Genomic DNA, 71,464 nt, shown 5'->3' with positions numbered 1-71,464 from the left:
TTGGTTCTTGAGAAGATGATTTTTATAGATTTTCTCAAATTCTTCTCATGTAAAACTTTGATCCCCTATTGTGGCCCCAATCTACCCCCCGGGGGCCATGATTTGAACAAACTTGAATCTGCACTATGTCAGGAAGCTTTCATGAAAATTTCAGCTCCTCTGGCCCAGTGATTCTTGAGAAGAAGATTTTTAAATGACCCCACCCTATTTTTGCAATTTTGTGATATCTCCCATTTGAAGGGGGCATGGCCCTTTATTTGTACAAACTTGAAAGCCCTTTCTCCAAGGATGCTTTTGGCAAGGTTTGATTATAATTGGCCCAGTGGTTCTTGAGAAGATGAAAATGTGAAAAGTTTACGACGCCGACAGACAACGGACAAATTTTGATCAGAAAAACTCATTTGAGCCTTAGGCTCAGGTCAGCTCAAAATCGGGTTAGAGATCAAATTTTTAAATTATTGGCAAAAATACTGAAAATTTATACAAACTTTCAAGTAAATTAATTTGAACTTTTTTAAAAATTAGTTTTCTGTTTGGAAACATATATCAACCAAATTTAATAAATTACAACCTTTGGACTAGTTCCAAGTCTCAACTACATCTGTTCCTGTATCATAAATCATAAAACTGAAATACATGTATAGGGGTATAAAAATAGAAATATATTGGATGGAACAGAAACTGTAATATCATGCAGATTTAGAATTTTTTGATCAATCAATCCTTCCACCACAAAATGTAGCTGCAGAACTGTACCTCTCTGAAAAAAATATTGGGACAGATCAGAGAGCTACAGATCCACCCCATACAAAAACCTTCGATTTACGGCGCACAAAAAACTGGGCACAGTTGAGGCCTTATATCGCTATATTCTTGCATCACTGTCTCATAAATTTCAAATAAAAAAATTCTTAACATATTTTCCTACTATACATGTACTTGTGTCAAAACATACAAATATTCATTAAAGCCCCATACAACCAAAAAACTCACAGCTTTTAATGATTTTGTTTGTTGACGTAGCCATGTTAGGTAGCCAGTTAATTCGAATCCCAGTTCATTTCCATACTTACACAATGACGTCTAGATGTGAATTAATATCCCCACAAATATTTTAGTTAAATATTTTAGATAATAAATCATCCCAGTTTGGTTAAATAATAATCATTCAAATAAGCTAACTCACGGTTACGTGGCTTTCATTAATCTGACGCAGTCCCCATCCCTGCCACACGAGCATAAGGGACCAAACTCAGCTTTTGTAGCATTTTCAATAATCAAGAACTTATTTTACCTTTAGATAAACTATGTATTTTAATTTCAGATCAACTTCAGTATATGGACAATAGTTCCTTCTAGTGTAGTATTAAGCAGTAATTTGTCCCATGTTATTATGGATGACAGGTCGACAGCTGACAGGTCGTTAGTTCAAATATTTGTTGACAGTTCAAGTATTTGTCAAAAGTTGACAGTTCAAACATTTATTGATGGTTGACAGTTTAACCTTTCACTTAAATCAAGTGATTTCATGAAAAGTGTCAACTGTCGACCTGTCAACCTTACCCTACTCGAGTCATACCAAGAAAAGTGTCAACTGTCGAGTGATATCATGAAAAGTTTCAACTGTCAACCTATCAACCTTACCCTCCTCAAGTGATACAATGAAAAGTGTCAACTGTCGACCTGTCAACCTTCATATCATGAAAAGTGTCAACTGTCAACCTGCCAACCGTCAACCTTTCCCTCATTGAACCAACCAGCAATAAAAAAAAATATTTGCGCAATAATTTATAAAATAAAATTTGAGAAAGGAACTATTTGTCCATATACTACTGTTGAGCCTTAATACCAAGCCAATACTTATAGTCATGTCTATAATCAATGAAGACCAAATACATAACTTGTAACGAATATTATGAATAGATACATGTACCAATAGCAACAGGGTTCGAATTGACTGGCTACCTAACATGGCTACGTCAACAAACGAAATCATTTGAAGCTGTGAGTTTTCAGGTCGTACGGGGCTTTGATGAATATTTCAAGGTATGTTTGGACACACGTATAGTAGAGAAATACGTTAGGTATTTTTTCATATTAAATTTATGAGACGACAATACAAGAAGACAACGATATGAGGCCTCAACCGCATGCATCTTTTTGTATGTTGTAAATCGGAGGTTTTTATAAGGGATGGATCTGTAGCATCATTTTGTATGTTGTAAATCGAAGGTTTTTATAAGGGGTGGATCTGTAGCATCTTTTTGTATGTTGTAAATCGAAGGTTTTTATAAGGGGTGGATCTGTAGCATCTTTATGTATGTTGTAAATCGAAGGTTTTTATAAGGGGTGGAACTGTAGCTCTATGATATGTCCCAATATTTTTTCAGAGAGCTAGTTCTGCAGCTACACAAAATATAGTCTCTGCAAAACCTTTCAAAAATTTGAATTGACAGAATTTTTTTTCAAGTGGATAGGGTTCAGTAATAGAAGTGTATGTTTTCACTAATGGGATCAGTAATGAACCAGTAAAAACTTTATAGTTGTGGTATCCTGCGCAGTTGTGCTCAAAAGCTCAGGAGCTAACTTCCTTAATAACTGAAACTTTACATGATACAGTCATATTTGTTTACAAACAACTTGGTGTCATCTATAGATTGCATACACACTTCCTCTTTATGCAAAATACTAGGTTTGTCATTAACTTGCTGATACTGGGAACAATTGCAAATGTCACAAAGCCACGTAATGTTAGGTGTTTCAGATGTCTGTCAGCAGATGTCCACAAAAATAGGAAATCATTTGAAAGTTTTAAAAGAATTCTTAAATCAGAATTAAACCCTTTCATATTGGAAGCAATCAAATTAAAATCTACATATGAATTGTACAAATGATGAATATATTCCAAAGATCCTAATCACATGAATAAACTAGTAGAATTCAGTAAATTCAAAGTCTCGTTCTGGGACACAATGATTCTTAGGTATCACACCCATCAAAATGAATTTAGTCCAATCAATCTGAACTTAGGTCAATTGTAGTTCCATTCATATAAAAGAATATTTTTTTTCATTTCCCCTTATCCTTTTTTCTTAATATCTGTATCCCTGATAAGGAAATTTTGTGCAATTTGTAGACGAGACTTATTACTTCCTGAGGTGCACCTTGGGTGTAAAACATGTAGATTTGAGAGTATTAAAGTCTTGTTTATGGGTGAAAAAATGCAAAAATACCATATACGGTGTTGTTTTTTCAATGTCATCAGACGAGACAGGTAACATAGAACATTTTCAACTGAGTTATTTGACATCAATTTAACAAACTGATCTTCAACAATTTTTTTTTCTACATAGTGATATATTCTGATCAAAAAAAGAAACGTATAGTAATAATTTTTCGCTGAATCTTTTCAAATAATTTTTTCATACATTTTGGGGGTCTAGAATGAATTGCCTGAATAATACTCGTTACATCTAACGCTATTGTTTACTGGATAAATATTCTATATTTCTGGACAAATCACAGTAAAACTTGTTTTCATGAAATCCTAAAATTGTCTCTGTAACTTTTGATTGTTGTTTCCAAGTTCCTAATGCACGTGATTCAGGCACCAGTAGTCTATCAAATGCACAGGTTCTTGATATTTGATTGCATTGTCTTTAAATATAACTGCATTTGGAAAAATGATGAGTTCTGAATGATGCTCAATGCAATAATGCAATATTGGACAACTGAAAACAGGTGTGTCACAATTTGCAGTTACAAGAGATTTCAATGTTGCACAGAGCACCTTATCTCGCCTTTAGAGCAGACATCAACAGCATGGTTAAACAATGATCAACACAGAGCAGGTAGATCATGCACGGCGTCAGCAGTGCAGGATCACTTCATCAGATTTTATCATCTTTGTCAATGATTCACAACAGCAGCATCAACCGCATCTGCCATTTCTGGGATTCACAGAATATACTGTTTGCAGTGGACTACAGGATGCTGGAATTAGAGCATGCAGACCTGTTTGTGGCATCGCCGGAACAACTTCAATGGTCTCAGACTCATGGAGTATCGCCATAGGAACACTGGCAGACAATTTGGTTCAGCGATGAATCTTGATTTTTACTGCAGAGGCCAATGGAAGACTCAAGAGTGTATAGGCACCAAAATGAACCTTTTGCGCAAAATTGCATCCCAGAGGATGACCGGTTTGGAGGAAGCAATATCCTATACAGGCAGGCACATACAAGGTACTTTGCTGGCCCAACAGTAAATTGACATAGTCATACAGTCACACTTGATTCCAATAATGCAGCATCCTGAAGCAGTATGATGCCAGACCACATACCACTCATCTAACACATGATGATCAGGAAAGACACAATATCCAGTTTCTCCTTGGCCATCCAAATCACCAGATCTGAACCCTATTGAACATGCATGGAATGACCTTGGATAGGCACATCCACCAAAGACAATCGCAGCCTCAGACTCTGCAACAAATAGCCCAAGCTTTGCAGTTAGAGTAGAACGTGATACAAGTTTCAAACTTTAGATAGAGAGGCTTCTATGTGCTTGATGTTTGGAAGTAAAGAAGATTTTTATTGATGTAAGCAGTTTTTCTCTACGTTGACCCATACAGCTTCATCCTTGGGACTGACCCAGCAGTGGTGTATTTCACCTCTTTGACAGTCCTTCACTATGCACCCAGTGTATGTGTTAGATGCTTTGGAGCAATTGGAGATTTCACTATTTGCTATACACATAAGGCGGGGATAAAAGAATTCACGAGTTTTGTGTCCCTCTCCCACAGGATGCTGAACACCAATGGTGATGAAATTGACCATGTAGTTTCTAAGTTGATAAAAATGTTTGAAAATTAATGAATGACCCACACCAACTTGCAGGAACAGCTTACAATAGGTCAATCTATGATGCTTAGTAGTGACTTTGTTTACCAATGACTGTGTGATGCAACTATAGTGTGTGCTGTAGTTGTCTGTGCTTATCACCCTTGCTTTCTGCCTCGCTGTTGGATAGCAGCTTGCTGCAATAAAGGAGTAAAGCATGCAAGTTTTCCCTGCCAACTATAGCCTTTCATAAAGTAAGACCATGTGTTCCAGATATTGGGTCCTCCTTGAGGTGGTAACTGGATCCTTGTGGTCTATGTCTAAAACACAAGATCTAGGAGTAGGCTAGGTCCCAAAATGCATCAGTGTATGGACATGCCCTAATGCCTGCAAACCTGGTCCCCACCCTATATGGGTTAAATACCATATAGCAGATTTTTTCCTGGGGTGATAAATTTGGCTAATCTTAGCAGTTACATAGCTTTCTACCAAAATTACACTCGCCAAATATGCACTGAATTCCGACCTCAGTATTTTTAAGAGAGATAACTCCTCCTTGTCCATCAAAATTTACTACGCCAAAATCATTAGCATACCTTAACCTTTGAGCTAGCAAATCGCCAAATTTTAGACCCGAGAAAAAAAAGAAAAAACCGCTATACCGTAGTATCACTGCCTTGTGATAGGTACTGGATTGCCAAAGGCTATGAGAGATAACCCTGATAGAAAACCAGAAAGACGACATCCATTAGCAGGGTAAATAAACCAGAAAGAAAACTCTGTCCACCAATATGAATATTGGGCATGGGGCTACTCCTACAAGTAAGAGCCTTGGTTAACATCCCTACGCTCCTTATATACCTCGGCACCAAGTCCAAAGTATCTCGCCATGAACCTCTAGCATGCTGGAGTAGGCATGGGGCTAACAACCCCATACTGCGAAAACATTCACGTCTTATAGAAACTGCAAGAAATTTCACTATTAGGGATTTAACAGAGGGTTCTAGCCACCAAGATGGCAATATGACCATTAACAATGCAAATGGGAGTCTACTAGGATCAAAATCCACTGTGAAGCTGGGAGCATGAATATTCAAACTATGTTTGAGCCACTAGACTGGATACAACCTTGATCTCCTCAGTGTAAGTGAAATTCATCAAAATAGTGTTCAGGTTCTTTTTTTCTTTTTTTTCGGGCAAGTTAATTTTTGTTCAGGCAGGTGAAATTGATAATGGGCACATATTCAATAATAGTTTTCGTGAAGATCGCAGAAAAGGTACATGGCTTAAAAAAGAATAGATGCAAAGAGTGAATTACACCCAGATTTCTGACAAAAATTGACAAGAGAAAAGCTATCGAGCAAATCCAATAGACTCAAAGAAAAACTGCAAAATGAAACGAATACAAAGAGGCCAATAAGGAGGTGAAAAAGAGTGCAAAACAGGACTATAAAAAACATCCTTGACGAACAAGCAAATGCAGTGTTCGAAATTAACAATAGACCGAATCTCTGTCAAATGACACCGGTCTATGCCAATTGTAATTGGGATTGATCAAATTGTCTACGCCGATTTTCTAGGTTTAAAGCAATAGAGTTATTCCAAAAGTTGACGTCTGATAAACGTTATGATGAAAGGAGTACATTGTAAATGGAAAGAAAATATGCTTTCTAAGTACATTAGAAGTAAATAACAATGTTTTAAATTTGTGTTTTGTTTTTTTCAATGTTGCGGTATATGCCAATTCGATGAGGTCTATGTCATTTTGTTTTGGCATAGACCCGTGGTCTATACCAAGTCTTAAACCAATTTCGAACACTGCAAATGAGGCCGAAACAGATGCTTATGGGAAAAGCCTACAAGATCACTAAAATATATATTTTTAAAAATTGACCTGACAATATTTCAAATATTGACCTACTGAAGAAAACAAACTCCAGGAACATCAGCATGCATTGAAATAAAAATATGATTGAGATGGTAGATTATATTTTCGAAAGAGACCAACAGCGACTGCCAAAGGTTGCTCTAAGATGGACCCCACCTGGAATAAGAAAACCTGGAATCCAAAAACAGCATGGTGAAGAATGGTAGAGATCAAACTAAAAGATGGTGAGCTCACATGGGAAGAAGCCCAGAAGCTTGCAAAAGATAGGCCCAAGTGGTGAGACAAGATTGAAGTCTTATGTCTCTTATGCCTGAAGAGGATTTCGAAGAAGTAATAGCAGTGACCTTGATCTTTGACCTAGAATAAAAATATAAAAGTGAATTTCTTTTACCACCACCTTAAACTTTGAATTGTTTCATTTCAACACTGCAGAGACCTCCTAACGTTTGTGATGGATATAAATTTTCAAATTAATCAATTAGTACTGGTATATAAAATCAATGAATATTAAGAAAAAAAGATGCTGAAAGTACATTTTTCATTAAATAATTTTGAAAATATTTATTTAGAAAATTTTATGAATGCTGTTTTATTCTATTCAAGAACATATGTATTAAAATAATGTATTAAAATAATTGTATAAAATTAGTAAAACAAACATATTTCATATATATAATGATCGACTTTTGATTTTAAAAATCCATTTTTGCTTAAATAGGAAATAAATATTTACCTTTTAGACAATTTGGTTAAAAGCTGAGACAAAATAAAATCCATACACTTTATTACCTTTTTTTAACATGAATTTAAGAGAAATCAATGCAACACATTTTTTCTCAATGTATGCATCTAAGACAGTTTATTTCCAAGGTGATAATTTTTGTCATCTGTCAAATTCAGAAAAACAAAGAACATGGGGCAAAAAATGGCTTAGTTGACAAAACCAGAGAGCTGGGAAATACCTGTACATATTTAACAGGCTCCTTTATCTGTGTCTAAGATTGCGGAACTTTATTTTACCTCTGATAAACTTGCTCATCTAACCCACAGTGTGTGTATTTAACACAGTAAAAACACTGGTATTTAATCAAATGCAAGAATTACCTATAAACATTAACAAAGTCTGATATGTTCATTTCAGAGTCTCTTTGGTTTAATCTAGTTGAGGGTGATTTTCGTTTTGGACATCTTCCTGATTCACCTTTGTATTTCAAAGAAATGTATACAGCAGTACAATATCCAACATATATGTACCTCGGCGGCCATATTGCAACACGGCCAAGCGACCTAGCTCTCAAAGTCGAGTTGAGTTATTCGATCGCCAAAACATTAACAAGTCAAACTAAGCTTTTTTACCACCATCATTAAATACAACGAGGTTCATTCTACTGAATGATGGGTTTATTTCCCATGTTTTGTCATCGTTTTCCTTGTTAAGAGCGCTAACTCGGTCCAACCTTTACATTCACCACAGATACAGAGCGACTCATCCAGATTAAAAACCCAGGTCTTTGTTTGTTATTCGAAAGTTTTCAAATAAAACAAACAAATGTGCACATATTCACGATTTTCATCATTTATTTCGATTCTATGAACCTCTGTCACACATCAATACTTAATATAAACACAAGCGACATGTCAGGCAAGATGCAACTTCTCCATATAAGAGTCATTAACGAAAGTAAATAAAAACACTCAAATATCTACATTAATGCCAAATACAGCAAATTTCACGTGATCACAGATGAAAGACAAATAACATCACTGTACCTGTGGATGAAATCCTTTAATTTTGGCTTGAAATTACGATTTTCTGGGTCCAAATTTCAACTTCCAAACACCACATGGAGAAGATAGTCGTCATTCAATCTATGGTATGGATTACTGATCGACTGGTCCAGATAAGGGGTGTGAAACCAAGAAAGTATCATGTTCTCAGCTTCGATTCAGTCAAATAAGTCCGAGATAACTCAGGGAATACTTACAAATGACTTGATTTAAAGTTTAACATTTCAGATGTACATTTATAAACAAACACAAGTAAAATTGCTCTTTTTCGTCATTACCTGCCGCCCCTACATTGATCAATAGGCGCGTCCGGATTATTCACTGAAGTGATACCATTGTCCTCTGATTGTACAAAATATGATCTTTATAGAAGTAAATCAATCTATTTTGCTGAAGAAATATTCAAATAAGTGTGGATAGACTTTTGAGAATCGATTGACTCGATCTTAGGAGTTGTATTTGAGTTGTAAACACGATGTAACAATATACATAGCGATGTAACTTTTATGGAGGTTCCATCATGACACCTTGACGTCGCGGCGACACAGCTCAGGTACTACTAACTCCTCAAGGCCGATCAGTAAATATCGTATGCCTTACACAAAACTGGATTCATCATGCAGCGATTTTTCTACACACAGTTAAGGTCCAAATACAGATCCCTTCTCCCAAGAGGTATTGGGTTTTCGCAATTGAAGTTGCCCCTCCCCCTCCTCATCCGCGTTGTTGTTTTTGGCAGATTTAATTTTTCATGTACAACATACTTTATTAATGTGAATTTGTCACTTAAACAAAAACCTATCATATGAAAATTTATAGAAAATAACTGACAATTGCAATGTGTTAAGAACGAGAAAGTTACAAGTGGATGACTTTTTCATAGCAAATTAACTGAGTTAATTTGGTGTTAATTAAAATTACTTAGGCCTATATATCGTACATTACAATTGATTTTCCCAAATCGTAAAGGCCCAGCCTCTTATGAAAAAGGTAGACAAAAATCACTGTTATGACACGACTTTCCGGGGGGGGGGGGGGGGGGGGGGGCATAAATCTTAATGCATAGAGTTTACTTACATTTTAGTAATGCATAAACAAAAGTTTAATGTTAAAGTAATAATTTTCATATTCCGACTGCATCAAGTTTCATAATTACAGAAATATCTTCATAATTCATTTCAATCGCTAATTACATGTATGATTTCCGAAAAGGGTTTTTATAAAACTGCAAACTGGGAGCTAAAATCAGTAAAATTTTCAACGTTATATTCATATATAATCACTACCAGCTTTGCTCATTTCCTTCCCTATTTACTTCGGACACCCCATTGGCTAATCATCACCAAGTATAGCTTCAAATATAAAACAGGCTGTCCACAAAATTTAATACCACTGATTTTGTCAAGGCTTCTGTGCCTCCGTGCGTTCGTATGTTTGTTTGTTCGGCTTCATGTGTAATATTGAAGATACGTCTTTTATTGTTTAATCAAAGGAATACGTAGTATATTATATTAAGATTTTGGGTTCCAAATGGTTTTCAGGTCAGATACATTTGAATGGAAATTCCAAAACTATTTGACGGAAGATTTAATTTCTGGTATTTTTCAAAATAGAAATAATGTCTTGTATATATATATAACCGTGTTACCGGTCGAAATATTTCCAGAAAGTGTTTAGAGGTTTTTTTGAATTTTTATTTGATCCGAAAAAGGAGACTATATATATATATATATATATATATATATATATATATAGAATAGAATAGAATATGATTTATTTCCAAATTAGGGCCCTCTCGGGCATACAGCATACATGATTGTTAACATTTCAATGTGCAATGTTTATTTTAAAAAAATGACGATAAAAAGAAAAGAACAAAACAAGAGCAAAATATGCACTATTAGTATGAGCAATGTTCATACATGAGACATTTTGAACATGATAATACTTATTTGTATTATATGTAAGTACCACCGTGTATCCTAATGCAAAACAGTCAGAAATACACACAGGAAAAAAAAAATATATATATATATATATACATGTACATAACAACACTACATGTAATAATAGTAAAGTAGTATAAGTACATATGATTAACTCCACTGTAATGCAAAAGATACCACGGGACGGTGCATTGGTACTAGATATATATATAAAGTGAAACATAAAGGTTAAGGTCGCTGTCGAGGGAAATTCCTGCAATCCAATACTTTTTATTGTACATACGTATATTCTGTACTCCATTTCTTGCGCATGTGTAGATATAATATTTTTAATTTGAAGGGAACGTCCTTGTGTACAAGATTTTGAACGTGTTTGATATTTTTGGAGTCGGATTTTGTTAATACTTGTAGTTCAGGGGAGTTATCTATATCTGAATTTCTCTTCATTATCAAGGTTAAACGTAGAGTTACCGGAAGAAAAAATCCTCATGTCCTTTTCGACATATTTAATTTTTCCAAATGAAATCTGTAGCATGAATAATTTAAAGTTGGTATCCAATTTCAAGGACACTTACAGAAATCAGGTTTTCAAGGTCAAGGTGATTGGAGAGTCATATGTTGTATATGCCATGTCGCGAAGGACTTTGCGGAGCCCTTGTTTGAACCTGTTTGCAATGACATCTCACGAAAATAGTCCTATGATTACTTGGTCAACATTATTTGATAAATGAAAGGTGAAGATAACGAACATGATCAATCTCATAACTCCTATAAGCAATACAAAATAGATAGTTGGGCAAACACGGACCCCTGGACACACCAGAGGTGGGATCAGGTGCCTAGGAGGAGTAAGCATCCCCTGTCGACCGGTCACACCCGCTGTGAGTCCTATATCCTGATCAGGTAAACGGGGTTATCCGTAGTCAAAATCAGTGTGCCAAGAGAGACATAAACACCATTTGCAGGTGACAACGGAATATTGCTACATAAATATGGGAAGTTTGTCATACAGTTAAGTTGTCAGTTTGCCTTAATGTCTATTTTCAATAAAATATCTAAGGATGAAGCAGAAGTGGACGACTCTGTGGTGTCTTTTATTCCGAGCTCACAGGTATATATGAAATCAAGATATGAATGAAAGTTATTATTGTTAATAGATAAAACGTCGTCGATATATATCTAAATGTCGAATTGAAGGCCACGGCAAGATATTTTTTCTTCTCGCGTAGAAGTTTTTGAATAAATTCTGCTTCATATGAATATAAAACCAGGTCAACTAACAAGGGAGCACAATTCGTGCCCATAGGGATTTCGACAGACTGCTGGAAGACTTGATCACCAAAGACCACGAAGATATTGTCAATGAGGAACTCTAGAATATTAATTTCATCTTCAGGGTATTTGTGTGTGGAATCAGAGTGTTATTTAACAAAGTAATTTTTTGGATGACTGATCACTAGATATGAATATTTCCGTTTTCCATTTTTGTTGAAGAAGCAGCTGTCTATGATGTCAAAAATACCTTTTTTATAACCTATATAGCATACAGCATATAGATAAATATTGTTACTATTGAGAATTTGATGCTATGGGTTTCAGATAAACATTCTTGGACGGGAAGTTAGTGGGTTTTCTTGTGAAGATCGATTTCCAAACTAGTATAAGTGTCTTTTATTCGTGTGTATGTACTACTGTCTTACAATATACACACAAGTTTGCTCAGATTGTGTCAAAACACACGGGAATATACATATACAAGTTTGTTCATATTGTGTCAAAAACCTGTGAAACAAAAATTCCGAAACTGTAGTTTCCAAGACAAATAGATATCTTCATTCACACTGTACAGAAACACTGGCACGGCTACAATTAGAATGTGACCTTAACAAATTGGGACAAGGAATGGGAAATGCAACAGCTTATATAAGCTCCTTTTCCGTAACACTAGGCCCCACCCCCTTCACGTGGACAATATATTGTATTTATACGGGGAATTTCAGCATTCGTTTAACTTCACGATTTTTCTTTCTTTCTTCAAGATTTACACAAAGTCTGGGCGCCACAAACATACTGAAATGGGGCATGTTCCCTTTTCGCTATGTCTTTGGAAAATCTGTGTATAACGGAGCCCCATTGAAATCGCCAGATCCACTGCCTGGCGTCCGTGCGTCGTGGCATCTGTGTCACCTTTGGATTTTCATATTATTAATTCTTTTCTTTTTTTTCCATTACAAAATATGACACAAAATTTTTTCGCGTCACAATCCCTTTGCAAGAGTAGATTCGAGATAATGAAGAAATTGAGGATATGGTTGTATGAAAACATTCGCAGGGTCGCTTGGCTAGGAATCATAACATTACAAGATGATAACGGTAGCTTATGATATTTGACAAATTAAAGACTTCCTTATGTATACATCACAAATTCAAAAGTTGTTCAGTCTGCGGCCTTCGAGTCATACGAGTCATATGCGTGCAATGTTTTACACAGAAATACACATATTTACACGGGAAAATCGTGATAACTAGACATTTATTTTTAAAGAAATCGAGGTTACATATTCAATTCGTTGAAACAATACCCGTAAACCTGGGCGTCAACTTCTTTTTGCGAAATTGCGTTAATGTGATGTATAGTTTGATTGTAGGACTGGGGTTAATGTGGTGTATAGTCTGACAATAACACTGGGGTTATTGTGGTGTATAGTCTGACAGTAGGACTGGGGTTAATGTGGTGTATAGTCCGACAGTAGGACTGGGGTTAATGTGGTGTATAGTCTGACAGTAGGACTGGGTTTAATGTGGTGTATAGTCTGACAGCGGGACTAGATTTAATGTGGTGTATAGTCTGACAGCGGGACTAGATTTAATGTGGTGTATAGTCTGAATGCAGGACTAGATTTAATGTGGTGTATAGTCTGACAGTAGGACTGGGGTTAATGTGGTGTATAGTCTGAATGCAGGACTGGGTTTAATGTGGTGTATAGTCTGATAGTAGGACTGGGTTTAATGTGGTGTGTAGTCTGATAGTAGGACTGGGGTTAATGTGGTGTATAGTCCGACAGTAGGACTGGGTTTAATGTGGTGTATAGTCTGACAGTAGGACTGGGGTTAATGTGGTGTATAGTCTGATAGTAGGACCGGGGTTAATGTGGTGTATAGTCTGATAGTAGGACTGGGGTTAATGTGGTGTATAATCTGACAGTGGGACTGGGGTTAATATGGTGTATATTCTGACAGTAGGACTGGGGTTAATGTGGTGTAGTCTGACAGTAGGACTGGGTTTAATGTGGTGTATAGTATGATAGTAGGACTGGATTTAATGTGGTGCATAGACTGACAGTAGGACTGGGGTTATTGTGGTGTATAGTCTGAATGCAGGGCTAGATTTAATTTGGTGTATAGTCTGACAGTGGGGCTGGGGTTAATGTGGTGTATAGTCCGACAGTAGGACTGGGGTTAATGTGGTGTATAGTCTGACAGTAGGACTGGGTTTAATGTGGTGTATAGTCTGACAGTAGGACTGGGGTTAATGTGGTGTATAGTCTGACAGTGGGACTGGGGTTAATATGGTGTATATTCTGACAGTAGGACTGGGGTTAATGTGGTGTAGTCTGACAGTGGGACTGGGGTTAATATGGTGTATATTCTGACAGTAGGACTGGGGTTAATGTGGTGTAGTCTGACAGTGGGAGTGGGGTTAATGTGGTATATATTCTGACGGTGGGACTGGGGTTAATGTGGTGTATATTCTGACAGTGGGACTGGGGTTAATGTGGTGTATAGTGTGACAATAGAACTGGGGTTATTGTGGTATAGTCTGACAGTAGGACTGGGGTTATTGTGGTATAGTCTGACAGTAGGACTGGGGTTATTGTGGTATAGTCTGTCAGTAGGACTGGGTTTAATGTGGTGTATAGTCTAACAGCAGGACTGTGGTTAATGTGGTGTATAGTCTAACAGTAGGACTGGGGTTATTGTGGTGTATAGTCTGACAGTGGGGCTGGGGTTATTGTGGTATAGTCTGACAGTAGGACTGAGGTTAATGTGGTGTATAGTCTGACAGTGGGACTGGGGTTAATATGGTGTATATTCTGACAGTAGGACTGGGGTTAATGTGGTGTAGTCTGACAGTGGGACTGGGGTTAATATGGTGTATATTCTGACAGTAGGACTGGGGTTAATGTGGTGTAGTCTGACAGTGGGAGTGGGGTTAATGTGGTATATATTCTGACAGTGGGACTGGGGTTAATGTGGTGTATATTCTGACAGTGGGACTGGGGTTAATGTGGTGTATAGTGTGACAATAGAACTGGGGTTATTGTGGTATAGTCTGACAGTAGGACTGGGGTTATTGTGGTATAGTCTGACAGTAGGACTGGGGTTATTGTGGTATAGTCTGTCAGTAGGACTGGGTTTAATGTGGTGTATAGTCTAACAGCAGGACTGTGGTTAATGTGGTATATAGTCTAACAGTAGGACTGGGGTTATTGTGGTGTATAGTCTGACAGTGGGGCTGGGGTTATTGTGGTATAGTCTGACAGTAGGACTGAGGTTAATGTGGTGTATAGTCTGACAGTAGGACTGAGGTTAATGTGGTGTATAGTCTGACAGTAGGACTGGGGTTAATGTGGTGTATAGTCTGGCAGTAGGACTGAGGTTAATGTGGTGTATAGTCTGACAGTAGGACTGGGGTTGATGTGGTGTATAGTCTGATAGGATCTTTGGAAAAGAGCAAATCAAGCCCCCATATATATACAAATCAAAAAAAGCAAATGGTCATGGATTGGACACACACCGCGAAAACCACCAAGCAGCATCACAAAACAAGCCCTCAAATGGAAACCCCCAAGAAAAAAGAAACAGAGGAAGACCAAAGAGCAGCTGGCGCAGAGTTACGGAGGCAGAATTAAAAGAGCAAGGCTACACCTGGAACTCAGCAGAAAGATTAGCGCCAAACAGAGTCAGATGGAGGAAGTTCGTCAATGGTCTATGCTCCCTAGAGGAGCAAAGGGCTAACAACAACAGTCTGATAGTAGGACTGGGGTTAATGTGGTGTATAGTCTGACAGTAGGACTGGGGTTAATGTGGTGTATAGTCTAACAGTAGGACTGGGTTTAACTTGGTGTATAGTCTGACAGTAGGACTGGGTTTAATTTTGTGTATAAATCTAACAGTAGGACTGGGGTTAATGTGGTGTATAAATCTAACAGTAGGGCTGGAGTTAATGTGGTGTATAAATCTAACAGTAGGACTGGGTTTAATGTGGTGTATAGTCTGACAGTAGGACTGGGGTTATTGTGGTGTATAATCTGACAGTAGGACTGGGGTTAATGTGGTGTATAGTCTGACAGTAGGACTGGGGTTAATGTGGTGTATAGTCTAACAGTAGGACTGGGTTTAATGTGGTGTATAGTCTGACAGTAGGACTGGGTTTAATTTTGTGTATAAATCTAACAGTAGGACTGGGGTTAATGTGGTGTATAAATCTAACAGTAGGGCTGGAGTTAATGTGGTGTATAAATCTAACAGTAGGACTGGGTTTAATGTGGTGTATAGTCTGACAGTAGGACTGGGGTTATTGTGGTGTATAGTCTGACAGTAGGACTGGGGTTAATGTGGTGTATAGTCTGACAGTGGGACTGAGGTTAATATGGTGTATAGTCTGAATGCAGGACTAGATTTAATGTGGTGTATAGTCTGACAGTGGGACTGAGGTTAATATGGTGTATAGTCTGACATCAGTACTGGATTTAATGTGGTGTATAGTCTGAATGCAGGACTAGATTTAATGTGGTGTATAGTCTGAATGCAGGACTAGATTTAATGTGGTGTATAGTCTGAATGCAGGACTAGATTTAATGTGGTGTATAGTCTGACAGTAGGACTGGGGTTAATGTGGTGTATAGTCCGACAGTAGGACTGGGTTTAATGTGGTGTATAGTCCGACAGTAGGACTGGGTTTAATGTGGTGTATAGTCTAACAGTAGGACTGGGGTTAATGTGGTGTATAGTCTAACAGTAGGACTGGGTTTAATGTGGTGTATAGTCTGACAGTAGGACTGGGTTTAATGTGGTGTATAGTCTAACAGTAGGACTGGGTTTAATGTGGTGTATAGTCTGACAGTAGGACTGGGTTTAATGTGGTGTATAGTCTAACAGTGGGACTGGGTTTAATGTGGTGTATAGTCTAACAGTATGACTGAGGTTAATGTGGTGTATAGTCTGACAGTAGGACTGGGTTTAATGTGGTGTATAGTCTAACAGTATGACTGTGGTTAATGTGGTGTGTAGTCTAACAGTGGGACTGAGGTTAATATGGTGTATAGTCTGACATCAGTACTGGATTTAATGTGGTGTATAGTCTGAATGCAGGACTAGATTTAATGTGGTGTATAGTCTGAATGCAGGACTAGATTTAATGTGGTGTATAGTCTGAATGCAGAACTAGATTTAATGTGGTGTATAGTCTGAATGCAGGACTAGATTTAATGTGGTGTATAGTCTGACAGTAGGACTGGGGTTAATGTGGTGCATAGTCCGACAGTAGGACTGGGTTTAATGTGGTGTATAGTCCGACAGTAGGACTGGGTTTAATGTGGTGTATAGTCTGACAGTAGGACTGGGTTTAATGTGGTGTATAGTCTAACAGTAGGACTGGGTTTAATGTGGTGTAGTCTAACAGTAGGACTGGGGTTAATGTGGTGTAGTCTAACAGTAGGACTGGGGTTAATGTGGTGTATAATCTGACAGTAGGACTGGGGTTAATGTGGTGTATACTCTGACAGTAGGACTGGGTTTAATGTGGTGTATAGTCCGACAGTAGGACTGGGTTTAATGTGGTGTATAGTCTGACAGTAGGACTGGGTTTAATGTGGTGTATAGTCTAACAGTAGGACTGGGTTTAATGTGGTGTAGTCTAACAGTAGGACTGGGGTTAATGTGGTGTAGTCTAACAGTAGGACTGGGGTTAATGTGGTGTATAGTCTGACAGTAGGACTGGGGTTAATGTGGTGTATAGTCTGACAGTGGGACTGGGTTTAATGTGGTGTATAGTCTGAATGCAGAACTAGATTTAATGTGGTGTATAGTCTGAATGCAGGACTAGATTTAATGTGGTGTATAGTCTAACAGTAGGACTGGGTTTAATGTGGTGTAGTCTAACAGTAGGACTGGGGTTAATGTGGTGTAGTCTAACAGTAGGACTGGGGTTAATGTGGTGTATAGTCTGATAGTAGGACTGGGGTTAATGTGGTGTATAGTCTGACAGTAGGACTGGGGTTAATGTGGTGTATAGTCTGATAGTAGGACTGGGTTTAATGTGGTGTATAGTCTGACAGTAGGACTGAGGTTAATGTGGTGTATACTCTGACAGTAGGACTGGGTTTAATGTGGTGTATAGTCTGACAGTAGGACTGGGGTTAATGTGGTGTATAGTCTGACAGTGGGGCTGGGGTTAATGTGGTGTATAGTCTGACAGTAGGACTGGAGTTAATGTGGTGTATAGTCTGACAGTGGGGCTGGGGTTAATTAAACAATAAAATGCTTTCTTTGTTGTATAGCTAGCATTGCAGAAAAAATTCACAACTGCACAAGTCAATTGGCTATTTTACACAGGGCTGGGAAATTAGATTATTACAATCAGTAAAGAGCAACACTACAATAAAAATATTGTATCTTTACCCCAATGTTATATTTTTGGAAATATTGGTATTTATTTCATTTTGTTCATAGCATGGCAAAAATACATTATCTTTTTACCGTTGGATAATTGAAATCGGCCTTCCAATAGTATGTACATATTTTATATTCAAGTCATGAATTACAAGAGACAGGTGATTTTTTCCAAAAGGGACAATAAACTTTTTCATTTCGGTTGTCACAAAAAATATTCCAAAATCAAATGGCAATAGTCTGCTTAATCCCATCATCCCAAATAGCAGCTGTTCTCGTGCCCTACACTTTTATTCAACGCTCAATTAACTTATCAACACGTGTATTTCTCTCAAATTAATTTAAACTATCTGGAGTAATGATTTTCAACATTTACCAATTCCTTAATTTTTATCTATGTACTTCGTTATCAGAGAATCAATGTCTTTCTTTTTCACCTTCATACACATAACTTGCTAGTTCATATGATTATATTTATAATTAAATTGTTTTTGCTTTCAATATCCGTACAAATTAAAATGAGAGTGATTTTCACATGAATGCGTTGCAGTTGTGAACAATGCAGTATGAATCATGATAAATATAGTACTCTTATTTTAACAGCTGGGAATTCTGACGGAAATTAAAGAAGAATGTAAATAAAATTATATTTTTTTTTAAATACATGAGGGTGTAAACTGCATGTGACACTTAATGTCAGTATACCTTTCATGAAGAGCTAATTTCTTTCTTAAATTTCAATATTTAATATAACATACACTATGAATGTTAACAGAAATTACCCCCCCCCCCCCACTCTTTCCTTAAGGTACCTATGGCCCTGTTGTTGTTCAACTGTTTTGAATTTTAAAAGATTTTTTTTATGAATCCCATTTTCCCATGAAAATTTTGACCCCAATCACAACTTTAAAAGAATTCACATAACAGAGATGCCTCAACACCAATATGACTAACATGACCTTGCTGTTCTGGGTAAGACAAGGTCATAGATTGTGGTATATGAAAGATTTTTTCATAAGAAATCTGTATACAAAATATAAAAAGCTCTATCTTAAATAGTTCAGATGATGAATAGGTCAGAAATTTAAAAAGTAGGCCCAACTCCAAGGTCACACTTCATGAAATGAGGGTTTAGTCATAAAGAATCTATTTATACAAAATATGAATGTTGTACCTTAACAGATCAGGAGAAATCGAATGTTTCAGGGTTTTATTAAAATGTAGGTCAACACCATTGTGTACAAGGTCTTGCCATGAAGAATCTATATACAAAATATGAAATCCCCAACTAAAATAGTTCCAGATATATTTCATGTTTTCTTAAAAGTAGGTTAAATTCCGAGTTCAAGGTCAAAGATCATGATATGAAAGGTCATACCAAAGAAATATACATATGAAAAGATCTACCTTAAATAGTTCAGGACATATGAGTAGATTAGGATTTTATCAAAAGTAAGTTAAACATTCAGGTCAAGGTCACACACAGTTGCATCATAGGAAAGGTCAATTTATAAACAAAATATGAAAGCCCTAGCTTAAATAGTTCAAGAGACTTTTAAAGATTTCCATATACATCAGCAAACCACACTTTGATCCCCTATTGTGGCCCCATCTTATACCCCCAGGGGCCATGATTTTAACAAACTTGAATCTGCAGCATGTCAGGAAGCTTTCATGTAGATGCAAACTTTTCTGGCTCGTGTGGTACTTCAGAAGATTTTCCCTACATATTCACATGTAAAACTTTGATCCCCTATTGTGGCCCCACCCTACCCCCAGGGGCCACGATTTTAACAAACTTGAATTTGCACTATGTCAGGAAGCTGCCAAGTAAAGAACCAGTTTTCATGTAAATCTCAGCTTATGGCAAAACCTTTACAAAATAACCAGTTTTTGGTGAAAAATGACAAAAATACGGTACCATATCCGGTTCTAGTATGTATACTGTTTTAGTTGTGCTCTTATTTTTAAAATCAAACATGTTCTTTAAAACCCTGGATTCTGATACATGTTTATGACACCAATACTCCTATTCAACATTTACTTTCATTTTTATATATTTTAAAGACCATATTTTGGGGTTTGTGAATCAGGTTCTTTGAACTTTTCTGGCCCAGTGGTTCTTAAAAAGAGTATTTTTAAAGATTTCCTCTATATACTATTATGTTAAACTTTGATCCCCTATTGTTACCCCACCCTACCCCTGGGGGCTATGATTTTCACACGCTTGAATCTGCACTATGTCAGGAAGCTTTCATGTAAATTTGAACTTTTCTAGCCCAATGGTTCTTCAGAAGTTTTAAATAACCACCCTAGTTTTGCATTTTCGTGATTATCTCCCCTTTGAAGGGGCATGACCCTTCATTTGAACAAACTCGAATCCCCTTAACCCAAGAATGCTTTTTACCAAATTTGGTTGAAATTGGCCCAGTGGTTCTAGAGAAGAATTTGAAAATGTGAAAAATTTAGACGGACAATGGAAGGTACGAAAAGCTTACTTGATCTTTCAGCTCAGGTGAGCTAAAAAAAATATCGATACATCTTATATCTCGAATATCTTCTAAATAACATAGCAAATCCACAGAAATGATTGATGGATTTACATGCATACTGTATACAGGGGGAATTTTGCTCCCCTATTATTTTTGCTTATTTCATACTCAATGAACAAATTTAAAACTGGATGGCATTAAACTGACTCACTGTGCTGAAGTAGCAAAATAGGTTTGGCAAAATCAAAGCGGGTAAAATTTATCTTTTCAATGCATCTGGATGAAAATTTCTTTTGTACAGTATATACAATACAGTATGTGTATACATGTAGCAAACTTTTTTGAGAAGTATTGTAGGCAAAAGATAAACAAGAAAAGTAATTTCTAAGGTTTATTTAAATGACAAACATGACGTAAATGGTCTTCATGGAGGAATGAAGTAATGTGTAAACTGTCTTCTCACTGGCTTCAACTGATTGGTTGCTTAATAACTTCTTGAGGCAGGCGGAGCTGGGGGAGGGGGTTGTCGAGGAGGGGGAGGAGCCTGCCGGTTCATGCCTGGAGGGGGTGGAGGTCCTCTCATACCAGGGGGAGGAGGTCTCATTCCAGGATGTGGTGGACGGCCTACACATAGAAATTACATACTCTGAAGGCAACATTTTGAAAGTATATGAATTATGTCCTGAAGTGTGGAGATACCAGTAGACATATTGGTGTATAAATGTAAATTTGCATTAACTTACAATCACACATTTTCCTTTCTCTACAGTACAAAGCATCGTTCAAAACTAATTTATCATGACACAAATCGACCATACCTGTATTAACATAAATTGAAGTGTGCTTACCATACATTGGTGGTGGTGGACCTCTCATGCCAGGGGGCGGTCTCCATCCAGGGGGTGGCCGCATGCCAGGTGGTGGAGGGGGCATACCCATTCCTGGAACACCAGGGGGAGGAGGCATCTGTGATCCTACAATATAACAAATTCATGATTAAATGTAGATACCTTACACTGGGAAGATCTATCCGGCAATATTCAAAATGGTTTCAATACATTCAGACTTTGCCCTAGATGCCATTTAATATTAGTTCCAATGACTGATGGTAGAACAACAAAGTGAGAATGACAGCACTGGCACCCGATGAAACAAGGTCCCAATATTTTCCCAGGGAGCTACACATTTCCAGCTAGTAAAACATCAATTGGGAGTCAAAAAGTGGAAACACCATGAATGATCTTTTCAGAGACACTTATGAAAATAGGAGCGAGAGAGGCCTTCAATAACACCAAAATAAGAGTGTCAAATCAAGTAGCCTCAGAGGCCTACAGTATATGGAGAGACAAAAGAAACTTTGTGAAAAAGCAGAAGCAATCAGTCAGAATAATATCAAAGCCCTTATTGATGACATCCAGGTTCTCACTAGAAAACATCAGAAATGGAGTTGATCTGTTAAGGATAAAGAGGGGAAGACTCTTAACAACAGGTAGGAACAAATGCAGAGACGGGTAGAGCATTTCAAAATAGACAAATCAGTGTGAGCATTTTTCATTAACGGAAATCAAGAAGGCAATTTTATTCTTGAACAAGAGACCCATGGGCCCCGAGTCACCCTGGCCCATATTTAAAAAATTTCCCAAGATATTCGCATGTAAAACTTTGATCCCTATTGTGGCCCCACCCTACCCCCTGTGGCCAAGATTTCTGCACTATGGTATGTCAGGAAGCTTTCATGTAAATGTAAACTTCTCTGGCCCAGTGGTTCTTGAGAAGAATATTTTTAAAGATTTTCCTTATATATTTGTAAGTAAAACTTTGATCCCCACCTTTTCCCAGGGGTATGTGAATTTAACAAATTTGAATCTGCACTATCTCAGGATGCTTTTATTCAAATGTAAATGTTTCTGGCCCTGTGGTTCTTGAGAAGAAGATTTTCAAAGATTTCCCCCTATATATTTGTATGTAAAACTTTGACTCCCTATTGTGGACCTATCCTAGTCCAGGGACATGATTTTAACAGAATTGAATCTGCACTATGTCAGGAAGCTGCCATGTAAATATGAACTTTTCTGGCCCAGTGGTTCTTGAGAACATTTTTAAATGATCCCACCTTATTTTTGTAATTATCTCCCTTTTGAAGGGGACATGGCCCTTCATTTGAACACACTTGAATCCCCTTTGTGCCAAGTTTGGTTGAAATTGGCCAAGTGGCTTTGGAGAAGAAGATGAAACTGTGAAAAGTTTATGTCAAATAGGGGATTTAAGTTTTCCAAAGGAATATATAGGGAAACTTCTTTAAAAATCTTCTCAAGAACAGCAGGACCATTATTAGTCATATCAATATGCAGGCATCCTCAAGTAGCACAAAGTTTGTTCAATTTAGAGGGCTCAGGGGTAGAGTGAGGCCACAACAGGAGATCAAAGTTTTATATGGGAATGTACAGAATACTTAAAACAAATCTTTTCAAGAGAAATAGGGCCAAACTAAATCATATCAAAATGATTGGGATAACTCATTTTAGAAAAGTTCAGGTGCAAATGAATTGACCTTGTGTCCCTATACACATTAACGCACCTGTGTAAAACATTGAAGGAAAGTATATTGATTTTGTGGAATTTTCTATTTCAGTGTTTTAAAATTTGTTCAATACCTTAAACATAATGATCATATAAAGCATTTTTGCTTATAGATTACTTTGATTCATTAGCATGTAAGCACAGTAGTTCTGCTGGGGATATTCACCTTACCATAAGACTATCCTTACCACAAGACTATCCTTACCACAAGACTATCAATGTTACATGATACTGATATATAATTTTCAACATAAAGAAAGACACCAGATAAAATGTAAGTGTTAATTGTAACAATGTATAGCAGGGGGCATAAAAAGACACCATTTATTAATCTAGTAGCTTACCAATACTATCAGTATACATAGTAGGAAAGTATAGTAAATGCTACATGATTTTCTCCCTGTAGTTTACATGTATGACTTATACAAACCTGCTTGAGATGAGGGTGGGGGAGGTGGAGCTTGGGACTGACTGCCAGACCCAGGAGGCATCCCTGGAGGCCCAGGACGAGGAGGAAGATGATATGGCATCTGACCTGTGAAGGTAACAGTATTGACATGTATAAATCTAATAAATTCATCTAGTATAAATGTTCACAGAAAATTTCCAAAATACAAGTTCTTTTTGAATTTGTGATTTGTTTTTTCTGATCAGACAGCAAATCAAAATAACATTAACTAGAGCTCTCCTTACAGGACCAGTAGATCCTGTAGGGTATCCCCTGAGTGCATTAAACACTACATGTCTGCTCCAGCCCCGCAAATCTACAATATCTGCATTTCAAAACTAATGCTGAATTCCAAATTTATAATCTTAATCCTTACATCTTTCCATCTATTGTAATTGACATTGAGGACCATGATACCCCTTTTGATTGTGGTTAGTTTGTGATAGGCTGTGATTCTTATCAAGAGTCACTGAAGAGTACATAAGGCCAATTCAACTTAATTGATAGATCATCGCCGCCTGCAAAACTTGCTATTTCCGGAAAATGTTCATGTCTGACTTGTTTATATTTCCGGTATAGCAACGTGAAAACCCACGTGAAGAAAATAGATATGGTTTTCTTAATTTCTCACGTTCTTACAGGCGTAAAAGAAAGGAAGGGATTAATGTTCTTCATATCCTGAAGAAGTTTGGTATATTTTTGTTCAAAATTAAAGCTTAACCTGGAATTCGTCTGTGAAATAAGCATAGATTGATATCCATCTGGCATTAGATGATGCATTTCTGTTGACAAAATACTCGTTTGTCATTAATATTTTTCTCAGAAAATAGAAATTAAAAAATAAAATCCTCCCACCCGCCCCATAGTTTTTGGTGACTCTGGATGATAATCTACTAATTAAGTTGAATTGGCCTAATTATAAGATCCATATCATGTTTTCAAGTTTTGTTGATATAGTAATTTATCTAGTTAATATCAAAGGAAGCAGCAGTTGAGGACTTTCTAACATAAGACTTGATGTCCTAAAAAGGACTTATACAGGCCTACAAATACTACTGCTGCACTTAAGGTATTTCAACACCCCTCCCCCATTTTGAGATGCATTGTCGGAAAGTAAAAACTAGAGAATTAACATCTCAACAATTTCTTACATAAGGTAATTATCCTTATTAACAAATTTAATTATTAGACATCACAGTTTCCAAGGCAATCAATTAATTTCTTGAAACTTTGGGAAAACTGGAAAATTATGATCTGTAACCTAGAATAAGAAGTATTCAGCCAATAATGCTGAATTAGTAGTGTGAAAGAGTGTGAGAATGTATAAAATGATTAATATGTATCTTCATTACTATTACTGATGATTATGTGAATATGGAAAAAGAATAAATTCCAGTGGAACCCCGTTATTACGTTTTCCATTTTGTCACGCTAAAATAACGTAATACCGGGGGGCAACGTAATAAACGTTCCCAGTGAAATCCGTTAAAAATATCATTTGGAAATTGTATATAGTCCGTGGTACTCCGTGAAGGGGTGTGTGAATATATCTTTACTGTTTCTTTGTTTAAAAGACTATGATACTTTGTTTTATTTACATCTTATCTTTAATGTCCGTAATTCTTCATATTCTTATCCCTTTTCTTTATTTCTGGTGTAGGATACATAAGGATGTTTTGATAAACGTTGCTTTTTCTGCATTCGTTTGGACCGCCATTTTGTTCAACTTTAAAACAATGCGTTCATGTAAATTTCTATCAATAATTCGTTCCGGTTCGTATTCAACATTCGTATTAAAAAAATAACAAAACATCGTTTTATTAAGTTCTCTAATTACACAATACACAACACAATAAAAAAAATCCCACCCAAAAAACAACAAAACTATAGACACAAAATGCACACGATACCCAACACTTACACACTTTTCTCACCAACGATAAACACGGAGAACAATTTAAGCGCAATCCACATAAAAAAAATATATAATGATGCACGAAGATTTCATTTATAACGCTAAATGATGGCACTAAAATCACGTGCGCATCAAGGGATTTTAGAATATTCACTGAGGTAAATGCCGTGCACGAATCGGCTGATAACACAGGACAGTTTGATTGGTGTATGTATGGACGAGATTTACGAACACCCAAGCTGCATGTCCAAACAACGGACAATTTTTTAATTGAACACCTTTAGTCACCTATGTCCAAGCAGTTACCCAAGCGGTTTTAACATTGCTACGATAAATCTTGTCTTTCATGTTTGGTACCAAAGCTATCCGTAAATAGAGTTTTAATAGTGAAGGTAATCACACTATGCTGAACACTCAGGTGGTTGAGAAATTATTTCTTCGATTATCAAATTATGAAAAATGAAGTAAATTTCATAGAGTACAATGTCTAAATAAACATTATTTAATTGTTTATCACTGGCTTCGATACGGGGTATTCACCTGTATTGATGTCGCTAGATCTATCGAAGCGTGATCAGTCAAGCGTCTCTAATCCCCAAACAGACCAGGAAATTTACGTGGTGACTGCCGCAGGCAGTCAAGGTGTGAATGGCTTATTATTTTGAGAATCAAGATTCATTATTGAATAATTAAGGGTTTATTACGTTTTTTACAATGTAATACCGAGTCCCGGCATCTTAGGACAACGTAATAACGAGGTCTATTTTATATAGGTTTAAGAAATGGTTTTGTGCTTTGAAATTCCAACGTAATATGCGGACTAACGTATTAAAGGGGGAACGTAATAACGGGGTTCCACTGTATATAAGAAAAAAAAAAAGTTCTTGAAATGTCGCAAGATTTGAAAGTTTGCTTTCAACAAATATAGTGGCAAATTTCTAGCAAGGAATTTGTGAGAAAAAGCAAATTGTATGATAAATTGTGAGAGGTCTCTACATTCTGTAATAGTTTTGCACACAACATGTTGGAACAAGTATGATAAACAGAAGGATAAAAACGGGTTCTTCCAATATATCTTCGTATAACAACTCTGTTGTGGGAGGGGCGGGGAAGTGAAGAGAATTACAACAATATTTTAGAAGAATTACACAAGATGCACAAGAAAAATGGTAATAAATTTTACTCTGCTGGGATAGTTCGATGGAATGCCTTTTTCTTTTATGGGGGTACAATTCTTACCTTGCTGGTGAGGAAACTGTGGCATGCCCATGGATGGGGGCATGGGAGGGGGAGGCATTGGCTGTTGCATGGGCATCATTGGAGGAGGCATGTTTCCCGGGGGCATTCCTGTCAAGAGAAAATTACAAGTGAATGAAATACTCATGTTTATGTTCATTTTCATATTCAAATTTAAGATAATCTTAAATTTGAGGACATTTGCATATCCTTCCAGGATAAAGAAAACTGCAGATTCTTAGACAAGCGTTTCACAGGCTTTAACTGTCACCTGAGGATTATTAGTTAAAAGTATCACTAGCCCCAATGGCTAAAATATATAGAATAATTTTCCTGTTCTGCATATTTAAGCTATATTCTAATATTCAGCAGCAATATAAAATAATATATGTTCTTAAAACATAAATGTCACTGAAAATGTCCATACTGATTAAAGACTTTACAAAATATCATATATGTTATATCAACAGTATATGATTATTTTGGACCTGCCCTAGAGTCAAAAACCATGGGATTACGAAATTCACAATTTTTTTGGTACATTGTTTTGCTTTCCCTAAATATACGTTTAGTTTTTACACAGTATCAGCAGAATTAAAGAAGTCTTTCAAATGATAAAGATTTTGGTCCCACCCTGGAACCAAAACCCCTACTCCTGGGATCATGAAATATACAACTTTAATAATGGGCTACCTGCCATGTTTGACCCAACCCTGGAGTCAGAACCCCTACCCCGGGGATCATGAAATTTACAATTTTGGTAGAGGCTTTCCTACTCCACATGACTATACATTTGGTTTTTCTCATAGATATACAGTTATAGAGAAAATTATAGAAAATGTGTCAATTTTTGTCCCATCTGTAATATGCTCCAGAGGTGCTGAATTAAAAAAAAACTTTGATCTCCTATTGTGGCCCCACCCTCCTCCCTGGGGGCCATGATCTGAACAAATTTGAATCTACTCTATATCAGGAAGCTTTCAGGTGAAGCTCCACTCTTCTGGCCCAGTGGTTCTTAAGAAGATTTTTTAAAGATTTTCTTTATATATTCACATGTATAACTATGATCCCCTTCTATGGCCCCAACATACACCAGAAGATCATGTTTTTAACAAACTTGCATCTCCACTATGTGAGGAAGCTTCCATGTAAATTTCAGCTTTTTTGGCCAAGTGGTTCTTGAGAAGATTTTTAAATGACCCCACTCTATTTTTGTGATTATCTCCCCTTTGAAAGGGGCATGGCCCTTCATTAGAACAATCTTGAATCCTCTTCACCCAAGGATGCTTTGTGCCAAGTTTGGTTGAAATTGGCCCAGTGGTACTGGAGAAGATGAAAATGTGAAAACTTTATGACAAAGATGATGCCAATGGAAAGTCTGGATCAGAAAAGCCCACTTTTTGAGCTAAAAAGTGGAGATAATCTTATCTTGAAAGGAAGTATGTCGCATAATGGAGGTGTCCTTTACCACCTAATCACTACACATAGAAGAAAACAACTGAATGAAGATAGATAATAATGCAATTTCCTTTCAAAATTGTATGCTGTAAAACCAACAGAAATAAACTGCTGAATTAAATTCCTGTTCATTGCAAATTTTCTATAAAAAGTTAACACAAACATTTTTAAATAAATGATCTCTTCAAAAAAAAAAAACCCACCCTGGTAGATTATTTTATTTTTATGAAGTGATGTACAAAGAATCATGATATTCAAATGCTTTAAATTTTATGAAGATAACTACAAGTATTTAATGACCGATGCATTTCAGAGAAGATATCACATGCTTGCTTCTGATACCCATTTTATTGGTTATGATATATGCAATTGCAATGTGGATTGACATTCACTTCAAAAACTAGTTTCAATCCCACGTTTTCAGGGCCATCCATGCCGAATCATACCTGCCCTTTTCATTTGTGACATCAAGCAATTTGACTGTAAAAGATGACAGTCATGAACACTGTATAGTGGGTATTTTGTGTGGGTCTAATATTTGACGATTTGCTGGCTCAAAGGTATGCTAATAATTTTAACTGAATAAATTTTGGCTGGCAAGTAAGAGTTATCTCTCTTGCAGATACTGAAGTCACAATTGAATGCATATTTGGCCAGTGAAATTTTGGTGAAAAGCTATGTAACAGCAGAATCCCCCCCCCCCCCCCCCCCCCCAAGCAAAAAAAACAACAACACCCAAACCGCTATGTGGTATTTCAAATCTTGCCAATTAATGTTTCATTATAATAAAGTAATTTCTTAAGGCCTTGAACTCCATGCAGAGGTCAGATTTTGTGGCAATCTTGATGAGTAAACAATTCTTGAATGGAATGTAAACAACACACAAACAGATCTTCCACAAGACCATCCTTAAAAATTTTAATTTGCTGTCATATGACTCACCACTTTAGTAGTGAGCAGATAGGTTGGGAATTTTTAATTTGTCCAAAATCACACATTAGAGCAAAATTTAAAATTCTGAATCAAAATGCAATAAATTGATGGTCACTGGCAAAATGACTGAACCCACTTAGAAACCACTGCATCTTTCAATGCCATGTTTTAAATAACATGGTTTTTATGTTAAAAACTACTATGAAACAAAAAATAAATTGAGAGGGGCATATTTTTGGATTAGTTCACCACATCACGGCAAATCAAACTTTTTAGGGTGGTCTAAATAATACACGGATAGCCCTGTGTGACACATCCTTTCCTATTCACTGAGGTTACCTGGCATAGATGACATGCCTCCCATGGCTGGAGGTGGAGGAGGAGGAGCCAAAGATGAAGAGGCCATTTGCGTTGGGGGTTGTTGTGGCGGGGGAGGGGCATCTGCAAAGAGTTGATGAGGGCGGTCTGTTAGGGAAAGAGGGTTCTGCTTCGCCATAAATCTCTCTGGAATAGAATATAACAAGATGATCAGTATCTTTATTTGGTATACATTTCATGTCTATTACATCACATTCTAAGAATAGAAACAAAAGTAGAAATATATATACACAGTCAGGTACATATATTTCTGTTTATATTCTAAACATCTACTGTAAAATGATGTTGAATATACACTGCAAGTAAATGCAACATTAAATTGTAAAATCTTTAGTGATAAAGAGTTTTCATTTCCTCAGTACTGGTAATTATTTGATATGATGTATAGTTACGTTTTATATCGTAAAATATAAAAGTGTGATGATAATAAAATTTCAAAACTAATACCCAGTGATGTAACTCCCTTTATGTGAGAAACAACAGTCCGTACAGATCTATGCATTCTTAGTTTTTTTCAGTTTATATTATCACATGTTAACCATTTTCATTTCACATTTTTGTGTAGCTTCGAATGCATGACCTACATAAAAGGATCAATTTGTCCACAGTCTATCTGTTTGGACAGGGTCCCATTGTATGAGTAAATCCTTCTTTACATCTCTCTAGTTAGAGAAACTGTCAACTTGAAATGCCATGGAGATTTTGAGGAAGCAAATATCTAATACATTGTACTACATATAGAAAATGAATAGCATTAAATTATAATGATGTACAAAATCTTTCTTAAGCAATACATTCCTGACAATCCATCTCTTTTCACTAATCAAAACAAGATGTGTTTGTGAAACAGTGATGTCCCTGTATGACAGCAAAGTCATTCTGGTACCAACAGAATGGTCTTGTTACCAGGAATACGTGAAGTATAAATGCCCTAGCACTAAAGTTTCAAAAGTTATGGCCAGGTTTAAATTTTTTCGAAAGAAAGTCAAACTCCAAGGTGAGGTCAAAAATTTTGGTATCAAACAAAAGGTCACAAGGAAAACACATGTGAAATATAAAAGCCCTTGCACTAAGGATTCAAAACTTATGGCCAAGTTTATAGTTTTTGTGGACAGATAGACAGATCAAACACTATATGCCCTGAATCTCCATTATGGGGGCATAAAATAAAACATTAACAACAGTATTACCAGTGGTCAGTGGTAATATGGGTCTAAAAGATTGTCTGACTTGTTTCATACATGAAAATTTGAAAGCAACTGAGACATTAATGATTTCCCATCATTATACAACAGCATTTTTTGCAGGTTTCACATAAACATTTTCATTCAAAAATGTCACAGTGATTTAGCAAGGATAAAATATTTACAGTGAAACATGATTATATGGAAGCAACAGCCAAATTTGTTTTGTTATCAGCATACCAGTAATTCCTAATGCTAATTGCGGGGATTTAGTCAAAAAAATTTTTTTAGTAAAAAATAGATCATCATATGCAATATTATTGGTTCTAAGTGTCTTGTTGTCACCATGATTTTTATGTTGACCAACCTGCTGCTGAACCGTGCCGCTCTCCTTTAGAGTCCTTCTTGAAGGCAAATGAAATAGAAATGGCTCTATTACACAGGAACTGTCCATTCATGGCCTCCAAGGCAGCATCAGCGGCCTCAAAACTGGCAAAGTTAATGAATGCATAACCCTTGGAGTTACCCGTGTCAGGGTCTCGCATGATCTGCAAAACAAGTATCGTGAAAAAAAAAAACCATCAAGTAGTTTCTCAAACAAATCCTACAGAGAAGTTTGGAACAATTGCTCAAATAAGTACCACACTATGTCTCAACTTCTTTAGGATGGAAATAGCTTATACAAATTGGTTACATATCATAGATCTAGAGATATTCTAACCTTAGGTGTTTGGAGGATGACCCCAAATGCACTGAATGTGTCATAAAGTAATTTCTCATCCACCTCAGGATCCAAGTTTCCAATAAATATATTGGCCCCAACATCCAAGTTCTTCTGATGGGCTGAAGCCTGTTAGTAATACAAAGAAAGAAAATAATAATGGGATCACTATCCTGTATCTTAGGAGCGAGAAAAAAACCCCAATAATGGGATCACTATCCTGTATCTTAGGAGCGAGGAAAAAAACCAATAATGGGATCACTATCCTGTATCTTAGGAGCGAGATAAAAATAATAACAATGGGATCACTATCCTGTATCTTAGGAGCGAGTTAAAAAATAATAATAATGGGATCACTATCCTGTATCTTAGGAACGAGATCAAAAGATCAATGTTGGATGAAAATTTAAATTCAAATAATTAGGGGGATGGAGGATAAAAACTCCCATAAGTTTCTGTCATCAGAGTAGAGTAAGAGAGGACTGATGTTGAGAGGATATTGAGGATGAAAGTTTGGAAAAAGAGAATATTGTAGATGAAAGTTTGGAAAAAGAGAATATTGTAGATGAAAGTTTGGAAAAAGAGAATATTGTAGATGAAAGTGCTGAAAAAGAGAATGAAAGTTCACAGAACGAGGGAGTAGAGTGTAGGAGTGAGACTTAAAGTGAATATGATAGTGAGGATGAAGGGTCAGTGTATGAGAGTCTGAATGAACTTCAAATGGAATACAATCGAAATAGAACATGTTATTGTCAATATGAATTTTATTCTTTTTTATGAGTAAGTTCAGGATAAATTGTTATTTGCAACCGTGGACCTCAAAATACTTTTGTATGGGCTAGTAATGTTGGTAAAATTGGGGGCCCACATGGCCCCTAAATTTTTGACTGTTATTTGCAACCCTGACAGTATATGATTAAGACAAAAATTGAGATAACTTTAGCATGGCATTTTTTTGCCTTGTTGACCCTGGTTGTTTTGATACAGTGTTTGATCATGTTCAATATTTTTATTCAATATTGCATAAATTTCTTGACTTGTGGACCCTGATTGCTTTGCTATAGTGTTTGGTAATACATTTGTATTCATTGTCTTTATTGTGTAAATTTCTTGCCTTGTTGACCCTGATTGGCTTGCTATAGTGTTTGATAATATTCATTGTCTTTATTGTGTAAATTTCTTGCCTTGTGGACCCCGATTGGCTTGCTATAGTGTTTGATAATATTCATTGTCTTTATCGTGTAAATTTCTTGCCTTGTGGACCCTGATTGGCTTGCTATAGTGTGATAATATTCATTGTCTTTATCGTGTAAATTTCTTGCCTTGTGGACCCTGATTGGCTTGCTATAGTGTGATAATATTCATTGTCTTTATCGTGTAAATTTCTTGCCTTGTGGACCCTGATTGGCTTGCTATAGTGTTTGATAATATTCATGGTCTTTATCGTGTAAATTTCTTGCCTTGTGGACCCTGAGTGGCTTGATATAGTGTTTGATAATATTCATGGTCTTTATCGTGTAAATTTCTTGCCTTGTTGACCCTGATTGGCTTGCCGTACAGTTTTATCATGTTCATTATCTTTATTGCATAATCTGCGTCATCCTCTCCCATGAACTCCACAAATCCATAACCCTGGTGGGACTGTGTGACACGATCCTTTGGCATGTGAACATTCACTAAAATAAAATTTAAAAATGCATATAGATACGAAAAATTTACTAAAATCTTAGGCAATATATACAATTCTATACATGTATTACAACTCTAAAGGAGATTGATGGCAAATCACAAGTTACAACCGATAATACGGATTCTTGGATGAAAAGTCCAACATAACGCCTTTTGCGTCCCAGTTGAGTGACCTTCACTTGCGCATCTCGAACCCGAGCTCTAAAATAATCGGATCACACCCGATATTTTTAAATGGTCATTTGGACCGACATTTTCTTGATAATTATCAGTCCAGCGAAAAAACATTGGCTAACTCGCCATGTATTTCCTTGCCTGTTTTACCTTTTAAATACAAGTACCGAATTATAGCATGGTACTCAACTTTAGATGAAAAGCATACCTTTGCATCACTAGCCATTTTTGACATAAAGAATGACTCAATACACGTGCAATTTTGTACCTAGGTATAAAACATGTATTGAAACAAGGCATGAAAATCATGACCATGTCAGTCAATCGGAAATGGGATAGGCTGGTTACTTATTGACTCCCCCTCATATCATGCAATATCTCCCTTTTTTTCTTCTCCACACAACCCTCTCTCTTCCTCCTAACTCCCTCTTCACTTACTCTCCATTCCCCAACTTCGTGTCCCCTCAGCGTTTTAGGTCAAAAGATGATTTTAATTTGTATCTCGTGACTGTAGAAGAGACTTGGATTCATTATTATGAGTAAGAGAATAAAGCTCAGAGTCGTCAGTGGGTAGGACCTGGGTCCCTGAGGCCAAAGAAGTTGAAGACGCAACCATCTGTTGGCAAGGTGACAGGGTTCGAAATTAACTTTTTCAAGCACTTGTCCATACGGACTAGTCACTATTGATGTTCACTAGTCCGCAAAGCATTTCAGTAGTCCGTCCAGCATATCATAACAAATGATCTTCATTTCATATTCAATAGTATTTAATCAAACAAAACACATCACAGTTGCAAACAATTCAGTTTCTGACACCTACAGAAGAAAAAGACCACCATACTCGATTTTGCATTTAAGATTTTCAGAAGCATACAGTAACCTCAGAGTTAATCCTTTTATAAACGTCCATAAGTGTGTTCAAGACTCGTGATACATACTCAGCGTTCATAATCAGAAGGAATTTGTGCTCGTTCAAAGAACGGCTGTCTCGAACGCACTCCATGTGTTTGAAAAGATGTCATAGTTACGCAAACACTTAACCATGCAGGTTATCGACTATAAGTTCAAATATATAAGAGACTCAGACAAATCTTGCTAAAATCTTAACCAATTCAAGATTGATTTCCAGATTTTCACAAGTCCATATGGACTTGTGCTATAAAGAGTTTACTAGTCCGACACGTTTTTTACTAGTCTCGGACTTACGGACATGAGGTAATTTCGAACCCTGGGTGATGGCCACAGTATTGTTGGATGTTTTACCAAAGAGAAGTACAATAAGTGGAGCGTACTATATGAAAACTTGCTAGACCAGCTGAGAATAGCCATCCGTGAAAAATGCCGAGGTAAACTCTCTAAAGGCGTTTTGCTGCAACAGGACAACATGAGAGTCCACACTTGCAAAGTTGCAGTGGATGCTGTAGAGCAAAACAGGTATGAATTAATACCACATCATGCCTATTCGCCTGACCTAGCGACTTCTTCCTATTCTCAAACTTGAAAAAGGATATCTGTGGATGTCATATCCGGTCTGACGAAGAAGTTGTGACATCAGTTAAGGAGTGGGTCAATGGAAAGGACCCTGACTTTTTCAGTTCTGGGCTGATGGCACTTGAACACTGTTGGTCTAAGTGCATCACACTAGAGGGCTATTACACCGAAAAAGAAACAGTGAATGTCAACCGGAAATAAGTTAGACTGGTTACTTATTGACTTGCCCTCGTAATGACCAAGCACAAATATGTATATGATATGGTAACTTACCAACAGGCCCTGCTTGGAGAAAAAGTTCCCATAGTATTGCTTCTGTGACTTTGTCATCTAAACTGCCCACATATACAGTGGCATCTACAAAATAAACATGGCTTAAAACACTGTGTTGAATACATGTATCAACACTTTGCACAAGTTATGTCCCTTGTCTGCCATTTAAAGATTAAAAATTGTATTTCCCTACGTTAGCCTTTTTAATTTTCTTATCTGTAGCTTTGACATTTGTTATTTTTCCATCAATTGCAGTCAACTGCAATAATGCCCCAGGGTGGGACAACCCATTAACTTGTCTGAAAGCTTGATAATTAGCTAAAATTCACAGTAATAGCATCTTACATTTGGTAAGGTAAAGAAGAAAAAACTTGGCAAAGGGATATAACTTGTGGTGAAGTGTTGAAACGTTTATTGTCAATACATGGAAGCTCAATTTTCATAGATTTTGTGGGTGCCCCATTCCCATGAATTTCAAATCACAACAAAATACAAAATTTATATGTTTCAATGTATGGATCCCGTGGTGATCAGGGTTAGAATAGGTCCTTAGTACCCCTTGCTTGTCGTACGAGGCAACTAAATGGGACCGCAAAAAAATGAGGTCCCGTGTCACAGCAGGTGTGGCACAATAAAGATCGCTCCCTGCTCAATGGCTATTGTGGTTGTTCAGCACTGAATAACTCAAGTTCAAAAGGTGCAAAACAGTTGGACAATATTACTACTATTGCTGCGGATCTTCACCGGAAATTTAAAGTTTCAATATGGTTGACTCATTTGAATTCGGAGGCTAATAGCAGGTGAAAACTAATCTGATCTGCTGAAACAGACGATCAACATTCATTCAGATATTGTGAGGGTGACCACAAGTAGCTATATTTTAAACGGTAATTCCAAGTTGGACAGAGTTCCAGATAAGGTGTGTATCAGCGTAAATACTCATTAAATTTCACCAAATACGCATTTAAGTTGAAAATCATGTGTACAATTACGCATTAGCGAATGTAAATACGCTTTACACTCCCAAAGTAATGCGTATTAGTCCGCGTATTTGTGATACATGTAGTATGATATAAATATGAATTATTTATTCATATGAATTGAGGTTAGCCCAGGGCTTGATCATACATGATATTTAGTGCTATGTAATACGTTTTGATGACAATCACAATTTTGAAAAATTGGAAGAGTTAACTCAAAACACTATTATATAGGCCTACTTGTTATACTTTCTTTCTTAAAGAGTTAGTGTGCAGTCGAAAGCACAGAAAAAATTGTATTATCAATTGTGGACGAATAATATACAGAATTGGATCATAATCATGTGACTGAGTGTCTGATATATTCAAATTTAATGCATCATTGATCAATATCAAATTCCCAATGACAATGAATAGTTTTAATAAAAAGAACTACAAAGGATTTCCCCCGTAAATAGCTGGAGCGGCCTTTTAGTATAAAGTTAAAGTTTAATGGAAGAAGTATCGTTTATCTGGTGACATCTTCTGTGCAAAAGAGCAAAGATAATCAGTAAATTAACAAAATACACTTTTGAAATTTTCTGAAAAGCAAAATACTCATTGATTTGAAAATCAGGGGGTAAATACTCTTTGTGGCAAAAAATTATCTGGAGCTCTGGTTGGACTGCAATGGATGACAAATGCATAAAATCCAACATAATGAAGAAAATGGTGTAGGGTTAACGACGGCGACCTAATTCTTGGAAGTTGGACTTATTTTTTCAAAGTTCCTGTGAAGTCAGGTAAACGATTTTTGTATAATAAAACAGAACAATACTCTGACTTTGAACTGGGAAAACTTTTTATGCATTATCACGATTAATACCAAAGTTTTGAGAGTTTGAAGTGGGCAACCGAGAATTCATGGCTGCTTTGTTAGTTCCCTTCTCACTATTATACTATTAGTATTTATACTAATTTGCTCATATTGTGTCAAAACCTTGTGATTGCAGCTAGGCTACATACTATTCAAAAGGTTGGGAACACTTCCCCTATAGCAAGATATTCTTGCTAAAACGCGATTATCCCTCTCTAGCGAGAGTAAATATATCCCGTACAACCGAGAAAACCCCCCGTGGAATACATCTCTTCGTGTTTCACGTGAAAAGAAGAAAATGTGCTAAAATGTGTGATGCTTCTGCAAATATATTAATCAAAACAAAAACACTCATGATGTGTATTGGATTTCAGACTGCTTCTCTCTTACTTTGACTATGTTGTCAATTTCATAGAAACAATTCGCTTCATGTTGAGTGTGTGTCACACTTATTCAACGTTGCACGGGATTTGCCATTATTTTCAATAAAGACGCTAAACACCTGTTTATGGTAATGTTTATTTCTCGCTAAAGAGGGATAATCGCGTTTTAGCGAGAATATCTCGCTTTAACGTAGTTCCACAGTCCTGTGACGTCATAGGATTTTGCAAAGTCAATGATTTAATGACTGGAACATAAATTTTGTTGGAGTTTTTTTCAATAGTTATTTTAAAAAAAATTGTCAGCCATAAAATATTTCAAAAGTCTTAGTCATATTTGAATAGTCAATGATATGTTTCAAAATATTGAATCCAAGGACAATAACTCCGTTTTCAATAAATTATTTATCAAGTCCATTATGCGATAGATTTCCTTTTATTTTCACAAACATTTTACTAAGGTGATAAGGAATCATTATCTGTGTCTTTTTGTGAAATTACATAAAATTTTAATCCATGAGTGATTTTGAATAGCTCAGCTGTATGGTGCCAGACTTCGGTTTTTTATGGGGGTATACATACTCTAGAAGCTATAAATTTGAAATTATTAAGGAAAGGTATGTATTTTTGTTCATAAATAACTATAATAGATGTACATCTACTAATATAAATAGAAAAAATGATATGTAAACCATGCTATAAGGAAATTGTGTCCACATTTATTCGTTTTTTAACATTTTGGAGAATAACGCTAATTCAGTAATTCTGCACTTATTATTCTAAAACTTGATGAACATATTGAAAATGACATGTGTTTTAGTTATTGACATGTTTCTTGATAAATAAATGCAATTAAACAATTTTCTTGTTGTTTTTATTTTAAAATAACGACAAATAACTGTTTCCAATGAATTCCATAAAATCTACATAGGGGTACATGACTTCAGTAGTGTCTGTAATGAAAATTATTATGGAAATCCTTAACTAATTTGCATTTTTTCATAACTCTAAATGTTAAGTTATTGATTCCAAACAAAAAAATGCTACCTAAACCCCAAAAATCCAGGACTAAGGATCCACCTTAAGGGAAGTGTTCCCAACTTGTTCAATTGGCCCCTGTGTACATCCACAAAGTTCACAAGAAATGAAGGGAAAACCAAATCATCCTTGGACATAACAAATTTATTCATGTGAAGTTTGAACAGTCGTACAAGCAAAAAAATTAATAATCTTTTCACAATCAACATAAATTGAGAAAATTCTAGCTGACCAGCGTTACTGCAACGTCTAGAGAAAACAAAAATGTACAACAACAATATCATTTTCCATCAATGGGTAAAAAGTTAACAAAACAAACCTTGATTACGCTCTGCTATCGGACCAGCAGCCATAGTTTATTGTTGTTTTCACTCAGTTTTCCATTAATCCATGCTTACATTTCAGATAGAAGCCGTCTGTTGTACAATAATCCCGCTAGATGGCGCACAGGAAAGCGAACGATGAAATTAAGTCGTACCACTACGTAGTTGACTGTTAAAAAAAATGGAAAAAAAAATGAATGCCTTTGAGTCTCAGTCAGGCAAATCAGTTTTCCGCAATTTTTTTTTTTTTGGTGTTATGCTTGCAGATATAGATGTAATATTTACTTTCGAATTTTGTTTAACTAAGACTTGTTTTATAGTCATTATGTTAATCATAAGTAGTGTATGGCATGCCCCACGAGACCCTAAATACGGAATTTCCGAGTTGCCCTCTATTTCTTTCCCTTTGTGGAACTCTTACGCACAGTGAGACGCAAAACATATTATCGTCCACACGCGGTGGGTACAAATGCTTATCGCTGCCTAACCACCCAAACTGCAGGGACACACAATATTAGCAAGTTTATTTGTATTTGATAATAAATTAGCTCAAACAAAAATCGATAATCACCATTTTATTTTTATTAAAATATCACTCGTGCAAAGGAGAATAAATAAAAAATATTTTCATATTTAATTTAATGGCCAAATTCAAACAAATATATTCTTGATAGAGGGCGAAGCCCTCTCACGGCCCGAAGGAAAATATGGGAAAATATGGGAAAATAATGAAAAATTAAACCATACCTATGGAACTTGAAAAGTTTGGTACCAATGGCGTCGATTCGAATATTACCGCGTGGACATGTATTCTTCCATTCTGAATCTCGTCTACCCTAGTTCACGTCGTTCTGAGATGTTACATAAAATCCGTAAAAACCTGTCAATCTTATTTCCTTAATCATATAATATGTTTTACGGCGTGACCGTGTTTGAGGGCGAAGCAAAAAAGTTTTGACATTAGTATCTATATCCAAAACAGGACAAAAACAACCCGAAGTTAGCACGCGGACGGAGCTGTATCAAAGCATCCTAATTTTTGGACATTTGATCCACCTATATATTGAACGCGGGAAATATAACACAATTGATGTAAACAGTACATTGTGACGTCATATTCAGCGTCGTTATTTAGCAAATTTACAAACAAAGCGTTTGAACCACAACAAAAAACATGGCGTTAATCGTGGAGTGATTATATATGATTAAGAAAATAAGATTTACACGCTTTTACGGATTTTATGTGTAACATCTCAGAACGACGTGAACTAGGGTAGACGAGATTCAAAATGGAGGAATACATGTCCACGCGCTAATATTCGAATCGACGCCATTGCTACCAAACTTTTCAAGTTCCATAGGTATGGTTTAATTTTTCATTATTTTCATATATTTTCCTTTTAAACATGTATATACGTGTTACCTATAGGGAGAGCTCCGCTCTCACGGTCCTTCGGGCCGTGAGAGGGCTTCGCCCTCTATAATCACTCCACGATTAACGCCATGTTTTTTGTTTTGGTTCAAACGCTGTAAATTTGCTAAATAACGACGCTGAATATGACGTCACAATGTACTGTTTACATCGATTGCGTTATATTTCCCGCGTTCAATATATAGGCGGATCAAATGTCCAAAATTGGGATGCTTTGATACAGCTCCATCCGCGTGCTAACTTCGGGTTATTTTTGTCCTGTTTTGGATATAGATACTAATTCCAAAACTTGTTTGCTTCGCCCTCAAACACGGTCACGCCGTAAAACATATTATGGTCAGTTTAATGTATACCAATGGTTGATATAATCAAAATTTACTCTTTCATTACTTTTATTTACATTGGTAGTCTATATTATATACAACGTGTATACATTGTACCCACCCAAGCGTTCAACAGAACACTGAACGTACCTCCATCACAGAAGAGCTGATATCTCGGAAGTTGCGTATTGGCCTAATTTGGAAATAAATAATTCTGTTCTATTCTATAGGCTATATGGGTGTGTCAGATTTTAAAGCAAATTTCTATGATTACAACTGTAAACTCTTTTTAAGATTTTAGCATCTTATGAGAATAACCAAATGGATGATGTGTCTTGTTTACATGATTTTGTGTGAAATACAAACAGTACATTAAATGTGCAAGAGACTTTGGCACACCCTGTAAGGAGACAGTTCTTGGATGAAGAAATCACTTTAGACAGTTTCGGAATAAATAATGCCACTAACAAAGTTCACATGATTTACAACAAGGCTTGTATAGCTTCATTAAAGAAAAAAAGAAGAGTAAAATGCAAAACAAGAAATGGTTTGATCAAGACCTAATGAAAATGAAGAGAAAAAAAAAACCCACTTTGTTCTGTCTCATTTCCTTAAAGATTCGATAGTGCGAGTTTCTTTTTTCAAATTGAATAAACAATATTCAAAATTAAGAAAACTGAAGAGAAAGGAATTTAAACAAAACATTTTAAACCAGCTTGATGAATTTGAGTCTAACAACCCTAATGAGTCCCTGGTAAACCAGCCGCGAAATGAAAAGATAGACCGTGATCAAAACTGTATCGAAGGGTGATACATGGTTCCAACATTTTCCAGATCTCACTATCTCAGACAATGTAAAAAACAAACAAACAAACAAACAAACTTTAGAGGAAAAGTTACAAGTAATGGAACATGATAATTTCAATTTTTCCCTGATAGACAAGAAAATTACAAAAGCAGAATTATAAGAAGCCATTTTCCAAACTTAAATCCTAGAAAGCTCCTGGATTAGATGATATTTCTAATGAAATACTTTTAAAAGCATCACAACACTTCATCAGTCCTTGTTTGCTGAAACTTTTAATGCTGTGTTTACATCTGAAAAGTACCCTTCAAAGTGGTCAAAAAGCTTTATTTGTCCTCTATTCAATTCTGTGGGTTCAAATACGCCAGAAAATTACAGAGGCATCAATATTAATAATAGTATTGGAAAATTGTTTAAACTAATAATGTTCAGCAGACTTGACAACTTCTTGCTGGAGAATATCAATCATAAATCACGGATAGGTTTCTCCAAAAAATCTCGCACTGCAGATCATATTTTGTTGTTAAAATGTTTGATTAACAAACATTTAGAGGCTGGTAATAAGAGATTATATGTTCGTTTTGTTGATTTTTGCAAGGCAATAGATAAAGTCTCTCATGTTGACATTGTGTATAAACTACAATCATATGATATCAGTGGGTAATTTTAGAGAACTTTCAAATCTATGTATAAGAATGATAGAATGCGTGTCAAAGTAAATGATAAAATGACAGATTGTGTTTTAAAATCTAGGGTTGGAGTTAGACAAGGCGGTGTCTTTAGCCCATCTTTATTCAAATTCTATATAAATGACCTCCCAAATATTTTAAATGATAGTTCTGTTTCTGTATGTAGATGACCTATCCAATACCAAATCAGATCTCCAACATAAACTAAATATCCTCCACGATTACTGTAGTGAATGGCGTCTAGAAAGGTGAAGATAACGAACAGTGATCAATCTCATAACTCCTACAAGCAATACAAAATAGATAGTTGGGCAAACACGGACCCCTGGACACATCAGAGGTGGGATCAGGTGCCTAGGAGGAGTAAGCATCCCCTGTCGACCGGTCACACCCGCCGTGAGCCCTATATCCTGATTAGGTAAACGGAGTTATCCGTAGTCAAAATCAGTGTGCCAAGAACGGCTTAACAATAGGTATGAAACACGTCAGACAGCATTTGACCCAATGATAGGCTGTATTGACGAACTAGATCGTTATAACGACTATATAATTTGCGAAATGCTTACTTCAATCGAGACCCCTGTACCATTAACTTGTTTGTCAGTAGCTTACCTCGATTTAAAAACTGACTATACGCAGAACAAGCTCTTGCATATCGAATCAGTTGAGATATATAAACACCATATGCAGGTGATAATGGAATATTGCTACATAAATATGGGAAGTTGACGATGGAGAAGCTGAAGTCATCCCGTTTGTCATACAGTTGAGTTGTCAATTTGCCGTTAATGTCTACTTTCAATAAAATATCTAAGTATGAAGCAGAAGTGGACGACTCTGTGGTGTCCTTTATATCGAGTTCACAGGGATATATCAAATCGACATATGAATGAAAGTTATTATTGTTAATAGACAAAACGTCATCAGTATATCGAAATGTCGAATTGAAGGCCACAGCGAGAGATTTTTTCTTCTCACGTAGAAGTTTTTGAATAAATTCTGCTTCATATCAATATAGAAACAGGTCAGCTAACAAAGGAGCGCAATTCGTGCCCATGACCTGATCATCAAAGACCACGAAGATTTTGTCAATGAGGAACTCTAGCATATTTTTTTTATTTCAACTTCAGAGTACTTGTGCGTGGAATCAGAGTGGTGTTTAACGAAGTAAGTTTTTGAATAACTGATCACTAGATATGAATATTTCCGTTTTTCATTTTTGTTGAAGAAGCAACTGTCTATGATGTCAAAAAGTCTAGTCTTTAATTTATCGCGAGGAATGGTCGTGTATAGTGTTGAAAAGTCATAAGTTTTAATGTTATTGATTTGGGAAAAATTCTGCGATTTCAAGTTTACTAAAAGTTCTTTAGAATTTTTTAGAATCCACATTTGATTAACACCACTTCTGGCATATGTAGTCGCACAGTAAGTTTGAAGTTTCTCCTTCACAGCTGTTAATATTTTCGTGAGGAGAAAAGAAAGGGGCTTGGTAGAACACTTACTGGATCCAGCAATGTATCTTTGTTTGTAAGGGTTTTTGTGTAGTTTAGGAATCCAGTATAGGTACGGTAACTCATATTCATTCGATCCACTGACTGGGATATTAAATGTGTCTAAAACTGAAGCATGGTTTTGAAGAACTTCATCTTTTAAAGTAAGCATAAAAAAACAAAAGTAATTATTTTCAACAACTCGGGAAGACTACTGAAGGAAGCATTGTTTTGGTAATGATGTTATAGAATGTGTAAAACAATACCAATATCTAGGTTTAACTCTTGAAAACAAGGGAAAGTTTATTAAAGCAAAGAAATAGTTATATCAACAAGATTGCTACACATAGCCAAGTCCCCTACTGCCGCAAAAAAAGTTGAAGCACAAAAGTCCCACAATTCCTGTAAAATTTGTCGAATCAAAATGACGGTGCAATATGATCAACTACATATGGTGACCAACAATCCTACAAAATTTGAACAAAATCCGTTGAGCGGTTTTGGAGGAGTTGCGTCCACAAAGATTAGTGTTTCTATAGTGTAGCACGTACAAATTCAACAAAGTCCCATAACTCCTGTACAAATTGTTGAATCAAAATGGTAGCGAAATATGATCAATTGCACATGGTGACTAACAATCCTACAAAATATGAACAAAATCCGTTGAGCGGTTTCTGAGGAGTTGCGTCCGCAAAGTGAAGTGGAACGGACGGACGGACGGACGCACGCACGGACACCGGTATTTCTATGCCCCCTTCCGCGTTGCGGTGGGGGACAAAAACGATTAAAGGCATCCTTCAAAATTTTACAGGGATATAAAAATTGCTGATTATAAAAACATTTTTTTTAAAACATATATTTGATCATTGTATTAAACCCATAGTGTTGTATGGTTATGAGAACTGGAAAATTATTAATGTTACCTGGAAAAGAAGAAATCTCCCACTTTTTGATATATTCAAAGAATGGGATGTGGAAAAACTAAATATGAAATTCTGTAAATATATTACGGGGGTGTCTAAAACGTATACAAATATAGGAATCTATTCTGAACTGGGCAGGTATCTATTATATATTGATATGCTAAAACAAACATTTATGTACTGGTTATAGACTAGATCACCCAACTTCAAACCTATTACAGACTGCTTTCAACGAGTGCAGGTCTAACACCATTAACAGTGACTGGTATTCTAGTATATTATTCTACAGTAAAAACAAAACTAGATATCCAGGGCCGTAAATTACATGGAGGCGGAGGAGGCAGCTGCCTCCTCCAACTTTTGAGCCAAAAAAAATTAAAATTTAAAGTTCATTAGAATTTATGTTGTTTCCAATAACTAAGAACATGATACCTCCCTTAAAAAGCATTCCAAATCTTTCTTTTAGAATGAGTTAGTCAAGTAACATCTTAGAAGGCCCTAGAATCAAGGATTTTGCACGAAACGTGTTCAGTGTGCACAAAATGTGCTCAGCGTCTGTTCAGCGTCAGACCCCCGCCTAATTTCCTGCCTCCTCCAAATTGAAGGTTAATTTACGGCCCTGATATCATTTTGTCCCTTTGCAAAAAATTAAGAGAAAACTTTGAATTGTACATAAAAAGCAACTGCATAACAATTCCTCAAACTTTTGGAAAAAATATTCGTACCAGTTACATGCAAGGAGTTGGCAAATTAAGTACATACTTTCAGTACAAAAAGTTATTCAATTTTGAAAAATACCTGAATCTAAAAACTCAAGACAATCGGGTAATTCTCACTAAATTCAGAATTAGTAATCATTGCCTACGGGAATAAACAGGCAGATATGAAAGAGGAATTAATAAATATGGTAAAAATAAAATTCTTCCTAGATGTGAAAAAGTCTGTCAACACTGTATCTCAGGTTCAACAGAGGATGAATTACATTTTCTACTCGAATATCCACTATATAATAATCATAGCGGAGAATAAGATATTTAAAACCTTTCCAAAGCTAGTACTGCTTAACAATGCTGATCTGTTCAAATGAGGATCCCGAGTTTGCTGTTTTATTATGCTTGTACGAGTACCAAATGAACATATGTTTTGTGTGTATTTCATGCATGCGTTGATAGATTTGACGGCTAACTCTCTGTTCATCATGCAGTGTAACTGTCTTTGTTTTCCTTTGTCGTATGTTTCTGTGTGCATCCTGATGCTCCTCTGTGGGCCCAAGTTGGTTGAATAAAATAATCTATTCTGGAGTTAATTTTCTCAAAGTCCCGTGGGAATCCGGATTAGAATAGGTATCCAGCACCTCTTGATTGTCGTAAGAGGCAACTAAATGGGGCAGTACTTCGGATGAGACCGCAAATTAGAACCGAGGCCCTGTGTCACAGCAGGTGTGGCACGATAAAGATCCTTCCTGCTCAAGGACTGTATAAATGCCGAGGATAGGCCTAAATTATGCATATCCAAGAGTGAAAGATTCTTAAGTGAGACGTTAAACAATATACAATGATTACAATCAATCAATCGAAGTCTACCCCCCCCCCCCCACCTTCATCCCATTTCTAAGACCAGGGAATCGGTTTTCTTTTTGACTGACTTATCTTATAGATTGAGCACCAAACTCCAGCGACATGTTATCATTACTAATACTAATGTCATCAATATTAGTAATGGTATTACCCATGTACAACAAAAACAAAAAAGAACAAAACTTATTATTTTTATTTGAAATCACAAAACAAACATTCAACAATCTTGTTGACACATGATTGGTTCTGGACCACCACATTCGTATTTGACTGTCTTAACATCTCCATCCACGGCTGAACACTTGCAGTCATCATTAAGCTGACCGTTAACATAGGCAGAAAAACCGGTGGATCCCACTGGCCGACAAGCGCCATAGGCATCCCGACATGCTAATGGAAACACAAGACAAAGATTCATGATAAAAAGTATTTGAGAAGGTTATCTTGTAAGAAAATAATGCTATCAATATCAAGATAGTTCGTTAATTATATCTTAACAGTATATGTATTCAAATCTACTACAAGTAGGTAAATGTGTGATCAGTGTGTGTGATATTGAGGCGTCACATGTTCAAGAAATATCAACATAATAAGAAATCCTTCATGTTTATTTAGTCTTTTGATTACAAAATCTAATGACACATGACATGTCATGCAATGCATTATCGTCCTTCCATCTATTTCATGGGAAATTTATGTGATCGTACGATAGTGGTGACATGTTGAACAGGTTACCTGAGCCTAAAATAGTGGTGACATGTTGAACTGCTTACCTGAGCCTATGATGGTGGTGATGTATTTGTTCTCCTGCACCTGGTCCTTAGAGCACTGTTTCTTGAAGCAGCCGTCGTAGTGCTGTTCCTCCCATATGGAGCCAACGCTGTGACAAATCATACCATCACCTAACCCCTCCTGACAGGCTACAGATCCAAAGTGAAAGAGAATCTCAGGACCGGTTCACAGTCGATTAATAACACACCTATTTAATCACGATTGTGTTGGTTCGAGCCTCTAGAGAGTAAACTGAGTTTAACCTACTTCAAAACAAACTATGACAGAAATCTGATTGTAATGGAGTAAATATAGAACGTTGGATTCAATTTTTGATGAAATTTTGATAAAATATTACGATTCTCATCACATTTGAATAAACTACCTCAAAAGTCAGCTTTGATATGATGGACGCCACTTATCCTACTTTGCACTCACATTTTACAATTTAAAAATTACTGTATTTGATATCTTTATCCAAGGGCAGATCACTTTAAGCACAAAAAGGTACATGGAGCATAGTTTTTCTTTCTCTCAGTCTCAACAACTCCCTGTATTGTAGTGACAATATATATATCTTGATAAGTTTAAAAATATGAAAATACGCATATTGGAATTCTTCAGTTTGCAGTATGCCAATGTTAGGTATGTTAATTTAGTGTGGAAACTTGTGGGTTAACCCAGAATCACTGGAGTTCACCAAGAATGGCTATGTAGTTTGAACCGGCTGTAAGTATGTAGACTGAAATTGATTCATTGCGATTTCATACAAGTACATGATAAAGTACCATTAAGTGATGACAATCGAACCATCACCACATAAAAAGGTATTCCAAATAGTAACCACTAGTTGATCTACAAATGATGGGGATTAACTTAATGATTAACATTTATTCAATAGGTTTGAGGAGTAATATTAAAATTAGTGAAATAAAACTTGCCACCACTGATGATCTTAATGGAGGATTCTCTTGAACCGTCTTTGGTGTTTCTAACTTTGCATTTTTTCTCAAAACATCCGTCTCTCCAAACTTCGCCGTTCAGTTTACACTCATCGTCATGTGGACAACCTGGAAATAGAAATCTAGCTGTGTAACAATAAGAATCATAAAGCAGACATGACCAAAACGGCAGGACTATAAAAAATCACAGAAGACTCAAAAATAGAATCTCGGTTGGGGTCCCATACATCAATAAATAGTACAGATCGAGTTTTCAATAGTAAACCATAAATAGTATATAGTTATTAAATGGGAATTAATGCAATAGTTGTTTTGTCAACCTCGAGTAAGAACTGCTAGTCAAGGGCTTTAGCACTAAGTCAATAATTTTTACCAAGGGGCTGACAAAATGACATTTAAATACATTTACTAACTGTTTTATTATTATGATGACATTTAAGTACATTTAATAACTGTTTTATTATACCGAAAAAATCCTGATTAATTATACTGTCTCCGCCATACTTGACACACGATAATCAAATATATAGACGCTTGAAACAGGATTGCAAATGTTAAGCGTTTTAAAGATCATGAAGGGGCCAAATGCAAATAGAAGTGTCCGCCCAAAGACAAGCAACCTGCAGGGGCCTGTTTCACAAAAGAACTTACGACCAACTTTACATACTGGAATTTTCCAGTTTATTGTAAGATCACTCACACACTTGAATTGCTCATATGAGTTATGAGATTGATCACTCTTCGTTATCTTCATCTTTCACACCAAATGCAAAATATTTTTTTAATGTTGAAAATTAACCCCCAGAAAGGGTTTTCTTCATTCATTTAAAGAAATAGCTGCACAAGTTAAGACATGCCCCTTTGTCGTAGGTAGCTTGTGTCTTATGCTACAGGGTGAATAGTCCTTTAGTGTATAAATATCACATAGGTGTTAAATTGTTTATGGTATGATAGTAGTAAATTGCAAATGTAGCAATAAGTTACCGTCACCGAGGGTCGACTAAAGGCTGTCATTAGCTCCATGTTTGTGCTACCTTGAGACCGAGAGGATAAACCATCTTATAATATGTTACCTATGTAACATTTGGCAATATCCACATTTCCATGAATAGACACTTTATCATTTCTTTTCAAAACTCATTTGCCCAAATAAAGGCATCCGTATTCACGACAATGTACCTAGCCTAATTCTATAGGATGCAACAAATTAATGGATCTGAATGTAGCTGAAAGAAATAACAAATTAATGGATCTGAATGTAGCTGAAAGAAATAACAAATTCATGGATCTGAATGTAGCTGAAAGAGATGCATAGAGACACACTAGTCACCCCAAACACCGAATACTTATCGAATACGGCTGAAATACTACAAATAAGGTGGAAAATCAAACTTCACCTATCGAATACGGCTGAAATACTACAAATAAGGTGGAAAATCAAACTTGACCTATCGAATACGGTTGAAATACTACAAATAAGGTGGAAAATCAAACTTCACCTATCGAATACGGCTGAAATACTACAAATAAGGTGGAAAATCAAACTTGACCTATCGAATACGGTTGAAATACTACAAATAAGGTGGAAAATCAAACTTCACCTATCGAATACGGTTGAAATACTACAAATAAGGTGGAAAATCAAACTTGACCTATCGAATACGGTTGAAATACTACAAATAAGGTGGAAAATCAAACTTCACCTATCGAATACGGTTGAAATACTACAAATAAGGTGGAAAATCAAACTTCACCTATCGAATACGGCTGAAATACTACAAATAAGGTGGAAAATCAAACTTAACCTATCGAATACGGCTGAAATACTACAAATAAGGTGGAAAATCAAACTTCACCTATCGAATACGGCTGAAATACTACAAATAAGGTGGAAAATCAAACTTCACCTATCAAATACGGCTGAAATACTACAAATAAGGTGGAAAATCAAACTTCACCTATCGAATACGGCTGAAATACTATAAATAAGGTGGAAAATCAAACTTCACCTATCGAATATGGCTGAAATACTACAAATAAGGTGGAGAATCAAACTTGACCTATTAATATATGAATCTACAAATATTGTAGACTTGATTATAAATAAATTATGTAACGTAATATTTAACTCTTAACTTCTGTGTAAGTCTTGATCTTTTATGAATCCAGAAATATGTAAAATCATAGAATAATCTACATTTGGTTGAACACAAGCACACTAACTTCTGATGCAACAAATACCTTGCATCTCTCTCCAACCCTCTCTCTCCGACGATGAAATGAGGATGGATATACCCCTGATGCTTAATCCATGATAATGATAATGCAAATACAGAGAAAATTATTACAGGTGCCCAGTAAGGGGAAAGGGGGAGGTACAGAAGTTTAACAACGTTCTGCAGCAGTGAGTCAGGCGATCGTCTATTCTACACAAACCATCCCATGGTTGCTGAACTCTACCTATATCTCTGGACACTATCATGTCTACATCTCCGTTGGGTTTCTGGTTCATTGTGCAGGTGTAGATGGAGCAGCCTTTTTCTGACTTCCACTTATCCCCAGGACTGTAACATCTGTCCACCCAGTAACAACCTGTAATACAACACCCCCTATAGTAGAGAAGCACAAACTTGTTCTTATTTCGGTTAAAACTGTAGCATTATAAAATGAATGAATATTAAATCCTAAACGTAATGTTACTTGATTACACTAAGCCGGTCATCCCCTATTTTCAACTTACATGTAACTCAACACATAACTAACCAGTACCCCAGTTATCTTCTACCTTCAACTTACTACCACGCATGACTACTCCAGTTATCTTCTACCTTCAACTTACTACCACGCATGACTACCCCAGTTATCTTCTACCATTCAACTTACTACCCCGCATGACTACCCCAGTTATCTTTTATCTTCAATTTATAATTATACACAAATAACCGTTACCCCAGTCATTCCCTACCTTCAACTTAACTTTACACATAAATAATCACTATCCAAGTTCTCTTCTACCTTCACCTTTACCCCACAGTAACTGAACACCTATCCAGTAATTCTATGAAATATTTCACCTGTGTGAATAGTTAACTTTCCACTACCCAGACATTCCCAGTTTTTCTTCCTGTCATTCATCAACATAACTTATCCCACCATGTATACATGGTATCATTACATAGCGTATCAAATGACGTGATCCTCCACACTCACTCAGTAAAATGCCGTACCCGTTTGTATATATCAATTTTCCACGTGTATCCTGTTGTATACGTGCGTTATGCTGCTATAATATTTCCACACTTATTACACTCTATTGCATAAATTCAAGCTTCAATACCTGGTAAGAAAACCTACCCCATTGTATAGGCACATACATGCCACATCTATCGTATTTCTGACATTCGTACACAGTACATCCTTCTTTCATTGTGTGGCCGAAGGGGTAAAGAGTTCCGTTCAATTTGCATCCCTTCACTGAAAATATACAGTACACGATTTAACACATTGCTGTATTCTGACTAACAAATTGTCATTTCATCCATATTTTTCCCCCACATAATTAGTAGGACGTCTGTCAAATGGGGACCTTACATGGCGATTTGTTGTGAAGATCATAAACTATTGTAGCTTTTACAATTCTGTGAAGTTGAAAATGAGTAGGATCATAACGGACCGTCATATAGATCCCGAAACTTAAAAAACGGCTGAAATGTTACCACGTAAATTATGAATCAATCAATCGTGTTATTCCTCTCAAAACAAAGGAGCACGTCTTTGCTAAAACCTAGAAGTTTACGTGCTATTTGAGTTAATTTTTCAAATTCTGGTTACAATTACGCTAATCACTTATTGATGATTTATTGAATGCATAAATAGAACCCTTCATTTAACTATAAATAACTTGTCGTTCTAATTAAAGCATATTGTTAAAGACGTGTTAATTAATGAATATCATTCTTAATGTGACTTGCTAATCCAATAATGTACAATGTATGAACATGAAGCCTTTTAAACAATATGTTACCATGTTTGTTCTCTTTCCGTTACAATCTTCCCAGGTTTGTATATAAACCTCATGGATCGAGTAACAGTGGATCTACATTAAATGAGGATACTTGCATTTCGCTGTGAAAAATGATTTGAGATCATGGTTTGTTCAAGCGTAAATCTATTCCGTGTCATGAACCTATCACACACAAAACACGATACGATGAAAACCCAATTTATTCCATCAATAATAGCACCGCTAGGGCACATGATACTCCCGTCTGGAACTACATGTACATAACAACTAGGTTCGATGGAACTAGGCATTACAGTGTGCAATATATGATCCAGGCACATTTTTGAAAATGTATGGCCATAGAATTCCAAAATATGGTCATATCAACTTACTGATCGCGACACACCTCCGCAAGAGGCATCAACTGATCAAGTTTGATGATCCTAGGTCTACAATTTGAGTATGTATATAGCCATAAAACTCCAGAAGGAAGCCAGTGACCTATTCTTAGGAAAAGACACACTTTCCCCCATGATGCATCAGCTGACAAGGTCTGATAGTCCCAGGCCTAACAGTGTGAAAGACTCGGGACACAAAAACCCAACAAACGGGAATGCTCAATTCAAGAGACGGGCGTTTAACGTGGAAATTTAAATGACATATTTTGAAGACTTTTGAATATGTATTATTCGAACCTCAATATTGTAATATTTACCTCGAATTCCGCGTCGTATTTTGTAATTTAACGTCATAAATCCTCACTGCAAGTGCTTTTCTTAAATTTCAGAAACATATCGATTTTGTGAAATTTTTTATTTCAGTCAAAGATGTATCTTTATATGTGATGCCAACAAAAATTCTGTATACAAAGTTTCATAATGTTAGCGGAAAGGATAATGATACGTAAATGTGCACTTCTCGACTGAAATTTCAAGTATTTTGAAAATTTTAACAAAAGCTGTCAAACCCGATATATAAGCGTGTCCTAATGCCACCGGCAATCATGAGATACATTATCAGGAAATATTCATCAGATTGTAGTACTGATGACTCACTGTCAGAAGTGAAAATAAAACATAAAATGCGCAACTGCATGATATGGCGTTTTATCGGTCTGTACAATCATAACTACATCAAGTAAGAAACAACAATTTACGAGATGTCCCGTAATTACAATATTCTCACAAGGTACAAGGTCATACCCAACTTACCTTCAGTAACGACAACACACGAGGACCCATCACAGACACATTTATGAGTTGATCCATCAAGTTCCTCTACTAGCTCTCCAGGTTTCATACATCTACCATATCTATCCATACAACCTTCAAAACATATTGTTTGATTATTTGGTTTTGTGCCTCTCGAATAATTTTCAACTCATAATACGGGTGAAGGGCTGCAAAATTTAGGCTTATGTTTGTCGCTTGCGGCCTTTGAGGAGGGAGGGATCTTTAACGTGCCACACCTGCTGTGACACGGGGCCTCGGTTCTTACGGACTCATCCGAAGGACTGTCCGATTTAGTCGCCTCTCACGACAAGCAAGGGGTACTGAGGACCCTTTATATCCTGGATCCCCACGGGAGCGAAAGATATCGTATGATCATAGAATTTCTGAAACTTTGAATATATACGATATTCGTGAAAAGAACACTTTCATGTTATCTTAAGAAGGTTAATGTAAAAATATGACAACTGTACTTTCTGTAAACAGGAAATAAAAACTATCGAACATGTATTAATGTCTTATTCACATATCGTAACTCTATGGAGTAGCCTCTATATATACTGTATGCAAAGAACTATAAATATTTTGCTTAAAAATCAATTTCACTCGGACTATTACATCATTTGAAGATGAAGAACAATGCTAAGAAACATATTTCAATGCACACAGAAATGCACAAATCTTGAGTCTAATTGGAAAATATCTTTGACTTCTGACATTATAAAATACATGTACTGTATTACCACATAACCAATTACGATTGCATGACGCATTCCAACACCGCTGAACATCTGCAGTCTTTTTTTCCCTATCCCATAGAAATCAGTCTTGTTTTGATACCTACTGATGATATCCATGTTCAGTAGATGAATAAGGTAAGGTCTCTTGTTCAAATATTACTTTGAATTTCATATTTGCAATATAATTTTTAACACAATGAAATGAAATTTTCAACATAAAAATACTGTGATTTCATTCATTTCAATGGATATCAAAGTTCAAAGGATTAGATATAAATATTAGAAAAATTCACGGACAGACCAACTTTGTTCTTTCCACGTATAAAAGAACTGCACTGTTTTATCAACTGATTTGTGGTCTTGTAGAACCCCGAAAACGACGACTGTCCGTGTTAAAAAAAAATAATGAATTGATTTACCCGAGGCAATGAGCACCATAGATCCTCCCATTTCACATCGGTATTTATTACAACCAAACGACACTTCGTCCATTACACTGTGGCACCTTCCATACGAATCGATGCAACCTATACAAAAGACAAATACACATTTAATATACATTTAAAGTAACTCTGCACATTGTTTTACGTCACGTTTAACAATGTTTTCAGTCATACAGAGATGTCATCGCCTATATATGTTTGACTTCTGCCTAACGTTCAAGACCGTATCGGCGAGGGTTATTTATCGTGCTAATGTCCACTGTGCCAAGGAACCTCCTTTTAAAGGTTATATCCGGAACTCCTGTGATTTTCAATTTTAATGCTAGGTGCTTGGCAAAGGAACAGTCACTACCTATGTTAAACGTCTTAAGTTTGATCACAAATCGAACCCAGAACTTTATGGTTTACCTCACAGTTGCAAAGCCAGTGCTCTAACCTTTGGGTTATCGCGATCATTGGTTTAAAGAAACTGTTTTATGTTCAAATCTATATGATTTTATACGTGTTTGATAGTTTATTAAGAAAAGTACCTCTTCGCTGTATGACTTCCGTTTGGACGTAATCTGGTCCCTCCTGTGTAATAACACATTTATAATGAATGCAGTTCTTTGTCCACGTGCTACCAACATCTTTACACTCTCCATCCCACTCACACGAGATCTTCTTGGGAATCAGCTCACCCCTGGTGGTACACCGATACTGCACACAGTCCTTCATATGAGAGGTTCTAGAGCGCTTGCACTTTCCATCGACAGTGCAACCTTTCAAGTGGAAGTTGTATATTTATGAATAAACGACAATGTTTTCTATCGAGGCACGATTGTGACAGTACGTACAATTTTTGGAAGGTCATATTCTAGAATTTCAAACATACCAATCGTTCTTTCAATTATTTTGACATCATTGTCTGCTATGTCCATAGCACACGTATACCCTCGACATGTCTCCTTGTCAAACCACTTAGTGTCAACTGGTTTACACTCTCCGTTCCAGATGCAACCTGTTATAACGGATTGAAATTTAAACTGGAGTCGATAATCTGTATTTCTACTATTTATACATTTTAATCAGCGATAAGAATTGGCAGGTAAGTTTACTAGCCAGTGACCACTAAGATTATGAAAATCAGAAAAGAAATTCATTCTGCGATAATAGAAATTACACACAATATCTTTTGAATGCAGTCTATAGTATACCTATGTTAATGTGTATTACATTTCCCTATTACAACAATCTGATACAAAATAAGTTCGTTACCTTTACCGATAGGAACCAAACTTTTAGCCTCTCCATCACACACGTAAGTTACACATTCTAACACTATCTTTGACCCAGGATCCATACACTGGTCGTTAGGTCCGATACAACCTTCACAAAAATGACATGAACAACTCCTATATTGACTGCTTATTGGTAATAAGGTTTCAGGTCAATCCCACATAAAAACGAAAACCTTTTTGGAACTTGACTTTATACGTAAGGAATTATACCATGATAAAATTTACCAAATATATATCCATCACTCTATTTTTATTTTCTGAGGAAAGTAAGTTATCATTCTGTCAGTTGTTTTTACCAAACTCTGTTTCTTGCACAATGCCCCCTGGTTTACACGTGGATCTGGAACAGCCTCTCTGGATTATGTCGTCTCCAACTTTGTAACAGTGACCGTTTTCACCGACACAACCTAGTATGGAAAATTCAACGCTTTGAGAAGGGATTACACTATGGTGTTTCAAATATATGCATCAACTCAATCGAACCAAGTGCAGATCGGTTACCACAACTACAGATATCAGAATGAATTATTTTAGAGCCACTATGAAAATGTACGTGGAGATTCGTTATCCAGAAAAATTTAGACATGGTCTGTTTTGTATTTTCGTATCATCAAAATCAGCAATGGTAAACAGCTCCAACAAAAGTATATCAATAATAAAAACATACCGTGTGACTCGATTACTTTGGTCTGGACATAGTCAGGTCCTCTTGCTATCAATTTACACGTATATGTAATGCATCCCTCTGTCCAGGTGCTGTCAATTTCCTTGCATTCACCTTGAAACTCGCATCCTGTACGAAAAACATATATATTGCTAACGAAAACGGGTTAATTGAGCTGCAATGTAATGGCTTGGAGTATGTATTTTACAATTTCAGCCCACATGTAATTCTTTAAAACAAAATCGAAAAATGAAGAGCAAGTGAACTATATCTGGAGACTTACCGAAAAGGTGACTACTGAATATAAATGGGGATTAGCTGATTAGGGACAATTTGAAGATTAACGTTTTGTTTAAAGAATCAATGAGGAGCATAAGTGGGAATTCACAGCATGATATGAGTCAGTTGAAGTTTGAGTCCATAAAGACTTACTGATCTGGGTTGGTTTGAAGTTCGACGTCTCGCTGCAGAGGTATTTGTTACAGCCCTCCACTGTACCCTCTCCGGTTGTAAAGCATCTACCATTGTCACCTTTACAGCCTGGAATTTTGTTAAACGGTGAGAATGAAAGTGTTTGTTTGCATTACAATTCTCCCAATGACAGATAAGAAAGTCAATTATTATGAGGTAAATAATCACGACTTGCATTTTATTTGAGATCAAAGCAACATTCGGATATGGAGATATTATTCTAGTCGAAATCAAGGTATATTTATGAAGACTAATGCATTATGGTACCTGTTTTTTCTACTATTGATATGTCGTGGACATCACTGTCGTATACACACGTGTAAGTAGTACATGTCTTGGGGTCAAACCAAGTCGAATTAATTGCTTTACATTCCCCATCGTAAACACAACCTGATTAAACAATAGTAAAGATTGTAATATCAAATTGTGCATAATTATGACAATGAGTTGATATAAACACCATATTAAACTTATATTCACTGATAAATAATATATATCAGAACTTGCAAAATTGCAAGATTATCTACCATTCAAATCTAAAATTACTTTATCACATAAATGCCCAACTCTTTTAAATCTTTCTGTAACTTGCCTAGCATGTCGATAACCATAAGATAACCACTAGGATCACACTTGTAGGCTGCACATCCACTCTGAACTTGCTCATTTGGCTTCAAACAACGTCCATTTAATTCGCAACCTGAATTCAACCAATAATTGGTGTAAAGAAAAATCGAGAATGTTACTAATCATTAAGATTTGATTTCTAGAAATATCAGTGAGGTTTGTCAGATGAACATGACAGTGATACTTGTGGACCATTTTCGCGTTTGATTTTGATAGAGGCATTGTAGTACGAATGGTTCATGGCACACGTGCAGTTTCTCGCATAAGATAAATGATTATCTATGCTTTCAATGTAAAGGAAATAAACGTTTTATAATAAATCAATGTTTCCAAAGTTCACATTTTCCCGCGTAAAATGAAACGATATGATATACTATGATACCATGAGAATATTTCTAAGTTGTATTCATAAAATACAATACGGTATAACTAGAGGCAGGCCTTATCGGTCACCTGAGGATTAGTTAAAAGTATCACTAGCCCCAAAAGCATATGAAATCTATAATAATTTTCCTGTCATGCATAATTAAGCTCAATTCTAATATTCAGCAGCAGTATAAAACAAGATGTGTTCTTAAAAAGCAAATGCCAAAAGTGGCCCACATTGATCATCGATTTTACATCATATACGTTTATTGACACTATATGACCATTTTGGACCCGCTCTAGTGTCAGAACCCAGGGGTTACGAAAATTCACAATTTTGACCTATCCCATTCTGCTTTTTCTAAATGTGCATTTAGTTTTCATAGAGTATAAGCAAACTAAGGAAGGCTTTTAAATGATAAAGACGATAATCACTAGCATAATTTTGAACCCAACCCTTACCTTTGCGATCATGAAATTTACAATTTTGGTAAAGGACTATCTGCTCCTTCTAAATATCCATTTATTTTCAATTTAGTATCGATATCATTAAAGATATTATCTAGATGTTAGTCGTCGCTAATATATTTACTTTCTGATGATCGTGAATAAAAACCCAGTATACATTTACCTTTGTCGGATTCTACATGCATCTCGACATTACCAGGTCCCAGATTTTCTCGGACACATCTATGTGTTGTACATGTTTTTTCATCGTACCATACTTCGTTCTCTCTTTTACACTGACCCTCCCATGAACATCCTGTGAACAGAGTTACAGATATGTAGTGTTGATTTATAAAACAAACTAATATTTTTGAAAGGGAGAAGAAAAATCTTCTGTGAACTTGAAAATTCGAAAAATGTAACCACAAAAAGCACTTGATCTATACACATTTTACCAATAGAGTTATAATAAGTAATTATACTTAGAAACACTAAGACCACCCCTCCCCCCAAAGAGAGATAAATAAAGCCTAGACGACAGCGGATTACACAACACTCAGTAATCTGAATTAGATAGATGGTAGGGAATTGATGAAAATTGTTTGTAATTCTTGCTTTATTTACAAAATGTGTTTCGCTTACCTGTTACAGTGGGGGAGAAAATCTCATACGGTGTACATGTGTAGTGTGTGCAACCGTTATTTGAATCCATTGCAACGTAACCAAAGGGTCTACACCTCTTCTTCATGTCTCGACATCCTAGAGATATCGAAATGTTACGTGTACTTACATGTGGAACAACAATATTATGAACAGAAAACAACGGCTGTATATCATATCATGGGTGTAGTGGGTAGTAGATTGGAGCCATGGTCATGCAATACGTGTATTAGAGTATGGTATGGAGAGCGAAACCAATTTTATATGCAATATCAAAGCACTGTATATACATAGGGAACGATCGAACCATTGCGATATCAAAAGTCACCCAAGGGACTTTAAAAACAGTACCTTTTCTATGTTGGACCAAATTTTATCAGTATGAAGAACGAATGAAAATTTGAAGATACGGAACAGTAAATCAATATCAGAAATCCTATCAAAAATACACATTTGAATGTAGGACACACCCATACAGTATATAAAACGGAATTTTTTGAAAATTCGACAAACTATTAATTGTGACATTAACGAAGTATTGGTCTAGTAAATGTAGGGGAAAGCTGTAATGTATTGTCTAATGCATATTAATGAGGGATTGAGATTTATGATGGATGTCTGCGCGAGGAAAGTATTATTAGAAACATCACGGAGGAAGAGGATTTCTTTGCAATACACAACAGTATCAAAAATTATTTTTATGTTAAACATGAAATTAACGACCCCTTCACACGTCCATCACTCAATTTGGTTCTCCCTAGCCCGTTTTCAGTCTTCTTTTCTATATATCTTTTATCATTGGTGTTCCACCAACAGCATACATGCCGTCCACACTTTCGCGTCACTATGGCTTTCTAGTTTAGCGTGAAACGTCACGTGATCATGCGTATTTCTAATTGTAGCATTTAATATTAGACTCCGAGATAAAAAATAAATTAATAGGAAATTTGCTTAATTACATATTAATCCCATCGAGTTAAATTGTATAATTTGCATAAAGTAAATAACGTATATAATTTGATAAAAACTAGCATTTCTTCCTATGATAATATTCGATTGATACGACACTTAAAGCTTTAAAATGGAATTGTATGGAACGCTGAATGCCTTACTGGTAATATAAAAGTAAAATATTAAGCGGTAAACGCATTATTAGAGTACCATTGTTTAAAGTAGCATATTGAATGGTGAACGCAGTGTGATACGAAAGTACGCACGTAACGCTGACCACATATAAAATTACAATAATTAACAACGTTAAACCAATGGCAATGAAGTATTGTATGGATAGACGAAACCGTTTAAAATATTAGCATACCGTAGGGAACGTTGATAATGGTTGGGGGTGACGCCTCGTCGAGCTGTTGACAGGTTTGTTGGACGCATGCTCTTCTGTTTATCCAGGTAGAATCAAGTTTCTTACAACGTCTTCTAAATTTACAGCCTATCAAAGTTGGAATCATTAACATTTATATCAAAGCTACAAAAGAAATTACTCTCGGAATCTTTTTTTTCAATTTGAAGGAGAAATATCTTATTTTCAAAAATAATAATAAAATAATCATTTCATATACTACACTTCAAATACAAAAGCACACATGAACCCGAGTGACAGATAAAAGTAAAACATTAACTCATTTAGACCTTACAGAAATATACTTTTTTTTGTGCTTGAAACGAATTGATCAAAATATGTTAAAAGCGAATGACATACCCGTTGGAAAATGCAATTGAATCATATTTCAACACCGTCATTTAGAAATTGGCATACCATGAATATTTCGAAACTTATGTCTAGTTTAAGTTTTCTTAAAATCTATTTTTGAATTTGATGAATAAAGCACCACAAATAAAGGTACTCCGGTTTATTTTCAATTTGCTTTCATCTCCTTGAGCTTACCGACTTCAGTGGGAATGAAGGCTGGTCCCTCGGGTCGCATTTGACATTCCATTGTTACACACTTTTTCGACTGAATCTGTGTTCCAAACGCATGGCATTTGCCCGATTCATCCTTACAACCTACGAATACGAAACGCTTTCAGTGTAGTGTAACCATGAATTACCACAACAAGATTTTTTGCTAAGTAAATGCTTACGATGATGAGTAAAGTGTTATGGTCTGTTAAATTACCCTTTTCCTTATGATACTAACCATACTGACTGCTGGACACATGGGCAACACCAGTGGATTCTGAGATACTGCACGTGTACTTCACGCATTGGGTGGGGTGTTCCCAGGTAGAATTAAGAGTCATGCATTTCCCCATCCACTCACAATCTACAGTATAGTGTATATTGCTATTACCGGAAATCATTTCCTCGTTTAATCACGAATACATACCTAGTGTGAACAAAAATATTCGCAAAAAATTGATCAAGTCCTGTGGATATGTTCTAAATCTTACTGAACAAACTAGCAGAAATAAAGCACCGCTAATACACGGTACACATAGTACTTATGATTAGTCTAGGAAACGAACGAAATTTTAAACATATAAGACTGTATGGAGGGAAAATCTGGGAAACCCCCGGAACAACTGTTCCCTACAAACACAGGTGATGCAATAGTTACCTGTCCTGAAGACGGAGAACGATCGGGTCTTCCCTCTACATCGGTAGGTAGTACAGTCCTCTGTTTTCTTCCAGGTCGGTAGGTAACATTTATCATAATCCAGACAACCTGAAAGCAGACTCAATGTGTCGGTTCTATGCACTAACCGGTCACGTCCTGTACTCAAGGATGGCATACAGGTCCAATGATAATGTTAAATACCGAAACATTTGATAAGAATGAGTTGAAGTCAGTATTTGAATAGCTTACCCCATCTTTCCTTAAGTTGGGTGTATATAGATCCCTCTGTTGTATTTTTAACGACACAATTATACAACACACAGTTCACCCTATCAAAATATTTCTTGCCCGCTTCCAAACAACCGCCGTTAAAATCACATCCTGAAAATTAATACAACTGGGCAAATCAGTATTTATATGAATGAAGATCCAAACAATTTGTACATCTATTTGATATTTCTTTAGATTTTGAAAAGATCTTGACTTTTCATGTTATCAAATAGACTGACATACCCTCTGCTAAAACCTGTAGTTTCCCGTCAACACATTTATACTTGTTACACCCATCGCCATGCTGGGCACCTCCCCCAATACAATGATTGCTCTCGCTGGTACATCCTTAAACAAAAGTACAAACCGTATCAATAAGTTGTCTTCCACACTTGAACGTGACAATCATTCTGAAGCGTATGGAAAGTCCACTTTACGTCAGGACAGACCATTAATGAAGCAGATTCATTCGATTATAAACACGACACACCCTATTCTCAATGTCGTAAGTTTTATAGATAAAGATATTATTTCTAAAAAAATAAAAATAAGAACATAATAAAAAAACAAAACAACCTCGATTTACAATGGAAAAAAGACATTTCTTTTGCACTACAAACATATGTGTATATTTGTTTATTTCATTGATCGGCTGTATTAGATCTCATGATTAGTACTTCTGTATATTTGTTTATTTCATTGATCGGCTGTATTAGATCTCATGATTAGTACTTCTGTATATTTGTTTATTTCATTGATCGGCTGTATTAGATCTCATGATTAGTACTTCTGCGTTAAACTCTCCTCTCTGGTTTCTTATAATTTCATCGAAGTCTTGTGACTCTCAATGTTCTGACGGTATCCAATAAAAATCTACGATTACTCTGAAACTTTGTCTGTGACAATAATGATGCTGCAATTAAGTAATACAGGTAGACCTAGTCTGAGTATAATATTCACTTGACGTCACGCCACTGACGTCTAGCTACTAGTTACGCAATGTTCTCATAGTATGTAGTTTAAGTGACGCCTGTCAGGAGTCCCTACCGTATGTGGTTTCAGTAACACCCAAACAGACATCTCTACTGTATGTAGTTTCAGTAACACTCAAACAGAATTCCCCACCATATGTGGTTTTAGTAACACCCAATCAGAAATTTCTACCGTATGAAGTTTCAGTAACACCCAAACAGAATTCCCTACCATATGTGGTTTTAGTAACACCCAATCAGAAATTTCTACCGTATGAAGTTTCAGTAACACCCAAACAGAAATTCCTACGGTATGTAGTTTCAGCAACACTCAATCAGTAGTTTCAGTAACACCCAATTAGAAATTCATACGGTATGTAGTTTCAGTAACACCCAATTAGAGGTTCCTACCGTATGTGATTTTAGTAACACCCAATTAGAGGTTCCTACCGTATGTGATTTTAGTAACACCCAATTAGAGGTTCCTACCGTATGTGATTTTAGTAACACCCAATTAGAGGTTCCTACCGTGTGTGATTTTAGTAACACCCAATTAGAGGTTCCTACCGTGTGTAGTTTCAGTAACACCCAATTAGAGGTTCCTACCGTATGTGATTTCAGTAACATCCAATCCGTCTTCATCTTCAATACAACCGTATTTTGTACATGTTTGAGTATCGAACCACGTTTCTCCCTTTGCCTTGCATTTCCCCTTCCATACACAAGCTACAAATGATTGGAAACCCGAATGAATTACAAGTAAACATATAGGTAAGTAGACGTGTTTTCTAAAAGTAAACATGTAAATAAGTAGACTTGGTTTCTACAAGTAAACATGTAAATAAGTAGGCTTGTTTTCTACAAGTAAACATGTAAATAAGTAGGCTTGTTTTCTACAAGTAAACATGTAAATAAGTAGGCGTGTTTTCTACAAGTAAACATGTAAATAAGTAGACTTGGTTTCTACAAGTAAACATGTAAATAAGTAGGCTTGTTTTCTACAAGTAAACATGTAAATAAGTAGGCGTGTTTTCTACAAGTAAACATGTAAATAAGTAGGCGTGTTTTCTACAAGTAAACATGGAGATAAGTAGGCGTGTTTTCTATACGTAAACATGGAGATAAGTAGGCGTTTTTTCCACTCCTGAAGTATATTTTCTATCATAATCTATTCAGTATGGGTACTGCTCATCATGCTAAAGAAAGGGTGGCTTTGTTAGGTTTTCTTTGGATGAAACCTTCAACTACAAGTACTATTTTACATATTGCTTACCATATCGATACATCGTCGATATGTCTTTGTGATATCGATCATATGATTTTAATACTAGATACTGTCCATCAGAATTTAAAAATTAAGGGGAGATTAGACTTAGAAATCACTGTGTATCATATACAATTATCTAAACATTAGCTTCAAATTTTTAACGAAAGAGAATTACAAGCACCTGCTTGAGTCACATGGAAACCCGCTCCTCCTCCTATGCACTCGTACTGTTGACAGTCCTTCGTGTATGTGTAACCAGGGTCGTGACAAACATGATTCACAAAACATCCTACAAATATTGTTTTTCAATATAAGCCTTTCAGGACAGTGATAATGCATTGATCATCTCCTCTCCCCACCACCACCACTCCTCTTCATCTTTTATAATTATTTCAATAAATATGTATGATTAAAATTCATAAGATATGGAATTGATAAAAAGCATCCAATCATTAAAAAAATATACCGTAGATAAATGTGCAACACAGAAACCATATACTGAAAGACGCAGTATAACAACTGCCGAAAATTTCCATAAAACATTGGTAGACATTCTTACCATAAGGTTCTGTTTCCACTTGTGCACATCCGCATGGATCTCGGACGCATTTCACAGTGACGCAATCATCCTTGTCCACCCATGTATCACCAACAGCATAACATTTATGCTTATACTCACACACTATAAAAGAAATTTGTTAAGTGCTGCCTTAGAATGGCTTTTAAACAATCATACAAAATTTCCACTAACTTATTTACAACACGAAGGTTTACGATTTATGTCAAATCCATAAAAAAACAAAACAACAACAACAGAATTTAGAATCACCTTCCTGTCGTAGCACTCGGTCCTCGTAGCATTTATACTTAAGACAGCTGTTTTCTAAGTCCTTAGTCCCGTTCACAAGGTAGCACTTTCCGTTCTCATCAACGCATCCTAGACAACAACAGTAGAAAATTCTGATCTATAACTCTCCATTCAATCTTATTTAAAGATTCTTTATCATTCTAAAATGATGATAACACCTCATTGATTTACTTTCCCCCAAAACAGCACTTTAAAATATGTTTTCCGCATGGTTTGCTTAATTTGACGCTGTCCAAATAAGACGTGATATACTGCCTGTAATTAAACCATTAGCTGTTGTGTTTGACACCTTCTACGAATGGTTTTTCCTGGTTGTACTCGTGTAACCTTACCAATTCTTTTTTTGATGATTCTTGGAATGGGTGACTTCCTCTTCTTTCTACATTTGAGTCGATGGCAAGAGTTGTTATCAACCCATACTGCTCCGATATCGTAACAACGCCCTTTGTATGAACATTCTACAGAAAACAGAGAAGTCGGAAGCTGTTGTATCAACATCTGTTGCAAATCAACCATAAAGATAGGACAGATTCCCATAAACAATGCGGATAAAAATGACCACTGGAACGTATATTGACAAATATGACAGAATCACGTCAAGGCAAGAAAGGAAACTACATTGTATTGTGTTGAAGTTGTCTTATCGCTCTAACTTACTGAAAGATGTTGGGACCATGTGTCCATTGGGGTCACATTTATATGTGTTACAGTTGTCCTGCACTATTCCGCCCACTTTGACACAATTCCCATTAAAATCGTGACAATCTAAAGTTCAATGAAAACAAATGAGCAATACGTTTTATTCTATTACACAATGTAAACATTTCATTGACGTTTGATTTATTTTTTGTCATGTTTTTTTTTTCATTTGTATTTTTTCTTCTGTATGGTATGAAAATTATGCATGGTTCGTTATTTTACGGACTAGAATTAAAGGAATGATTTTCAAAGTTCAACCATGCTAAATATGTTAATATTAATAAAATATAGTGTTAAAATATGTTAACCATTGATTTGAGCTTCCCAATACTACCTTGCGTTCTCTCTATGTATGATGTTGGAGTTCCGTCGTCCGCTACGTCCGCCCTACATATGTAAGTCGTGCATTTTTCAGCAGTGGATGGCCAAGTCTCATTCACTGCCTTACAATAACCGTTGAATTCACATCCTAACGGAGAAATCAATTGTAAGGGAAATATGACTGAAAGTTACGCCTTAATATCAAGGGTACTGCAATAGGGGATACTCTTAAAATTGAATTTTATTTACGAAACAAACCTTGGTACAAAGATGTAATGATGAAAAAAATTATATGCCGAATAGATAAGTCGAACATGCTTCCTATGTTGGGTACAGATACACGTTCATCTTACCGACAGAGATGACCTGGAGATCCCCCTTTTTGTTGCAGACGTATTTGATACACCCTTGAGAACTGACTTCCGTTCCTTTCTTTACACAGCCGTTGTCTCCCTGACAGCCTGAATAATGTCATATAAATAAATAAGAATCTGAATGGTATGTCATGTTATGGAATAACGGATTGAATAACATGTCACATGAAGCAATGAAATTATACGTCATGTGATGGAATAACAGCTTTAATGACTTGTAAACACCCTGTCACATGACAGAATAAAAGTCTGAATTAAACAGTATCAAACGACGAGCCTGAATACTATTTCACGTGATGGAATGATACGTCAACACTCTGTGTAACCTGTCATTTGACGGTATATACCATTCTCATTTTGATACTTTCTGTCAGTGAAGACTTAAATACTTTACGTAGTTTTAGTAACACCCAATCAGCTTCCAATCATATCTAGTATCAGTAATTTCATACATTCGTTTACATTGTTGGTGGCTGGCAAAGTGTTTTCATTCATTATTATCACATCACAATTATTGAGTTAAAAATGTAGATGTGACGTTACTTGGCTCTCGGATATTTTTAATATGCGCTTTTATGGCTCAGTAAAAGCCCGGGTACCCTCTATAGGATATCAAAATATGTAATAATACGCCGGTTTTGAGATACGTCCGAGTTATTTCCCTTTGGAGAACTCTCGTACATAGTAAGGCGCGAAACGATTTGTTTACATGCGGGAATGGGGCAGAGAAGTGAAGGTATCACACCGGTAATTATTTTCACTATATATTACTATAGAGGGGAAAAAATCATTAAAAATCAGTTTACAAAATTGATGCCGAATAACGCAGTCAGACACGTTCTATGTTACCTATCTCGTCTGCCGACACCAGAAAAACAACACCCTACGCGGCATTTTCGAAAAAAAATTACCCGCAAACAGGACTACCCTCAAATCCACGTGTTTTTCACATGTGTGTAAACAGCCGGAGTGCACCTCAGGAAGTAGCCTCAGCTACCAACAGCAAATAGTTCCTTTGTATACACTTGATTATTTCTACAAATTACACAAAATTTCCTAATCAGGGGTACAAAAATTAAGAGAAAAGAAGAAGAGGAAATGAGAAAAATCGCGCAAGGAAAAAAAATATTTCTTTAAATATATGGAACTACAATTGACTAAGTTCATTTTGATTGGACAATTACCGGTGTGATACCTTGAAGACAACTAAATCTTCATCAAAAAATGTCAAATTTGCACAGCAGGTGCCCGTTTTATTCATCAGTAGTATACCCCATGCACACAGCGATCGGAGCAAGATAACTGACGTAACTGGTGATTTACTTCCCCTGGGGACTATCGTGATTTCTGCCTGTTTCATCAGTGAAATATGAGGCGCGTGTGGTACTTTTTAAATTGAAATAACTTTGTATAAAATCAAGATATTTCCGCAAAAATGGTTTCATTGGAAAGAAGAATGATGAAATTTGCTATTCTAATCACTTATTAATCCTAAATTTATTTATACATTTTTTTAAATTGCTAATTATTTCAAATTTCATATGAGTGAGATCTTTGGTTTTGTGAAAATATTCATTTTTCGGTACTATAATGGAATCTGCATCTGGTCAATTTGGTATCCTAGAAGAGCCCATTAATTACGCTTAACAGATTAAACCAAGTTGATACTCACGGGTGATTAGTGTTTCAGATAATGGCCCCCTGATCTGGCAGGGGTTGTGCGTATTTAGCCTTTCTTGAAAGCAAGGGTAACACATTAAGAAGACTAAATACTGATTAAAACAAATAAATAAGACTAAAGTCTGACTGGATAATATGACGTTTTTAAACGTGTACACAAATCATACAGAATCATCCATGTAACTGTTCATTACAAAAAATTTAAGCTAAAACATGTCCTAAATTTTGGTTCTAAAGAAGATGTAGGTCAAATATCAAGGGCGCTAGGTATAGTGACGTTGAATTGCAAGTGTTCAAAATGCTCAAAACGGTAAGAATATCTAGTGACAAACTTGATATGCAGGACAGAACACAAATTTTTGGTCAACGCTTTAGAAGCCGGCAATAGAATTATGGCCTACGTCGTCAGAGCCTTGATATCCTGCTACGGAGGGGACTGTCGTAAATCGTGCCAGAAATATTACCTCGCGTGTTGGGCCCTTAAAACGAATAATTTGATATCTTCTGTGTTAAGGAGACATTTTGATGTTCATATGAGTGACTTTGACGGGCATTTACCATGAATTATCTGAATTTCTCTTTATGACATAAAATTAAAAATAAAATAAAATTTCTAAACTCTACGCAGAAATACGAAATCTCTTAATTGGGTTAATTTACAATAAGGACATTGAATCAAGAAGTCATAGAGTTATGTATGATGCTTATGAATGTCAAGGAAAGTCAATCTAACAGTTGCGCAAGGCAGGAGGAGGGGGGTGGGGTTATTGTGCAATATGCGTATTGTAAAATCGATGGGAAATTTTGATACGTCTTTTGGATGTGTTAAGTGTTAAAACCGTCGGTGTATGCTATATAGATGGGTGTTTATACAAATATTTACGATTTTCTAGCTGTATAAGACAAAAAATACGTTGTTGATACGTATTTAGATGTAATTGAAATTTCGCATTGTGTATTGCGTCATGTTTCTTGAATGACCTATTAAACCACCGTTTTGTTTTTCAAACCTCTTGTTTTGATATCCAGTGCTGATTTTGAGCCGATGAAAAGGGAAAGGACTGAGAAAAACGGGAAATTCTGAAATTCATGACTTCCTTCAAGACAACTAAATCTTCATCAAAAAATGTCAAATTTGCACAGCAGGTGCCCGTTTTATTCATCAGTAGTATACCCCATGCACACAGCGATCGGAGCAAGATAACTGACGTAACTGGTGATTTACTTCCCCTGGGGACTATCGTGATTTCTGCCTGTTTCATCAGTGAAATATGAGGCGCGTGTGGTACTTTTTAAATTGAAATAACTTTGTATAAAATCAAGATATTTCCGCAAAAATGGTTTCATTGGAAAGAAGAATGATGAAATTTGCTATTCTAATCACTTATTAATCCTAAATTTATTTATACATTTTTTTAAATTGCTAATTATTTCAAATTTCATATGAGTGAGATCTTTGGTTTTGTGAAAATATTCATTTTTCGGTACTATAATGGAATCTGCATCTGGTCAATTTGGTATCCTAGAAGAGCCCATTAATTACGCTTAACAGATTAAACCAAGTTGATACTCACGGGTGATTAGTGTTTCAGATAATGGCCCCCTGATCTGGCAGGGGTTGTGCGTATTTAGCCTTTCTTGAAAGCAAGGGTAACACATTAAGAAGACTAAATACTGATTAAAACAAATAAATAAGACTAAAGTCTGACTGGATAATATGACGTTTTTAAACGTGTACACAAATCATACAGAATCATCCATGTAACTGTTCATTACAAAAAATTTAAGCTAAAACATGTCCTAAATTTTGGTTCTAAAGAAGATGTAGGTCAAATATCAAGGGCGCTAGGTATAGTGACGTTGAATTGCAAGTGTTCAAAATGCTCAAAACGGTAAGAATATCTAGTGACAAACTTGATATGCAGGACAGAACACAAATTTTTGGTCAACGCTTTAGAAGCCGGCAATAGAATTATGGCCTACGTCGTCAGAGCCTTGATATCCTGCTACGGAGGGGACTGTCGTAAATCGTGCCAGAAATATTACCTCGCGTGTTGGGCCCTTAAAACGAATAATTTGATATCTTCTGTGTTAAGGAGACATTTTGATGTTCATATGAGTGACTTTGACGGGCATTTACCATGAATTATCTGAATTTCTCTTTATGACATAAAATTAAAAATAAAATAAAATTTCTAAACTCTACGCAGAAATACGAAATCTCTTAATTGGGTTAATTTACAATAAGGACATTGAATCAAGAAGTCATAGAGTTATGTATGATGCTTATGAATGTCAAGGAAAGTCAATCTAACAGTTGCGCAAGGCAGGAGGAGGGGGGTGGGGTTATTGTGCAATATGCGTATTGTAAAATCGATGGGAAATTTTGATACGTCTTTTGGATGTGTTAAGTGTTAAAACCGTCGGTGTATGCTATATAGATGGGTGTTTATACAAATATTTACGATTTTCTAGCTGTATAAGACAAAAAATACGTTGTTGATACGTATTTAGATGTAATTGAAATTTCGCATTGTGTATTGCGTCATGTTTCTTGAATGACCTATTAAACCACCGTTTTGTTTTTCAAACCTCTTGTTTTGATATCCAGTGCTGATTTTGAGCCGATGAAAAGGGAAAGGACTGAGAAAAACGGGAAATTCTGAAATTCATGACTTCCTTCAAGGTATCACACCGGTAATTATTTTCACTATATATTACTATAGAGGGGAAAAAATCATTAAAAATCAGTTTACAAAATTGATGCCGAATAACGCAGTCAGACACGTTCTATGTTACCTATCTCGTCTGCCGACACCAGAAAAACAACACCCTACGCGGCATTTTCGAAAAAAAATTACCCGCAAACAGGACTACCCTCAAATCCACGTGTTTTTCACATGTGTGTAAACAGCCGGAGTGCACCTCAGGAAGTAGCCTCAGCTACCAACAGCAAATAGTTCCTTTGTATACACTTGATTATTTCTACAAATTACACAAAATTTCCTAATCAGGGGTACAAAAATTAAGAGAAAAGAAGAAGAGGAAATGAGAAAAATCGCGCAAGGAAAAAAAATATTTCTTTAAATATATGGAACTACAATTGACTAAGTTCATTTTGATTGGACAATTACCGGTGTGATACCTTGAAGACAACTAAATCTTCATCAAAAAATGTCAAATTTGCACAGCAGGTGCCCGTTTTATTCATCAGTAGTATACCCCATGCACACAGCGATCGGAGCAAGATAACTGACGTAACTGGTGATTTACTTCCCCTGGGGACTATCGTGATTTCTGCCTGTTTCATCAGTGAAATATGAGGCGCGTGTGGTACTTTTTAAATTGAAATAACTTTGTATAAAATCAAGATATTTCCGCAAAAATGGTTTCATTGGAAAGAAGAATGATGAAATTTGCTATTCTAATCACTTATTAATCCTAAATTTATTTATACATTTTTTTAAATTGCTAATTATTTCAAATTTCATATGAGTGAGATCTTTGGTTTTGTGAAAATATTCATTTTTCGGTACTATAATGGAATCTGCATCTGGTCAATTTGGTATCCTAGAAGAGCCCATTAATTACGCTTAACAGATTAAACCAAGTTGATACTCACGGGTGATTAGTGTTTCAGATAATGGCCCCCTGATCTGGCAGGGGTTGTGCGTATTTAGCCTTTCTTGAAAGCAAGGGTAACACATTAAGAAGACTAAATACTGATTAAAACAAATAAATAAGACTAAAGTCTGACTGGATAATATGACGTTTTTAAACGTGTACACAAATCATACAGAATCATCCATGTAACTGTTCATTACAAAAAATTTAAGCTAAAACATGTCCT

The 71,464-nt window shown here is 36.0% G+C and overlaps 3 protein-coding genes across 3 annotated transcripts in view; all 3 read right to left on the bottom strand.

Moving 5' to 3' along the window:
- LOC125676731 (uncharacterized) overlaps nucleotides 1–8,694 on the bottom strand; it is a 33,236-nt gene extending 24,542 nt beyond the window's left edge. Inside the window, exon 1 of the mRNA XM_048914558.2 lies at nucleotides 8,503–8,694. The gene's annotated coding sequence lies outside the window, so the exon portion shown is untranslated. The remainder of the gene's footprint in view (nucleotides 1–8,502) is intronic.
- Nucleotides 8,695–21,009: 12,315 nt separating this feature from the next.
- Nucleotides 21,010–38,823, bottom strand: LOC125676966 (splicing factor 3B subunit 4-like). Its single transcript, XM_048914859.2, has 10 exons — nucleotides 38,686–38,823; nucleotides 35,113–35,196; nucleotides 33,016–33,161; nucleotides 31,486–31,614; nucleotides 31,132–31,312; nucleotides 29,542–29,706; nucleotides 26,815–26,922; nucleotides 23,643–23,747; nucleotides 21,481–21,606; nucleotides 21,010–21,256 (listed from the first exon to the last, which is right to left on the bottom strand). The coding sequence occupies exons 1-10, from the start codon at nucleotides 38,717–38,719 to the stop codon at nucleotides 21,117–21,119; spliced, it is 1,218 nt and encodes a 405-aa protein (XP_048770816.1). The 5' UTR covers nucleotides 38,720–38,823; the 3' UTR covers nucleotides 21,010–21,116.
- Nucleotides 38,824–46,104: 7,281 nt separating this feature from the next.
- LOC130048259 (uncharacterized) lies at nucleotides 46,105–57,359 on the bottom strand. The gene is made up of 16 exons (XM_056144771.1): nucleotides 57,311–57,359; nucleotides 57,084–57,191; nucleotides 56,759–56,881; nucleotides 56,453–56,560; nucleotides 56,024–56,149; nucleotides 55,653–55,763; nucleotides 55,334–55,444; nucleotides 54,951–55,076; nucleotides 54,607–54,837; nucleotides 54,053–54,160; nucleotides 52,876–52,989; nucleotides 51,016–51,135; nucleotides 50,122–50,253; nucleotides 47,641–47,769; nucleotides 46,702–46,848; nucleotides 46,105–46,318 (listed from the first exon to the last, which is right to left on the bottom strand). Exons 1-16 carry the CDS (start codon nucleotides 57,357–57,359, stop codon nucleotides 46,146–46,148), a joined length of 2,016 nt encoding a protein of 671 aa, XP_056000746.1. The 3' UTR covers nucleotides 46,105–46,145.
- Nucleotides 57,360–71,464: the final 14,105 nt, after the last annotated feature.

Source organism: Ostrea edulis, chromosome 1 (genome assembly GCF_947568905.1).
Source record: "Ostrea edulis chromosome 1, xbOstEdul1.1, whole genome shotgun sequence".
Lineage (NCBI taxonomy): Eukaryota > Metazoa > Mollusca > Bivalvia > Ostreida > Ostreidae > Ostrea > Ostrea edulis.
This window is presented reverse-complemented; position numbering and strand designations above follow the sequence as displayed.

Coding starts and splice junctions, on each gene's coding strand:
- LOC125676966 (XM_048914859.2), bottom strand. CDS start 38,719: ATGGCTGCTGGTCCGATAGCAGAGCGTAATCAAG. Junction 31,313..31,485: donor TCATCCTCCAAACACCTAAG/GTTAGAATATCT, acceptor CTTGTTTTGCAG/ATCATGCGAGACCCTGACAC. Junction 29,707..31,131: donor GCGGCACGGTTCAGCAGCAG/GTTGGTCAACAT, acceptor ATTCTATTCCAG/AGAGATTTATGGCGAAGCAG.
- LOC130048259 (XM_056144771.1), bottom strand. CDS start 57,359: ATGAACCATTCGTACTACAATGCCTCTATCAAAATCAAACGCGAAAAT. Junction 55,077..55,333: donor TTTGGTTCCTATCGGTAAAG/GTAACGAACTTA, acceptor CCGTTATAACAG/GTTGCATCTGGAACGGAGAG. Junction 50,254..51,015: donor GTATGTGCCTATACAATGGG/GTAGGTTTTCTT, acceptor GTTGTATTACAG/GTTGTTACTGGGTGGACAGA.